This window comes from Theropithecus gelada, chromosome 5, assembly GCF_003255815.1.
Source record: "Theropithecus gelada isolate Dixy chromosome 5, Tgel_1.0, whole genome shotgun sequence".
Classification (NCBI taxonomy): domain Eukaryota; kingdom Metazoa; phylum Chordata; class Mammalia; order Primates; family Cercopithecidae; genus Theropithecus; species Theropithecus gelada.
Window position 1 is genome coordinate 72,744,963 of NC_037672.1, and position 72,089 is coordinate 72,817,051.

Consider the following 72,089-nt stretch of genomic DNA (forward strand, 5'->3'; position numbering starts at 1 on the left):
AGTTAAATTTTCTAATTTAATGTTACCAAATATTACTATAGTCATGTGAACTCAAAGATATCCAAGCTAGCTTTTATTAGTATGATAAGCAATTAACTTTTCTTTAAGTCAATTGATTAGACCTCTTTCGTAGATTTTGATATTGAAATATCACTTCTACATGACACAAGTAATATATAAATATAACAGAGATACAGACATAGGCAGATGTTGGAAACAGGCCTCCAAATATGGCCATAATCTGGTCCCAAAACTGGCCATAAACAAAGTCTCTGCAGCAATGTGACATACTCATGATGGTCATGACACCCACACTGGAAGGCTGTCAGTTTACCGGAATGAGGGCAAGGAACATCTGGTCCACCCAGGGCAGAAAACCATTTAAGGTGTTCTTTTTTTTTTTTTAAATGAGAACTTATTATTATTGTTATTATTATTATACTTTAAGTTCTATGGTATATGTGCATAATGTGCAGGTTTGTTACATATGTATACATGTGCCATGTTGGTGTGCTACACCCATCAACTCGTCAGCACCCATCAACTCGTCATTTACATCAGGTATAACTCCCAATACAATCCCTTCCCCCTCCCCCCTCCCCGTGATAGGCCCCGGTGTGTGATGTTCCCCTTCCTGAGTCCACGTGATCTCATTGTTCAGTTCTCACCTATGAGTGAGAACATGCGGTGTTTGGTTTTCTGTTCTTGCAATAATAGCATAAGTGATCTGTGCCTTAAGGACATGTTCCTGCTGCAGGTAACTAACCAGAGCCCAACCCTTTCTTTGGGCTTTATTTCCCATAAGGAATAATTTTGGTAAATCTTATCACTGGCTTGCTGTCAATAAATATGGGGGTAAATCTCTGTTCCAGGCTCTCAGCTCTGAAGGCTATGAGACCACTGATTTCCCGCTCCACATGCTGTATTTCTGCCTGTGTGTCTTTAATTCCTCTAGCGCCACTGGGTTAGGGTCTCCACAACTGAGCTGGTCTAGGCAGGCAGAACCAAAATATGTTATTAATTTTCCTGTTTTCAAAAACTGTCTCCCATACTTTATTAATAAAAAGAAATGTTATAGAATTTAACAAAAGTTTAAGGAGAGAGTTACCATTCCAGGCCTTCTCAAAAGGGAGGAAGAACTGAAGCAGTAGGTACAGCAGAAACTAAACAGATTATACAGTTTAAAAATTGAAATATTCTTGCATTAACTCAATTTTTTAATATAATTTTTTACTTCAAACATTAGTTTTGTATTAGTTTAATTTTAGTATTAAAGTCCAATTACCAGAAAGACTATTATAGATTCCTTTTAATTATAGCTAACATAATCATATATATTTCATATATTTTTTGAATACATTTCATTTTACTAAACTTACTATGACCTACACAGATTATTCATAACATACTTGGGCATTGAGGTTTGTCTTAAACATCCATATTCTTAAACAACCTGTTATTTTATTTTAGAACACAAATTTACCATACAAGATTTATTTTCTTGTAATCTTTCTTACCAAAGGTAATTTTTACATTGATGTTTCTTTAACTCTCTCTTATTCCCTAGTTTCTTTTGCCTTGTACTATATATACCCTTTAAATAAACTTTGAACTAGAAAAATAATTGGCTTTTAATAAGAAAATATTTTTTAAAGTTTCCTTATAATTTTTGAAATCAAATATTACCCATACATTTAACAAATATCTATTATTTAATATAATTTTAGATTAAAAATTATATGACATTCATTTTGTTACAGTCACATAATAAATTTATTTAATAGTTTACCTAGATTATTTATAAAAACTGCGACAGTCATCATTCAGTTTTTTTTGTTTTTGTTTTTGTTAGCCATTTTTATACCCTATGAATTTCAGGTATTTACCTAACTAAGAAACTTAAGATTAAATATATGGGTATTTAAACTATCACTCAGAATTCAGTTGTCTTCATTAAGCCAATAATATTAAATGTCTTCTGTACTAAAAATTACACAAGCAAAGATTATTCTGTTTGGGGCTGGGTTCATAGTTTTATAAACCTCATGCCAAATTTTGGCACCTTACAATATTTTGCAGGAAAAAATATATTTGGCAAGAATAAGTAAGAAACCACTTGATCAATAAGTGGAAAGAAAAATGGTGACAATTCTTAAGACATCTATAATATTAGTTTACCAATAATTTTAAAGCTAGCTTATTCATTAAAAATTTTACTTAAGTCACACGGACTTGAAAAGCCATTAGACTTGCTATTTCCTTAATTTATGAGGTCTCTTTAACTTTAATTTTATTTTGTTCCTTGTAGCTATAATACATAAAAAAATACACAAATGTACAGATAGACATATACACACTCATGCAAAGATTCTAGCGCTTACTTTAGAAGTCCACACATGAGATGTTGACACAAACTGACTGGTTTACAAATAATAATAATCATAATAAAAAGAAAATCACCAAAATAATGGTTCTAACTAAAAGGTGATATTTTTTTCTCAGTAGAAAACTGCCAGTAGACTTAAAGCAGGTAGGAAAAAAATATGTAAAAATAGAGCACCTAGAAACTTTCTAGTTACATGTAAGCCTTTGGGTCTAAATTTTACTTAGTGGAATTTGGCCATCAGTTTAAAATATGCAAAACAGAACATAATATGTAACTGTCTGGAACCCTAAAAAGTCTGATATTCTATTCTCACATTGTTATAAAGAACTACCTCTACTAAAAAATACAAAAACTAGCCGGGCGAAGTGGCGGGCGCCTGTGGTCCCAGCTACTCGGGAGGCTGAGGCAGGAGAATGGTGTGAGCCCGGGAGGCGGAGCTTGCAGTGAGCTGAGATCCGGCCACCGCACTCCAGCCTGGGCGACAGAGCCAGACTCCGTCTCAAAAAAAAAAAAAAAAAAGAACTACCTGAAACTGGGTAATTTATGAAGAAAAGAGGTTTAATTGACTCACATTCTACACAGTGTATAGGTAGCATGACTGAGGAGGCCTAAAAAAACTTACAATCATGCCAGAAGGTAAAGTGGAAGCCAACATATCTTACATCGCTAGAGCAGCATGAAGGTGGGGGGCGGGAGGTGATACACACTTTTAAACAACCAGATCTCATGAGAACTGTATGACAAGATAACACTAGGAAGATGGTGCTAAAACATTAGAAACCATCCCCATGATTCAATCACCTCCCACCAGCCTCTACATCTAGCACCGAAGATAACAATTCGTAATAGTTCATTCTCACACTGCTAATAAAGACATACCCAAGACTGGGTTAATTATAAAGAAATTTATAATTTTTGGTTCAATGGACTCACAGTTCAGCATGACTGGGGTGGCCTCAGGAAACTTACCGTTATGGTGGAAGCAGAAGCAAACATGTCCTTTGAACAAAAGGGGAAAAAGCCCCTTATAAAACCATCAGATCTCATGAGAACTCACTATCATGAGAATGGCAGCATGGGAATAACCGCCTCCATGATTAAATTACCTCCCACTGGGTCCCTCCCAAAACACATGGGGATTATGGGAACTACAATTCAAGATGTGATTTGGATGGTGAAACGGCTGAAACATATCACAATTTAACGTGAGATTTGGGTGGAAACATAGAGCCAAATAGAATCATTCTCTCCTTGAACCCTCCCAAATCTCATGTCCTTCTCACATTTTAAAACAAAATCATACCTTCTCCACAGTCCCCCAAAGTCTTAACACATCCCAGCATTACCCAAAATGTCCAAATCCTAAGTCTCATCTGAGACAAGGCAAGTCTCTTCTATTTATGAGCTTGGAAAATAAAAAACAAGAGGGTTACTTTGAAGATACAGTGGGGATACAGCAACTGAGTGAATGTTTCCATTTTAAAAGGAAAAAATTGGCCAGAAAAAGGGAGTTACAGGCTGCAGGCAAGTCAAAAACCCAGCAGGGCACTCATTAAATCGTAAAGCTCCAAAATAATTTCCTTTGACTCTGTGTCTCAAAACCAGGGCACATCAGTGCAACGGGAGGGCTCTCAAGGCTTTAGACAACTCAGGCCCTATGGATCTGCCTGTCTTTTTCTCATCTTCCTGTCTTATTCTGAGCCCTCCAAATTGTTCCAACCTCTGCCTATTACCCAGCTCCAAAGTTGCTTCCACATCTTCAGGTATATTTATAATAATGAACCACATCTCTATAATAATGAATACACATCTCTAGTTTTCTGTATTCATTTGCTGTCCCATTGTTCTCACATCTTCCGTATTATTTTGTTTTCACATTTGTTCTCATATTGCTATAAAGAACTACCTGAGACAGCGGTAATTTATGAAAAAAAGAGGTTTAAATTACTCAGAGTTCCCCAGGTTCTATAGGTACTACGACTGAGGAAGCCTCAGGAAACTTTTAATTATGAGGTGAAGGGGAAGCCAGCAGGTCCTTCCTCACTGGAGCAGGAAGAAGGTCGCAGGAGCCGCTACACACTTTTAAACAACCAGATCTTCTGAAAACTCCATGACAAGACAGCACCAAGGGGGTGATGCTAAACCATTAGACGTGGAATGCCCTCAAACCTCTCCATTTTACACAAATGCTTGCAAATGGGAGCCCCATGAAACTAAAAAATTGCCCCAAAAGAGTTTTTGTCCTTGTCTTTCCTCTTTCTTAAATTTTTTCCCACTTTTTTCTTAAAAGGAGGAACCAAACTGTGGCCTAGGGTTTTTTGTGTGGTGCATCAATGTGTGCTGAGTGTAAGTGAGACTCCACATGTTTTAACGTTGAGTTGTTTCTGCCTGCTTACATGTCTTAGCGAATCTTTGAAATACTTTTTCTTCAGTGCCATAAAGAAATAACACTTGAACATAAATTTAATTTCTTCAGCAAGGCCTTTTTTCTTTTTTTCTTTTTTCTTTTTTTTTTTTCCTTTCTGCAGAGTGTGCACTCACCAGCAGTTTAGTCATGAAACTACACCGAACAAAGGAGACAGGGTCATTTATGACTTGATGTGTCCACCTTACTGTTGTGTCTGGTTTCTACTGGAAGGAATAGGACCTCACATTCTGTATTAGGGCGGATTGGCTAACAACTTAGAACTTTTTAAGAGACAAAGGCAGAGGAGAACAAAGGAAGGAGGAAGTAACTCGTGGAATGCTGAGAAAGGTAGAAGCACCTTCAAATAAGGAAAAGGAACAGGCTATTACCTAATGCTTGCTTGGACCAGTGTAAGCATGCCAGGGCAAATATTTAGACTAAATTGTGGAATTTAAAAACGTAAAGTATATTGATTTCTTTATTACGGCTAGCAGATATTTAAGAATGTTAGCACAGGTCTTTGAACAAATTTTGCTTCTAAGAGAAGTTACTATTTATTCTTAATTAGATAGGGAGGAAAGTCTTTGAAGAGGAACCTCTACTTTACTTTTTACAGTGAAGCAGTCTAGGGTCACTGGAGCAGTCTTGTTGTTGAGGTATTACTGGGAGTTCTTGAGAGGGTTGTCATTTCACAGTAGAATGCAAAGACTTTTATTAAAAAAAACAAAAAGCAAACAAACAAAAATACCTAATGGGGCAGAGTGTTTCATTTGCATAAGACACAAAAAACCTGTCAGGACTGGATGTCTTATTTGCATACATAGAAATTCTTGTTAGTTTCACTTCTTCCCTCTGGTGTGTATGCATGTCCTTAGCCTGACTTACTGCATGTTGTTTTATTTTGCTTACTATGTACATGTCACAGAGGCGTGTCTGGTTCTGTGTAACTTTCCTTATGTATACAGCTGCAGGTCTGTCTAAGGCAAGCACCCTGTGCAAGTTCCTTTATCCAAGTATGCCCAAAAAGAAAAGGAATGTGCTCACGGAAGGCCATCGTATATAGGCAGGGCTCACTGGTTGCAAAGGCTTTGGACTTTGCTTCCTTATCTGCGCTTGCAGCTTGATTTCTCAAACACTGTTATTTTTGGGGGGATGACTTCTACCAAGAACCTTGTCCTATCTGCCTAACTGTTTCCTTATTTTTTCTTCTCTCATTAGTTTCTCTCTCCAGACTTCTATCACCTCCATGAGGGCTCAAAACACTGAGTGAGCAGCTCTTACATGCATTTTCTAGATGAGTGTTTTTAAACTCATTGTGTTGGGAGGGATTCTCTGTTTGATCACTATACATCATGAAGGTTTTAACATCCCAGACATTCCAAATAGGCCCTTTTGGCTAGGAGGAGCAAAATGTCCTTTCTCTTCAGTGCTGAGGAGCTCAGTATCCCCTCTCGTATTTATCTTTAAAAATAATAGTTCAACTTCTCATGCAAATGTGCAGAGAAGCCATTTGAGCTTATCTTTGAGAGAAAAGGCAATGGAGAGGAACCTTTACAATGAACTTCTGAACTGTAATTAGAATTCTAAAAGTAGGATTCTAAAAGACAACCTCTAAGGAGAAAATTTTAAAAGTTCAGAGTAAATCAAGGACTATAAACCAAAGAGAGATGCAAGACTCAAGAGGACTTACCAGTTCCACTGAAGAAGAAGCTCAAAATTGGAGAGGCATTCAGTGGGCCTCTGTTGCTACCTTAGCTTCACTTTCGGGCAAGTTTTATGGTGTCCTGAGTTGTGTCTGAGGTGCCAGATGTTCAAGTGTCAAGTTGTTATTGATGAAAAGAGTCAAACACTTTAAAATATTTGAAGAGTTTTATTCTGAGCCAAATATGAGTCAGTAATGGCCTGTGACATATCCCTCTGGAGATCCTAAGAACATATCATCATGGTGCTCAGGCTACAACTTAGTTTTAATGCAATTTAGAGAGACATTAGACATCAATCAATATATGTAAGTTTTACATTGACTTGGTCTGGATAGGCAGGACAACTGGGAGTAGGGACTTCCAGGTCATAGGCTATTTCAAGGATTTTCTATTGACAATTGGTTGAGTTATATTGTTGTCTAAGACATAGAATTAGTAGACAAGAATGTCTGGGTTAGCATAAGGGGTTGCTAATACCAAGGTTTTTTAATGCAGATAAAGCTGTCAAGCAACAGGCTTCAGAGAGAATAGACTGTAAATGTTTCTTGTCAAACTTAATAAGTCTGTTCTATTGGTTTTAAGGTCTGTGTTGATGGTAGTGCTAATAAGTTTTTCCTGAATTCAAAAAGGAGGAGGGTATAATGAGGCATGTCGTATCCACCACCCCACTTCCCATCATTGCTTGAACTAGTTTTTCAGATTAACTTTGAAATCCTCTTTGCTGAGAGTAAGGGTCCATTTAGATGGTTGGGGATACTTAAGATTTTATTTTTGGTTTACATCTACATAGAGTTGTTGAATGTTTAGAACAGTAACCACAGGAAAAATAACCCAGTTAGATCATATTGATTCTGAAAACTGCTCTAAATTTTGTGCATAATATTTTACCTAATGTCATTATCCGCCTTCTGCTAATTAAGACAGAAACAAAAACCATGTTTTTTCTCTTATACATTTTTTCCTATCTCAGATATTACCAGTAAATACAAATTTAAAATTAACTTTTTGCATTTACTGTTAACAATTTATGTTTCTTTCCATTAGGTTGACATGTCTCAGTAACTAATATAAAATTTTTATCATTTTCCCTATTTTTAAACTCTTACTTTTACATACCACTCTGTTGAGATGCAAGAGTTTTTTGCTAAAGAAAACTTGATCTTGTGACTGTCTTTTAAAACTTGAGTAAATAATTATTTGCCTATAAATTATCATTCAAACTCATAATTGCTTATTTAAAACTGTGTTCTCCTGTTTCAAACTAACTTTCTTCTGAAACATCCTGCCCTGAACTTTCTCTGTGATCACTACTCACAGGAATGATTTTCAAGTATCCTATACTTTCATCATGCTTCTGTTGATTGTGAAATGTTTCCTTTGGCAGCAATAAATCCTACCAAAGCTTTCATCTCACCTCCTGAGTCAAATGCCTTACTAAAGTTTTTATTAATTATCCCATATTAAGCAATTGTGCATTTTTCCCTCTGAAACACTGAACACTGTGTACTTATTATATAAAATTAATCAAAATAGTTACCCAAAGTCTCCAAGTGTATTTTCAGTAAATCTTTGTATTGTCCTTGTGAGCAAGGGATGTGAAACATGTGCTGTCCTAAACCATCTAATACTTTGGACTTAGTGTGGAATGAATGTAAGTGTGATTGTGTGCATGTTTCTGCACATGAATTATTACATCTAAAGATTTAAAAATTTTTTTTCTTTATCATCAGTATAGATAATAAAAGTATCTTTATGTATTTTATTTCTAAGTTCTAGAAGGTTGGAACAACGTTTCCCTGTTACATTGCACTTCTTTTTGATACCTTCAATAAATGTTATACTGGCAATCAACCACTGAACTTTACTCTTAAGATATTAATTTTTAACTTCTGTGCTTATATTGTCATTTCAACTCCATGCTTAGTAACTACAAAACCATTGCAGATCAGTGTGTGAGGGAACTGCCGCCATGAGGTCTGAGAAGTCAGCTTTGGTATTTCTGCTCCTGCAGCTCTTCTGTGCTGGCTGTGGATTCTGTGGGAAGGTCCTGGTGTGGCCCTGTGACATGAGCCACTGGCTTAATGTCAAGATCATTCTAGAGGAGCTCATAGTGAGGGGCCATGAGGTAACAGTGTTGACTCACTCAAAGTCTTTTTTAATTGACTACAGGAAGCCTTCTGCACTGAAATTTGAGGTGGTCCATATGCCACAGGACAAAACAGAAAACAAAGAAACATTTGTTGACCTAGCTCTGAATGTCTTGCCAGGCTTATCAACCTGGCAATCAGTTATAAAATTAAATGATTTTTTTGTTGAAATAAGAGGAACTTTAAAAGTGATGTGTGAGAGCTTTATCTACAATCAGACACTTATGAAGAAACTTCAGGAAACCAACTACGATGTAATGCTTATAGACCCTGTGATTCCCTGTGGAGACCTGATGGCTGAGTTGCTTGCAGTCCCTTTTGTGGTCACACTTAGAACTTCTCTAGGAGGCAATATGGAGCGAAGCTGTGGGAAACTTCCAGCTCCACTTTCCTATGTACCTGTACCTATGACACGACTAACAGACAGAATGACCTTTCTGGAAAGAGTGAAAAATTCAATGCTTTCAGTTTTCTTCCACTTCTGGATTCAGGATTATGACTATGATTTTTGGAAAGAGTTTTATAGTAAGGCATTAGGTAAGAGATTTTGTTTTATTTTTAATTTGGTTATCAAAGGAAATATTTTTTAAAATTGCCATACATTGTCTATGACATACATATGCAGGTCAATGAGTTTTTATTTTAGAAAACGTTGTAACTGTTTTTCATAAGGGAAGTATATTTGTTCTTAATATCAGTAATATACTTAAAAATGATCATCATTAACAAAGAGATTACATTTTATATTTCCTCCAAATAGCGCAAATCTACATCACATATTTAGAGAATCATTGATTGTTAATCTGATTTTTATACCAGTTCTATTGAAATAAGATGCTAATAATTCTTTTCTCTCTCATCATATATTTAAAAAGCAATCTTCACAAAGTCCTCTTTGAATTATTTTTTCAAGAGTCACTAAAATGAAACATTTTCTAGAATTCTTTAATGTCTTAGGTGATTACTTCACAAAAACTTGAAAAAAATATTATTAAAAGTTAAAAACCTATGGTCTTGTGGGGCATGAGATAGTAGAATTTTTGCTTTACTGATATACACCCCCGTTTGACTTACTTTTATTTCTTTGCTTTACTGATAAAAAGTTGTTTTGCTTTGCAATTTTCATATACAGTTGTGATCTGAGCTAGTCAATGCAAGACATGTTTTTATCCAAATATGTTTGAGAAATATGTAGAAACACGAACAAAAGAATAATCATATTAGAAACTAAAATACTGTTTAATGTATTCCACTGAATTCTAATATATAGACTGTTTCACAGAAATAATATTCAGAGGATCCTACTTCAAATGTCCTTAGCCTTAGGCATGATTATGATTTACATGTATTGATTTGCCTTAAATAATTTTGTATTCAGTAATCTCTGACTAGCAGCAAATAGCCTACCAGGCTTTATGGATGTAGGTAAATAATTCAAAGATCTTGGCCTCAAGTCTATATTAAGATATGAATTGAAAGAGGTACAGCTATGTAGAGATCACTGGCAAACTTTGGTAAATTATGACTATAGTTAAAGCCCCCTGATAAGACTGAAATTTAAAATAAAACAAAACTGTTATCAAAGATGAAAAAAGGGGTGAAAGAGTATTTTCCTATAAACAAAAGTAGGTTCTGGCCATGCGTTCAGAAAGCCCCCAACAATTCTTTAAAAATCATTTCACTTGATCATTGAGCAACTTGAAATAAGAAATTAAATTAATAACTAGATTTATTCCATAGCTCCAACTTACTAAATTATTGATTATTACATATTTTATAGAATTATCTATTGTGAGTCTAAATCAAGAGTACATATTAAAACAACTATAAGAAAAATGATATCAATCGATTTCAACTCATGGTTTTATTTCCATAAGTTCTTATGCACAGGGATATTTCATTTTATTATACTTTGCTTTATTGTGCTTCACAAAAAATGAAATTTATAAATTAAAGGTTTTTGAAAACCCTGCATCAAGCAAATCAATTTTGCATAATATTTCCAACAGAAAGTATGTACTTTTTGACTCTATCTCATATTGTCATTTATTGGACTTTTTCAAATGTTTCCTTATTATGTCTGTTATGGTGATCTGGGATCAGTTTTCTTTGATGGTTACATGTTATCCAGCTTGGGGGCACCTTGGTTTCTTTCCGTATAAGACTGCAAACTTAATTATAAATGTTGAGCATGTACTAACTGCTTCACTGATTTGTTTCCCCATCCCACTTCTTCTCAGGCCTCCCTATTCCCTGAGACACAGTAATATAACATACAATGACTTCTACACGTTCCAGTGAGAGGAAAACTAGCAGTTCTACCCTCTTTCTCTTGCTTAATCTCTCATTTTCTGATCACTGCACTTACTGGCTCCCAACATCTTCTGCAATGAGTGGAGGAAACCAGAGGTCTTCACCAGATGCAGATGTTGGTGCCATGGTGCCATGTTTCTTGTATATCCTGAAGAATTGTGATCCAAATAAAAACCTTCTTGTTTTACAAATTAGACAGGCTCAGTTATTCCTTTATAGCAACAAAAAGGACTGAGACAGGCCAAAACCTATACCATTGCACTAAACAGTTAAACAGGATGTGAATGCAAAGGAAAAGTTTTTGGAGGAAACTAAAAGTGCTACTCTAGCGTACATACAAATGATAAGAATAAATAAACATTATCACTGCAGATATGGAGAAAGTTTTAGTTGTCTGGAGAGAAAATCAAATTAGCTAGCTAGCTGCAGTGATTCATATCTGCAATCCTAGTGACTTGGGAGGCTCAGGTGGGAGAATGGCTTGAGCCCAGAAGTTTGAAGTCCAAGGCTGCAGTGAGCTATGATTGCTCCCCTGCACTCCAACCCAGATGATAGAGCAAAACCACTTTTAAAAAAAAGGAAAGAAAAGAAAAGAAAAGAAAAAATTAAACCAGCCACAACATTGCCTTAAGTTTTGGCTTTAGCTAAAAACTGATACATAGTAAGACCTTAACTATTCAGTTGCATGAAGCCTTAGAGAGAAGAGGAAGGTGCAGAAAACAGACTGAAGCTAGCAGAGGTTGACTAATGAAGCTTACAGAAATAAACTGCCTACATGATGTAAAAGTTCAATGTGAATCAGTAGAAAGTCATGCAGAAGACTTAGCTAAGATTCTCAGCAAAGGCAGTTGCAGTAAACAACTGATTTTCCATGTAGACCAAACAGCCTTCTGTTGGAAGAAGATGCCATTTAAAACTTTCGTAGCTAAAGAGGAAAAGCTAATACTTGGCTTCAAAGCTACAAAAAACAGGCTGAATCTCCTGTAGTGGCTAATACAGCTGGTAACAAAGCTAAAGCCAATGCTCATTTACTATTGTAATAATTATAGAGGACTCAATAATTATGTTAAATCTACTTTCCCTGTGTTCTATCAATGGAACAACAAAGCCTGGATGATATCACATCTGTATATGACATGGCTTATTGAATATTTTAAGCACACTGTTGACCTTTAATGCTCAAAAAAAAAAAAAAAAAAAGGATTCCTTTCAAAATATTGCTGCTCATCGACAATTCACATGGTCACCAAAGAGATATGATTAAGATGTACAGATATTAATATTGTTTGCATGCTTGCTATCATTACATCCATATTACATTCCATGGATCATATAACCTTGACTTTCAAGGCTTATGTAAGATATATATTTTGTAAGACTATAGCTCTCAGTAATAGAGAAAGTGTATTAAAAATCTTCTCAAAAGGATTTTTCATTCTAGATTCCATTAAGAACATTCATGATTCATGAGAGGAATTCAACATATTTACATTAACAAGAGTTTGAAAAAAAATGATTCCAACTCTCCTGGATGATGTTGAGGGATCGAAGCCATCATTTGAGGAATTAACTGTGGATGGGGTGGTCATGGAAAAAGAAATAAAATTATAGGTGGGCCTGAAGGTTTATCTAAATTGCTATAATATCATGATAAAACTAAAACCTGTAAAACAGATGAGGAGGTGCTTTTTAAACAGTCGCTTTTTATAGATGAACAAAGACATTGGTTTCGTGAGTTGGAATCTTCTCCCAGTGAAAATGCTATGAACATTGTTGAAATGGCTACAACTGACTTAGAATATTACACAAACTTAGTTGATAAGACAGCATCAGGGTTTGAGAGAACAGATTCAAATTTTGAAAGAAATTCTACTATGGGTAAACTGCTATGAAACAGCATCATATGCTACAGAGAAATCTTTCATGAAAAGATGAGTCAATTCATGCAAAAATCTTCATTGTTGTATAATTTTAAAAAATTGTCCAGCCACCCTGATCAATCAACAGTAATCAACAGCGAAGCAAGACCCTACACCAGAAAAAAAACAAACAACAACAACAAAAACCTCACTTACTGAAAGCTCAGCTGACTATTAGCACTTTTTAGCCTTACTTTTAACTAAAGTATGTGCATTGTTTTTTAAATGTGATGATATTGCACAGCTAAAAGACTACAAGATATGGTGAACATAACTTTTGTTTTTTTTTTTTTTTTTTGAGACGAAGTCTCGCTCTGTCACCCGGGCTGGAGTGCAGTGGCCGGATCTCAGCTCACTGCAAGCTCCGCCTCCGGGGTTTTACGCCATTCTCCTGCCTCAGCCTCCCAAGTAACTGGGATTACAGGCGCCCGCCATCTCGCCCGGCTAGTTTTTTGTATTTTTTAGTAGAGACGGGGTTTCACCGTGTTCGCCAGGATGGTCTCGATCTCCTGACCTCGTGATCCACCCGTCTCGGCCTCCCAAAGTGCTGGGATTACAGGCTTGAGCCACCGCGCCCGGCCGTGAACATAACTTTTATATGTCCTTGGACCCAAATTTGTGTGAATCACTTTATTGGCATATTCCTTTTATTGAGATGAACTGCAATTTAACCCACAATATCTCCAAGACATGTGTGTATGGCATTTCAAATAAGACGTAATTTATCTACTTTAATATAAAAAGCAAATTTAATTTTCTTTCCGTTGATCATCTTTATATACTTTACTGTATATTTATCCTTAAAATATTGAATGACACAATTGTTCAAAACTGAGTCTTTTTAAAATGAGGACTAATATCATATTAATTAAAAACACCTAGAGGTTGGTAATGCAGGTAGCATGTGAGGCACAGAAAACAACAAATCTAGAGGACGTAAATGCATTTGCTTGGAAGTTGAGAGATAGCTCTATTCTAATTTCTGGTAACTTCAAACTGAGTATCTTCAGTACAATTTATTCAATATCAAATTAAAGACATTTGGATTTATGACCTAGGAAATAACTTCAAACATTAAAATGTGATGACTTTAAAAAAGAGGCTCTCCACACTATGGTGTATAACACCACCAACTTTGATTTGAATTTTAAAGAGAAAAGAATTATCTTATGGGGTTTTATCTTTTTATGAGTTGCAAAATATGTTTTTGTAAAGAGATATGAATTACTTCATTATTTGCAGTCAGCCATTCTTCTGATTAAAAGCCTAAAATTAAATCTTGAAAATGTGTTTTTCTTCAAAACACATCTTTTGAGAGAAACACTAAAGTAAGTGTATGATAATCATAGTATGTACATGGGTGCTTCACAACCCAAAAAGAGGATTGTTATGGGTAAAAATTAGTCAAAGAATTCCTACTAATAAAACAATAACCTATTAATTAATGATATGCAATTCAGCATGTTAAAGGGAACCGATCCTGGTGGGATTATGGAAAGATACACCTCTGACTATAGATTAGAAAACACAGAGATGTTGTTTGGTGAAGATATTGTGGGACTCATCTATCATCTGCGATTAACTTGAAGAGGTAAAAAATGAGTAATAAATTTATTTGTATTTTGGAGTTGTGTCTTTTTTTTAAGTTGTGAAAATACACTTAAATATAACTGTCCTTCCTTCCTTCCTTCCTTCCTTCCTTCCTTCCTTCTTTCCTTCGTTCCTTCCCTCCCTCCCTCCCTGCTTCCTTCCTTCCTTCCCTCCTTCCTTCCTTCTTTCCTTCCTTTTTTCCTTCCTCCCTTCCTTCCTTCTTTCTTTCCTTCCTTTTTTCCTGCCTCCCTTTCTTCTTTCTTTCCTTCCTTTTTTCCTGCCTTCCTTCTTTCCTTCCTTCCTTCCTTCCTTCCTTCCTCCTTCCTTCCTTTCTCCCTTCCTTCTTTCTTTCCTTTCTTCCTTCCTTCCTTCCTCCTTCCTTCCTTTCTCCCTTCCTTCCTTCTTTCCTTTCTTCCTTCCTTCCTTCCCTTCCTTCCTTCCTCCTTCTTTCCTTTCTCCCTTCCTTCCTTCTTTCCTTCCTTCCTTCCTTCCCTCCCTCTCTTCCTTCCTTCCCTCCTTCTTTCCTTCCTTCCTTCCTTCCTTCCTTCCTTCCTTCCTTCCTTCCTTCCTTCCTTCCTTCCTTCCTTCCCTCCTTTCTTTCTTTGTCTTCTTTCTTTTTTCCTTTCTTTCTTTTTTTTCTTCTGTATTATTTCAATAATTTTCCCTTTCATTTGACATCTAAAAGCCATGCTGTTCTAGAGGACCTAAACTTATTTTTTTCTTAATAGTTTATTGAAAAATTAGTGGTACAATTTTTATTTAAATTGTATGTTAATTCATTCTGTTATTTATTTTATTTAGGAAGGCCCACTACATTATGTGAGACTGTGGGAAAAGCTGAGATATGGCTAATACGAACATATTGGGATTTTGAATATCCTCAACCATACCAACCTAATTTTGAGTTTGTAGGAGGATTACACTGTAAACCTGCCAAACCTTTGCCTAAGGTAGGACTATTATATTAAGGAATATTATGTACTTTATGACATGACTTGTTTTCCCCTGAAAGATTACAACCTTAGTTATAGAAAGATGATGTTGAATGTCTTCTGTTTGCAACTCTGTATTTATTTTCCATGCCACAGGGGCTTTTATAGGTGATATATGTCTTTTCTGCATTATGATAAGAAAGTAGGCAGAAGAATGTCATGATTAGAATAGATTTTAAAATACTAGTGTTACAATAGTTTGGAGAATACATTGAATTAGTATGGAATTGGAGCCATGAAGATCACTAAAAAGAATGTTCAATCCTTTCTCACAATCAAACTGGGCTTATGAACAAGGATATTTGTCATGATAGTACAGAAATAATCGTATTTTCATGAGACATATTGGATACATTCCACAGGAGTTGGTGAGTGAGAGAAAATAAGCGATGAAGGAAGACAAGAAATAAAGGAAATTTTCTATAAATGAAATATTTAAGTGTTTAAACATAATGATGGCTTTTACTCAAATAAGTACTTAGAAGTAATCTTGTTTGTGATTTATGTGGTGAATTCTGTGTTGTGACTATTCACTTAGAGCTCATGAGAATTTTAGATGAGGTTTTATAAAAGCCACTTGAGAAAAACAAGGCTGCAATCTCTGTAGACAGAAATCTAAATATTGATAGTCATCAGGACAAAGTAGAGCTCATGGAAATGATTTTGCAGCCTACAGGTTTCTTTTGGAGTGAAAACAAAATTGTATACTATATTCCTAAATGATCAGAGGAAAAAATTATAGTTCAAGGAACGTTGAAAGAAACAATATTGAGAAGCAAAAGTGAGTAATAGCTGTTCTCGTTTTTTAATAGTTTTGTAAGTATGTCTTGAGTTCATTGACCCAAAAGTGACTATTAGCTCTAGCTTTGACCTGACAAGGTTCCAGGGTATTTAGTCATGGAAATTCATAATCTACCTCTCATGAGATACTTTTTATTCTGATGAACAGCCTAATGCCTAAGTGTGCAATCTATACCAAGATTGTTCTTATAGGGAACTTGTTTACACTGGAAGACACCAATGTGTCTCTTGTATGTCCTATGTCTTCTTTATTTCTACAAAGATAACCACTCTATAGGAAATCGTGACCAGGCCAGATGTTATGTTTGTGTTGGTCAAGTGAGAAACAGAGGAGAAACTTAACCAAATACATAAAATAACAGAAGCTGTGCACTTTCACCATTTCTAGAGAAAAGAGTTCAGTATCCCTTATAGGAACATTGGGAATAAGAAAGTTCTCTGGGAAAAGCACATTCAACCAATGAGTGGAGACCAAGAAAGAGAGTGAGGGATCTGTGTTCCAAAATGTTTACTGAGATCCAGGGTGTTACCTACGTGGGTTTCCAGTGGGGAACTGTAATTGGGAGGTTTAATGCAAGCAGGCACAAATTCCTTGGAGGCATTCTGAGACTGAAAGGTAGTCACTTGGGTATATCTGCACAGTCACTGTGGAGTACAGAGGATCAGTGATGCAAGTTGTATCTAGATGTCCTATAGGATGATTATCAGGAGGCAGTGTGTAAGCAAAGATACTGACTGAACACATTGAAGGAATGGAAGGAGGTGGAAGATTTTAAGCAGAGTCAGTGTTGACTGAGACCTGCTTCTGCTATGGGAAAGTTCAACTTATATTTTAAATGCATAGCTAGGCAACATAAAATTGTAAGAATTTACCACTGTAGCTATGGTAACAATACTAGGTTTACCAATCACTACAGGGTGAAAAGAAAAACCTCATTTCCTGTTTTATGGAAATATAATCAAAATCCTTTTAGGAAGGGTTCAGAGCCATTAGGATTTCCAGAAAAATTATGGGCTTTGTGGTAAGATGTGTACTGATGAATACAATTTTATTTAATAATTGTTAATATAATTTTACTTACCAGGAAAGTTATACCAGAAAATCAAGCTCTCGTAAGTCATGGCATCTGTATCTAAAATAGAGATACAGAAGGAGAGGTGACAATTTTCATCATTCTCTAGGTAATCTCCCATGCCATACTAGCTTTTATTCTCACACTCCAAATTTTACACACACACACACACAAACGCACACACACAAACACACATTCACATAAATAATCATAGAAGTCATTTTTTTAAAAAGTTGGATCCATACAGTATTAATTTATTAGGTAAAAGCTTTTGTGCTGATAATTTTACAAGTTTAATTGAGACACAGTTTAGGGCTGTCTTACACTAAATATTTCTTTTTCTTTTTCTTTTTAAAATTTGACATGTAATAACTGCACATGCTTAAAAGAAATGCTGTGGTATTGCAATACATTTATACATTTTATAATAATGATATCAAGATACTTAATAAACCCATCATCTAAATATTTATCATTTCTTTGTGGTGATAACATTCAAAAACTTGCTTTCTAACTATCTTGAAATATGTAATACATCACTATTAACTATAGTTACCCAACAACTTAATATAATAACAGAACACATTCTTCCAAATTATAACTTTGAATCCCGTGATCCACCATTTCTCATTGCCCTCCCTACTATCTCTTCACCCTCTAGTAACCACAATTCTACTCTCTACTTCCATTATGATTAATTTTTTTGATTCCACATATAAGGGATACCATGCTATCTCTGCCTGGATTATTTCAGTTAACATTATGCTCGGCAGGTTGATTCATATTTCTACAAATTACAAAATTTCATTCTTTTATATATATATTTAATGAAATGGATATATATATACACACATTGGAAAAAATATATATCTCTCTCTCCAGTGGAATGCTATTGAGCTATAAAAAAGGCTTATATATAATAGAAATAGCACTTATATATATCTAATGGAATGGATATATATATATATATAATGGAATTGATATATATAGCTATACAGAAAAACACACATAATACATATATCCATTCCATTGAATATATGTGTATATATATTCAATTATATGTATATTAATTCCATTGAATATATATATTCAATTATATATATATATATTCATTCCATTGAATATATATATATATATTCAAACAAGCATATATATATCCAATGGAATGGACACATATGTATATGTATATATTTTTTCCATATTTTCTTTATGTATTTCTTCATTAAAGGATGTTTATAGGTTGACTCATTCCTTGGGTATATGAATAATGGTGATGTAAACATAGAAAGACAGCTATCTCTATGACTTTTTAGTTTATTTATATATATACCCATTAATGGAAGTGCTGTATTATATGGTAGTTTTATTTTCAATTTTTGAGGAACTACCATACCGTTTTCTTTACTGATTGTAATAATTTGCATTTTCCTCAACACTTTATAAAAGATCCTGTTTCTCTGCATACTTGCTAACACTTGTTTTTTTGTTCGTCTTTTTGTTAATAGCCATAACAAAGATGATGTGATATCTCATTTTAGTTTTGATTTGCATTTCCCTGATAATTAGTGATTTTGAGCATTTTGCAATATACTTCTTAGTCACTGAGAGTCTTCTTTTGAGAAATGTCTATTCAGGTATTTCACTTATTTTTAAAACAAATTAGTAATTTATTTTTATTGACTGATGCTACTTCTATGTATATTTGAGATAGTAACTCATTGTCAGATTCATAGTTTGCAAATTTTTTTCGTGTTGTGGATTGTCTCTTCACTCTATTTTTTGCTTCATTTTCTCTGCGCAAGCTCAATACTTTGATATAACCCATTTATATACTTTTGCTTTTGTTGGCTGTGCTTCTGAAGTCCTATCCAAAAAAAAATCATTGCCTAGACCAATGTCACAAATCATTCCTCGTATAGTTTCTTCTAGTAATTGTATAATGTTTGGTCTTACTTTTAAATTTGTAATTCATTTTCACTTACTTTGTATATGGTGAGAGGAAGGGGTCTAGTTTCATTTTTTGCATGTGGATATGCAGTTTTCCTAGCACCACTTAGTGAAGAGGTTGTCTTTTTTCTATTATGTGTTCTTGGCACCTTTGTCAAAAGTCAATTAGCTGCTATCTTCCTCCATTTGTGTTGTTATAAAGGAATACATGAGACTAGAAAATGTATATAGCAAATAGAATTATCCGAATCATAGTTCTGCATACTGTACAAGAAGCACAGAACTGACTTCTGCTTGGCCTCTGGCAAGGTTCTCAGGATGCTTCCACTTGAGGTAGAAGGCAAACAAGAGGTGGTATATGCAAAGGTCACATGACAAGAGATGAGTCCACAAAGAGGGGATGTGGGGGAGTGCCAAGTTTTGCTAAACAACTAGCTCTTATAAGAACTAATAAACATACCCCTCGCAGGCAGGGGATTAATCTATTCATGAGGGATATGCTTCCATGACACAAGCACATTCTGTTAGGTTCTACCCCCAATATGGGGGATCAAATTTTAACATGAAGTGTGGAGGGCTCAACTATCCATACTATGATAGCAGTAAATGCATAAATTTATTTTGTGGATCTCTATTCTATATAGCATTGGTCTATGTATCTGTTTTCATGACACTGCCATACCGTTTTGATGATGACATCTATATATATAATCCTTTAAGTTCTAAGGTAAATATACATGATGTGCATGTTTGTTACATAGGTACACATATTCCATGTTGGTTTGCTGTATGCATCAACTTGTCATTTACATTATGTGTTTTTCCTAAGGCTATCCCTCCCCCAGCTCCCCAGCCAACAACAGGCCAGGTGTGTGATTAATTCTATTTTTAGAATTAATAGATTCCCTGCCCTGTTAATTCTATTTTTAATATTTTTTGAGAAACCTCCATACTGTTTTCTAGTAGTGCCATTTTTTCCCCCAGTGTGTGATGTTCCCCTTCCTATGTCCAAGTGTTCTCATTGTTCAATTCCCACCTATTCCAATTCCCACCTATGAGTGAGAACATGCAATGTTTGGTTTTCTTTTCTTGAAATAGTTTGCTGAGAATGATGGTTTTCAGCTTCATCCATGTCCTTCAAAAGGACATGAACTCATCCTTATTTATGGCTGCATAGTATTCCATGGTGTATATGTGCCACATTTTCTTTATCTAGTCTATCATTGGTGGACGTATTGGTTGGTTCCAAGTCTTTATTATTGTGAATAGTGTTGCAATTAACATATGCGTGCATGTGTCTTTATAGTAGCATGATTTATAATCCTTTGGGTATATTCCCAGTAATGGGATCACTGGATCAAATGGTATTTCTAGTTCTAAATCCTTGAGGAATCTCCACACTGTCTACCACAATGGCTGGACTAATTTACATTCCCACCAACAGTGGAAAAGTGTTCCTATTTCTCCACATCCTCTCCAGCATCTGTTGTTTCCTGACTTTTTAATGATCACCATTATAACTCACATGCGATAGTATCTCATTGTGGTTTTGGTTTGCATTTCTCTGATGACCAGCAATGATGGCATTTTTTCATGTGTCTGTTGACTTCATAAATGTCTTCTTTTGAGAAGTGTCTTTTCATATCCTTTGCCCACTTTTTGATGGAGTTGTCTGTTTTTTTTCCCATAAATTTGTCTAAGTTCATTGTAGATTCTGGATATTAGCCCTTTGTCAGATGGGTAGATTGCAAAAATTTTCTCCCATTCTGTAGGTTGTCTTTAACTCTGATGTTAGTTTCTATTGCTGTGCAGAAGCTCTTTGGTTTAATTAGACGTCATTTGTCTATTTTGGGTTTGTTACCATTGCTTTCGGTGTTTTAGTCATGAAGCCCTTGCCCATTCCTATGTTCTGAATGGTATAGCCTAGGTTTTCCTCTAGGATTTTTATGGTTTTAGGTCTAACATTTAAGCCTTTAATCCATCTTAAATTAATTTTTGTATAAGGTGTAAGAAGGTATCCATTTTCAGCTTTCTACATATGACTAGTGTGTTTTCCCAACACCATTTATTAAATAGGGAATCCTTTCTCCATTTCTTGGTTTTGTCAGATTTGTCAAAGATCACATGGTTAGAGATGTGTGGTGTTATTTCTGAGGCCATTACCATGCTGTTTTGGTTACTGTAGCCTTATAATATAGTTTGAAGTCAGGTACTGTGATGCCTCCAGTTTTGTTATTTTTGCTTAGGATTTTCTTGTCAATGTGGGCTCGTTTTCACTTCTACATTAACTTTAAGGTAGTTTTTTTCCAATTACATGAAGAAAGTCATCAGTAGCTTGATGGATGGGCATGGCATTGAATCTATAAATTACCTTGGGCAATATAGCCATTTTCACTATATTAATTCTTCCTATCCATGAGCATGGAATGTTATTACATTTGTTTGTGTCCTCTTTTATTTCATTGACTGGTGGTTTGTAGTACTCCTTGAAGAGATCCTTCACATCCCTTGTAAGTTGGATTCCTAGGTATTTTATTCTGTTTGTAGTAATTGTGAATGAGAGTTCAATCATGATTTAACTGTTTGTCTGTTATTGTTGTATAGGAATGCTTGTGATTTTTGCTCATTGATTTTGTATCCTGAGATTTTGCTGAAGTTGCTTATCAGCTGAAGAAGATTCTGGGCTGAGATGAAGGGGTTTCTTAAATATGCAGTCATGTCATCTGCAAACAGGGAAAATTTGATTTACTATTTTCCTAATTAAATACCCTTTTTTCTTTCTCTTTCCTGATTGCCCTGGCCAGAGCTTCCATCGCTGCATTGAATAGGAGTGGTGAGAGAGGGCATCCTTGTCTTGTGCCAGTTTTCAGAGGGAATGCTTCCAGTTTTTGCCCACTCAGTATGATATTGGCTATGGGTTTGTCATCAATAGCTCTTATTATTTTGAAATGTGTTCTATCAATTCCTAGTTTATTGAGAGTTATCAGCATGAATGGTGTTGAATTTTGTTGAAGGCATTTTCTGCATCTATTGATATAAACATGTGAGTTTTGTCATTGGTTCTGTTTATGTGAAGGATTACATTTATTGATTTGTGGATGTTGAACCAAACTTGCATCCCAGGGATGAAGCCAACTTGATCGTGGTGGATAAGCTTTTTGACATGCAGCTGGATTTGGTTTGCCAGTATTTTATTGAGAGTTTTTGCAGTTATACTCCTCAGAGATATTGGTCTAAAATTCTCTTTTTTGTTGTTGTGTCTTTGCCAGGTTTTGGTATCAGGATGATGCTGACCTCATAAAATGAGTTAGGGAGGATTTGCTGTTTTTTCTATTGATTGGAATGGTTTCAGAAGGAATGGTACCAGCTCCTATTTGTACCTCTGATAGAATTCGGCTGTGAACCCATCTGGTCCTGGCTTTTTTATTCTGTATAATTTTTTTTTGGTTGGTAGACTATTATTGCCTCAATTTTTGAGGCTGTTATTTTTCTATTCAGAGATTCAAATTTTTCCTGGTTTAGTCTTAGGAGGGTGTATGTGTCCAAGAATTTATCCATTTCTTCTAGATTCTCTAGTTTATTTGCATAGAGGTGTTTATAGTATTCTCTGATGATAGTTTGTATTTCTGTGGGAACAGTGATGATATTCTCTTTATCATTTTTATTGTGTCTATTTGATTCTTCTCTATTTTATTCTTTATTAGTCTTGCTAGTGGTCTGTCTGTTTTGTTGATCTTTTCAAAAAACCAGCTCCTGGATTCATTGATTTGTTGAACGGCTTTTTGTGTACCTACCTCCTTCAGTTCCGCTCTGATCGTGGTTATTTCTTGTCTTCTGCCAGCTTTTGAATTTATTTGTTCCTGCTTCTCTGGTTCTTTTAATTGTGATGTTAGGGTATTGATTTTAGATCTTTCTTTCTTTCTTTTGTGGGCATTTAGTGCTATAAATTTCCCTCTACACACTGACTTAAATGTGTCCCAGAGATTCTGAAACATCGTATCTTTGTTCTCATTGATTTCAAATAACATCTTTATTTCTGTCTTCGTTTTGTTATTTCTCCAGTAGTCATTCAGGTGCAGGTTGTTCAGGTTCCATGTAGTTGTGCGGTTTTGAGTGAATTTCTTAATCCTGAGTTCTAATTTGATTGCACTGTGGTCTGAGAGACAGTTTGTTGTGATTTCTGTTCTTTTGCATTTGCTAAGGAGTGCTTTACTTCCAACTATGTGGTCAATTTTCGAATAAGTGTGATGTGGTGCTGAGAAGAATGTATATTCTATTGATTTGAAGTGGAGAGTTTAGTAAATATCTACTAGGTCTGCTTGGTGCAGAGTTGAGTTCAAGTCCTGGATATCCATGTTAACCTTCTGCCTTGTTGATCTGTCTAATATTGACAGTGGGGTGTTAAAATCTCCCATTATTTTTGTATGTCTCTTTATAAGTCTCTAAGAACTTGCTTTATGAATCTAGGTGCTCCTGTATTGGGTGCATATATATTTAGGATAGTTAGCTTTTCTTGTTGAATTGATCCCTTTACCATTATGTAATGGCCTTCTTTGTCTCTGTTGATCTTTGTTGATTTAAAGCCTGTTTCATCAGAGACTAGGATTGCAACCTCTGCTTTTTTTTTTTTTTTTTTCCATTTGCTTGGTAGATCTTCCTTCATCCCTTTATTTTGAGACTATGTGTGTCGCTGTATGTGAGTTGGGTCTCCTGAATACAACATACTGATGATTCTTGACTCTTCATCCAATTTGCCAGTCTGTGTCTCTTAATTGGGACATTTAGCCCATTTCCATTTAAGGTTAATCTTCTTATGTGGGAATTTGATCCTGTCATTATGAGGTTAGCTGGATATTTGCTCATAAATTGATGCAGCTTCATTTTTTTTTTTTCTCGATATTAACGTTGCTTTATTCAGTGTGGGTTTCTCACATTTTTTCTTTTTTTTAAAATTATACTTTAAGTTCTAGGGTACATGTGCATAATGTCCAGTTTTGTTACATATGTATACTTGTGCCACGTTGGCGTGCTGCACCCATCAACTCGTCAGCATCCATCAACTCATCATTTACATCAGGTATAACTCCCAGTGCAATCCCTCCCCCCTCCCGCATCCCCATGATAGGACCCAGTGTGTGATGTTCCCCTTCCCGAGTCCAAGTGATCTCATTGTTCAGTTCCCACCTATGAGTGAGAACATGCGGTGTTTGGTTTTCTGTTCTTGCAATAGTTTGCTGAGAATGATGGTTTCCAGCCGCATCCATGTCCCTACAAAGGACACAAACTCATCCTTTTTTATGGCTGCATAGTATTCCATGGGGTATATGTGTCACATTTTCTTAATCCAGTCTGTCACTGATGGACATTTGAGTTGATTCCAAGTCTTTGCTATTGTGAACAGTGCCGCAATAAACATACATGTGCATGTGTCTTTATAGCAGCATGATTTATAATCCTTTGGGTATATACCCAGTAATGGGATGGCTGGGTCATATGGTACTTCTAGTTCTAGATCCTTGAGGAATCGCCATACTGTTTTCCATAATGGTTGAACTAGTTTACAATGCCACCAACAGTGTAAAAGTGTTCCTATTTCTCCACATCCTCTCCAGCACCTGTTGTTTCCTGACTTTTTAATGATTGCCATTCTAACTGGTGTGAGATGTTATCTCATTGTGGTTTTGATTTGCATTTCTCTGATGGCCAGTGATGATGAACATTTTTTCATGTGTCTGTTGGCTGTAGGAATGTCCTCTTTTGAGAAATGTCTGCTAATATCCTTTGCCCACTTTTTGATGGGGTTGTTTGCTTTTTTCTTGTAAATTTGTTGGAGTTCTTTGTAGGTTCTGGATATTAGCCCTTTGTCAGATGAGTAGATTGCAAAAATTTTCTCCCATTCTGTAGGTTGCCTGTTCATTCTGATGGTAGTTTCTTTTGCTGTGCAGAAGCTCTTTAGTTTAATTAGATCCCATTTGTCAATTTTGGCTTTTATTGCTGTTGCTTTTGGTGTTTTAGACATGAAGTCCTTGCCCATGCCTATGTCCTGAATGGTATTACCTAGGTTTTCTTCTAGGGTTTGTATGGTATTAGGTCTAACATTTAAGTCTCTAATCCATCTTGAATTAATATTCGTATAAGGAGTAAGGAAAGGATCCAGTTTCAGCTTTCTACTTATGGCTAGCCAATTATCCCAGCATCATTTATTAAATAGGGAATCCTTTCCCCATTTCTTGTTTTTCTCAGGTTTGCCAAAGATCAGATGGCTGTAGATGTGTGGTATTATTTCTGAGGACTCTGTTCTGTTCCATTGGTCTATATCTCTGTTTTGGTACCAGTACCATGTTGTTTTGGTACCAGTACCATGTTGTTTTGGTTACTGTAGCCTTGTAGTATAGTTTGAAGTCAGGTAGCATGAGGCCTCCAACTTTGTTCTTTTCACTTAAGATTGTCTTGGAGATACGGGCTCTTTTTTGATTCCATATGAACTTTAAAGCAGTTTTTTCCAATTCTGTGAAGAAACTCATTGGTAGCTTGATGGGGATGGCATTGAATCTATAAATGACCTTGGGCAGTATGGCCATTTTCACGATATTGATTCTTCCTATCCATGAGCATGGTATGTTCTTCCATTTGTTTGTGTCCTCTTTTATTTCACTGAGCAGTGGTTTGTAGTTCTCCTTGAAGAGGTCCTTTACATCCCTTGTAAGTTGGATTTCTAGGTATTTTATTCTCTTTGAAGCAATTGTGAATGGAAGTTCATTCCTGATTTGGCTCTGCGTTTGCCTGTTACTGGTGTATAAGAATGCTTGTGATTTTTGCACATTAATTTTGTATCCTGAGACTTTACTGAAGTTTCTTATCAGCTTAAGGAGATTTTGGGCTGAGACAATGGGGTTTTCTAAATATACAATCATGTCATCTGCAAACAGGGACAATTTGATTTCTTCTTTTCCTAACTGAATACCCTTGATTTCTTTCTCTTGCCTGATTGCCCTAGCCAGAACTTCCAACACTATGTTGAATAGGAGTGGTGAGAGAGGTCATCCCTGTATTTTGCCAGTTTTCAAAGGGAATTTTTACAGTTTTTGCCCATTCAGTATGATATTGGCTGTGGGTTTGTCATAAATAGCTCTTATTATTTTTAGATACATTCCATCAATACCAAATTTACTGAGAGTTTTTAGCATGAAGAGCTATTGAATTTTGTCAAAGGCCTTTTCTGCATCTATTGAGATAATCATGTGGTTCTTGTCTCTGGTTCTGTTTATATGCTGGATTGTGTTTATTGATTTGCGTATGTTGAACCAGCCTTGCATCCCAGGGATGAAGCCCACTTGATCATGGTGGATAAGCTTTTTGATGTGCTGCTGGATCCCGTTTGCCAGTATTTTATTCTTGGATTTTTGCATCGATGTTCATCATGGATATTGGTCTAAAATTCTCTATTTTTGTTGTGTCTCTCCCAGGCTTTGGTATCAGGATGATGTTGGCCTCATAAAATGAGTTAGGGAGGATTCCCTCTTTTTCTATTGATTGGAATAGTTTCAGAAGGAATGGTACCAGCTCCTCCTTGTACCTCTGGTAGATTTCAGCTGTGAATTCATCTGGTCCTGGACTTTCTTTGGTTGGTAGGCTATTAATTATTGCCTCAATTTCAGAGCCTGCTATTGGTCTATTCAGTGAATCAACTTCCTGGTTTAGTCTTGGGAGAGTGTAAGTGTCCAGGAAATTATCCATTTCTTCTAGGTTTTCTAGTGTATTTGCATAGAGTTGTTTATAGTATTCTCTGATGGTAGTTTGTATTTCTGTGGGGTCAGTGGTGATATCTCCTTTATCATTTTTTATTGCATCTATTTGATTCTTCTCCCTTTTCTTCTTTATTAGTCTTGCTAGCGGTCTATCAATTTTGTTGATCTTTTCAAAAAACCAACTCCTGGATTCATTAATTTTTTGGAGGGTTTTTGTATCTCTATCTCCTTCAGTTCTGCTCTGATCTTAGTTATTTCTTGCCTTCTGCTAGCTTTTGAATGTGTTTGCTCTTGCTTCTCTAGTTCTTTTAATTGTGATGTTAGAGTGTCAATTTTAGATTTTTCCAGCTTTCTCTTGTGTGCATTTAGTGGTATAAATTTCCCTCTACACACTGCTTTAAATGTGTCCCAGAGATTCTGGTATGTTGTATCTTTGTTCTCATTGGTTTCAAAGAACATCTTTATTTCTGCCTTCCTTTCATTGTGTACCTAGTAGTCATTCAGGAGCAGTTCAGTTTCCATGTAGTTGAGTGGTTTTGATTGAGTTTCTTAGTCCTGAGTTCTAGTTTGATTGCACTGTGGTCTGAGAGACAGTTTGTTATTATTTCTGTTCTTGTACATTTGCTGAGGAGTGCTTTACTTCCAATTATGTGGTCAATTTTGGAATAAGTGTGATGTGGTGCTGAGAAGAATGTATATTCTGCTGCCTTGGGGTGAAGAGTTCTGTAGATGTCTATGAGGTTTGCTTGCTGAAGAGATGAGTTCAATTCCTGGATATCCTTGTTAACTTTCTATCTTGTTGATCTGTCTAATGTTGACAGTGGGGTGTTGAAGTCTCCCATTATTATTATATGGGAGTCTAAATCTCTTTGTAAGTCTCTAAGGACTTGCTTTATGAATCTGGGTGCTCCTGTATTGGGTGCATATATATTTAGGATAGTTAGTTCTTCCTGTTGAATTGATCCCTTTACCATTATGTAATGGCCTTCTTTGTCTCTTTTGATGTTTGATGGTTTAAAGTCTGTTTTATCAGAGATTAGTATTGCAACCCCTGCTTTTTTTGCTCTCCATTTGCTTGGTAGATCTTCCTCCATCCCTTTATTTTGAGCCTATGTATGTCTCTGCATGTGATATGGGTCTCCTGAATGCAGTCAACTGATGGGTCTTGACTCTTTATCCAGTTTGCCAGTCTGTGTCTTTTCATTGGACCATTTAGTCCATTTACATTTAAGGTTAATATTGTTATGTGTGAACTTGATCCTGCCATTATGATATTCACTGGTTATTTTGCTCGTTAGTTGATGTAGTTTCTTCCTAGTGTCGACGGTCTTTACATTTTGGCATGTTTTTGCAATGGCTGGTACCGGTTGTTCCTTTCCATGTTTAGTGCTTCCTTCAGGGTCTCTTGTAAGGCAGGCCTGGTGGTGACAAAATCTCTCAGCATTTGCTTATCTGCAAAGGATTTTATTTCTCCTTCACTTATGAAACTTAGTTTGGCTGGATATGAAATTCTGGGTTTAAAATTCTTTTCTTGAAGAATGTTGAATATTGGCCCCCACTCTCTTCTGGCTTGTAGAGTTCCTGCCGAAAGATCTGCTGTTAGTCTGATGGGCTTCCCTTTGTGGGTAACCCAGCCTTTCTCTCTGGCTGCCCTTAAGATTTTTTCCTTCATGTCAACTTTGGTGAATCTGGCAATTATGTGTCTTGGAGTTGCTCTTCTCAAGGAATATCTTTGTGGCATTCTCTGTATTTCCTGAATTTGAATGTTGACCTGCCCTACTAGGTTGGGGAAGTTCTCCTGAATGATATCCTGAAGAGTGTTTTCCAACTTAGTTCCATTTTCCCCCTCACTTTCAGGCACCCCAATCAGAGGTAGATTTGTTTTTTTTACATAATCCCATACTTCTTGCAGGCTTTGTTCATTTCTTTTTCTTCTTTTTTCTTTAGATTTCTCTTCTTGCTTCATTTCATTCATTTGATCCTGAATCGCTGATACTCTTTCTTCTAGTTGATCGAGTCGGTTACTGAAGCTTGTGCATTTGTCACGTATTTCTCGTGTCATGGTTTTCATCTCTGTCCATTCGTTTATGGCCTTCTCTTCATTAATTATTCTGGTTTTCAATTCTTCCACTCTTTTTTCAAGAGTTTTAGTTTCTTTGCTCTGGGTCTGTAATTCCTCCTTTAGCTCTGAGAAGTTTGATGGACTGAAGCCTTCTTCTCTCATCTCGTCAAAGTCATTCTCCATCCAGCTTTGATCCGTTGCTGGCGATGAGCTGCGCTCCTTTGGAGGGGGAGATGCACTCTTATTTTTTGAATTTCCAGCTTTTCTGCCCTGCTTTTTCCCCATCTTTGTGGTTTTATCTGCCTCTGGTCTTTGATGATGGTGACGTACTGATGGGGTTTTGGTGTGGGTGTCCTTCCTGTTTTTTAGTTTTCCTTCTAACTATCAGGACCCTCAGCTGTAGGTCTGTTGGAGATTGCTTGAGGTCCACTCCAGACCCTGTTTGCCCGGGTGTCAGCAGCAGAGGCTGCAGAAGATAGAATACTGCTGAACAGTGAGTGTACCTCTCTGATTCTTGCTTTGGAAGCTTCCTCTCAGGGGTGTACTCCACCCTGTGAGGTGTGGGGTGTCAGTCTGCCCCTAGTGGAGGATGTCTCCCAGTTACTCTACTCAGGGGTCAGGGACCCACTTGAGCAGGCGGTCTCTCCGTTCTCAGATCTCAACCTCCGTGTTGGGAGATCCACCGCTCTCTTCAAAGCTGTCAGACAGAGTTGCTTGCGTCTGCAGAGGTTTCTGCTGCTTTTTGTTGTTGTTGTTGTTGTTGTTGTTTAGCTGTGCCCTGTCCCCAGAGGTGGAGTCTACAGAGACTGGCAGGCCTCCTTGAGCTGCTGTGAGCTCCACCCAGTTGGATCTTCCCAGGGCTTTGTTTACCTACTTAAGCCTCAGCAATGGTGGGTGCCCCTCCCCCAGCCTCACTGCTGCCTTGCAGTTAGATCGCAGACTGCTGTGCTAGCAATGAGGAAGGCTCCCTGGGTGTTGGACCCTCCCAGCCAGGTGTGGGATATAATCTCCTAGTGTGCCCGTTTGCTTAAAGCGCAATATTGGGGTGGGAGTTACCCAATTTTCCAGGTGTTGTGTGTCTCTGTTCCCCTGGCTGGGAAAAGGGATTCCCTTTCCCTTTGCGCTTCTCAGATGAGGCGATGCCTCGCCCTGCTTCAGCTCTTGCTGGTCGGGCTGCAACAGCTGACCAGCACCGATTATCCGGCACTCCCCAGTAAGATGGGCTCAGTACCTCAGTTGATAATGCAGAAATCACCTGTCTTCTGTGTCGCTCGCACTGGGAGCTGGAGACTGGAGCTGTTCCTATTCAGCCATCTTGCTCCGCCCCCTTGATGCAGCTTCTTCATAGCATTGCTGGTCTTTACAATTTGGCATGTTTTTGCAGTGGCTGGTACCAGTTGCTCTTTTCCATGTTAAGTGCTTCCTTCAGGGTCTCTTGTAAGGCACGCTTGGTGGTGACAAAATCTCTCAGCATTTGCTTGTCTGTAGAGGATTTCATTTTTCCTTCACTTATGAAGTTTAGTTTGGCTGGATATCTGATTCTGGGTTGAAAATTATTTTCTTTAAGAATGTTGAATATTGGCCCCCACTCTCCTCAGGCTTGTAGGGTTTCTGCTGAGAGATCTGCTCATTGTCTGATGGGCTTTCCTTTGTCGGTAACCTGACCTTTCTTCCTGGTTACACTTAGCATTTTTTTTTTCTTCATTTCAACCTTGGTGAATCTGACAATTATTTGTCTTGGGGTTGGTCTTCTCAAGGATTATCTTTGCGGTGTTCTCTGTATTTCCTGAATTTGAATGTTGGCCTGCTTTGTTATATTGGGAGAGTTCTCTTGGATAATATCCTGAAGAGTGTTTTCTAACTTGGTTCCATTTTCTCCATCACTTTAAGGTATGCCAATCAAACATAGATCTGGTCTTTTTACATAGTCCCATATTTCTTGGAGGCTTTGTTTCTTTCTTTTTACACTTTTTTCCCTAAACTTGTCTTCTTGCTTTATGTCATTAATTTGATGTTCAATCACCGATATCCTATTTTCCAATTGATCAAATTGGCTATTGAAGCTTGTGCATGCGTCACAAAGTTATCATGCCATAGTTTTCAGCTCCACCAGGTCATTTAAGGTCTTCTCTACACTGCTTATTCTACTTAGCCATTCGTCTAACATTTTCTCAATGCTTTTAGCTTCTTTGCAATGGGTTAGAATATGCTCCTTTAGCTTGGAGAAGTTTGCTATTACAGACCTTCTGAAGCCTACTTCTGTCAAGTCATCAAAGTCATTCTCCTTCCAGCTTTGCTCCATTGCTGGTGAAGAATTGCAACCCTTTGGAGGAGAAGCAGTGCTCTTGTTTTTAGAACATTCAGTTTTTCTGCTCTGATTTCTCCCCATCTTTGTGGTTTTATCTACCTTTGGTCTTTGATGTTGGTGACCTACAGATGGGGTTTTGATGTGGATGTCCTTTTTGTGGATGTTGATGCTATTCCTTTCTGTTTGTTAGTTTTCCTTCTAATAGGTCCCTCAGCTGCAAGTCTGTTGGAGTTTGCTGGAGGTCCACTCCAGACCCTGTTTGCCTGGTGTCAACAGCAGAGGCTGCAGAACAGCAAATACTGCAGAACAGCAAATATTGCTGCCTGATTCTTCCTCTGGAAGCTTCTTCCCAGAGGGGCACTCACCTGTATGAGGTGTCTGTCGGCCCTACTGGGAGGTGCTTCCCTGTTAGGCTACACAGGGATCAGGGACCCACTTGAGGAGACAGTCTGTCCATTCTCAGAGCTCAACCGCCATACTGGGGGAACCACTGCTCTCTTCAGAGGTGTCAGGCAGGGATGTTTAACCTTGCAGAAGTAGTCTGCTGCCTTTTTTTCAGCTATGCCCTGCCCAAAGAGGTAGAGTCTATAGAGACAGTAGGCCTTGCTGAGTTGCAATGGACTCTGTCCAGTTTGAGCTTCTTGACCACTTTGTTTACCTACTCAAGCCTCAGCAATGGCAGATGCCCTCCCACCACCAGGCTGCCACCTCTCAGGTCACTCTCAGATTGCTGCACTAGCAGTGAGCAAGGCTCTGTGGGTGTGGGACCTGCCAAGTCAGGCACAGGAGAGAATTTCCTGGTCTGCCATTTGCTAAGACTGTGGGAGAAATGCAGTAGTTGAGCAGGAGTGTTCCATTTTATCAGGTACAGTCTGTGATGGCTTCCTTTGGCCAGGAAAGGGAAATACCCTGACCCCTTGCACTTCAGCTCACCTTCCTTGGGCTGCACACCACCCTGCTTAAGCTCACCTTCCTTGGGCTGCAACCTCTGTCCAACTAGTCCCAATGAGAAAAGCCAGGTACCTCAGTTGGAAATGCAGAAATCACCCGCTTTCTGCATCAATCATAGTGTGAGCTGATGACCAGAGCTGTTCTTATTTAGCCATCTTCAAATGGAAGCCCTCTAAGTGATATATTTTGAAGTCAGGTAGTGTGATGCCTCCAGTTTTGTCTTTTAGATCAAAGTTGCTTTGGCCTTGGTCTTTTGTAGTTCTGTACAAATGTAATGTGTTTTCCTATTTCTGCTTAGAATGTCATGGTATTCTGATAGAGGTTGTCAAGAATCTGCAGTTTCCCTTCGGCAGTATGTACATTTTAATAATGCAAATTCTTCCAATTCAAGAATGTGACATATCTTTCCAAGTATTTGTGTCTTCTTAAATTTCTTTCATCCTTGTTTTATAGTTTTCATTGTAGATATGTTATGCCTCCTTCATTAAACATATTCTTGGGGGTTTTATTTTCTGTAGCTCTATTAAATGAAATTGGTTTTCTAAATTTTTGCAAATAGTTAGCTATTTGCATACAGAACAATACTAATTTATGGATTATAATTTTGTATTATAAAAATTTACTGAATTTGTTTATCAATCATAAGTGTTGTTTTCATGAAGTCTTTAGGTTTCTCTCTACATAAGGTCATGTCATCTGCAAGAAGCAGCCATTTTATTTCTTCCTTTCCAATTTTTATGTCCTTCATTTCTTTTCTTGGTTAATTACTCTGGCTAGACATTCAAGTATTAGGTTGGATAAGAGTGGTAAATGTGTGCATCTTTGTCATGTTCCAGATCTTAGGTAAAAGAAAACCATTCTACTTTTCCCCACTCAATATGATGGTAGCTGTGTGTTTACCATGTCTGGGCTTCATTGTTCTATGTATGCATTTGTTAGAAACTTAATGTTTTGAGAATTTTTATCCTGAATAAATATTGATATTTTATTAAATGACTTTTTCTCTATCTAACATCTATCTATCATCTTTCTATCTACCTATTTTTTTTTTCCTTCATTCTGTTGATGTGGTGCATTACATGTATTGACTTGCATATGTCGAATCATCCTGGCATCCCTGGGATAAATTCCGGTTGATCATATTGTGTAATCTTTTTAATATGCTGTTGGATTTGGTGGGCTAGTAGTTTGTTGATGACTTTTGCATCCTTATTCATCAGGTATATTGGCATATATATATATATGTGTGTGTAAATATAGGCCTATACATGTATGGCATACATATATAATATATATTAAATATCTATTTAATTATGTATTAAATATATATTTTATATGTATACACACACACACACACATCTCCTTGTCTAGTGTGGGATCAGGGTAATACTAGCCTCACAATATGATACTGAAGTATTTTTGCCTTTTTGATGGTTTGGAAGAGTGAGAAAAATTGATATTATTTAGTCTTTAAATTTGGTTGAATTTCATAGGGAAGACCTTAGCGCACTGACTTTTTAAATGAGACTTTACTATTGCTTTAAACTTCTTCCTCATTATTTATCTCTCCTTGTTTTTATTTCTTCATAATCCAGTCCTATTTTACTGTATGTGTCCAGTAATTTGTTTATTTTCCTAGATTTTTCCAGATTTTGGCATATACTTGTCCATAGCAGCCTCTTATAGTCCTTTTTATTTCTAGTGTCAATTTTTTTTTCCTTTTTTTTAAAGAATCTTTAAGATTTTAGAGATGAAGTGTCACTTTGTCTCCCATGCTGGAATGTGGTGACCGTATTATAGCTCGATGAAGCCCAAACTCCTGGGTTTAAGCAATCCTTCTACCTCAAATTCCTGAGTAGCTGAGACAGGCATACACCACCAAGCCTGGCTAATTTATTTCAAATTTTGCAGATATGGGTTCTTACTAAGCTATTCTCAAACTTTGGACCTCGAATGATTCTTCAGCCTCTGTCTCCAAAAATGCTGGGATTATAGATGTGAGCCCGTCTGCCTGATTTCCTTTTTCTCTTTGTAATCTCCCATTTTATTTGAGTATTTTCTGGTTTGTTATGTTTTGTTTGTCCTGTTTTCAGTTACCTTGCTAAAGTCTTGTCAATTTTATCTCTTCAAACAACTAACTCAATATTTTGCTGATTTTCTATATTGTATTTTATTTCTATTTCATTTATTTCTCCTCTAACCTTTGTTAAATATCTTGTTTTCCTAAAAATTTTGAGTTTCCTTGTTCTTGTTTTTCTAATTCCTTGAGATGTTATCATAAATTGTTTATTTGAAATCTTATTACTTTTTTGATGCGTGTGTTCATTGTCGTAGACGTTCCTCTTAGAACTGATTTTGCTGTATCCATTCATCTTGCTATATTATGCTTCCAGTTTTGTCTCAAGAAAATGTTTAAATTTACTTTTAAATTTCTTCATGTACTCATTGATCATTCATGAACATACTGTTTAATTTCCACGTAGTTGTACAGTTTATAATGTTCCTTCTGTTATTGATTTTATCTTTTTTCACTGTGATTATAAAAATTATATGAGATGATTGAACTTTTTAATATGTGTTTTCTCTTTTGTAATCTGACAGAAAGTGTTCTGTGTGCTGTTGAGAAGAGTATGTATTCTGCAGTTTTTGAGTGGCATTTTCTGTAAATGTATGTTAGTTTTATTTTGTCTAGAGTGCAGTTTAACTCCTATATTTTGTCTAGAGTGCAGTTTAACTCCTATGTTGTTCTGTTGATTTTCTGTCTCGATTATCTGTTTGTTGCTGTAATTAGGGTTTTTAGTTAGTCTACTATTTTTGTATTACAGCTTATCTCACTCTTTAGGTCTATTAATATTTGTTATATATTTTCCCTGGCATGAGAGACACACATGTTTACAATTGTTATATTCTGCTGCAATATTAACCCTTTATCATTATGTAACAGCTTTGTCTTTTTAAAAATCATTCTTGACTTAAAGTCTATTAAATCTGATATAATAATAGCTACTCCTGCTTTTTTTTAATGTTTATTTTTCTTTTCCACTGGAATTAAATACCTTTTTCTACTTCTTTACTTTTAGTTTATGCATATTTTTATAGGTATAGTAATTTTCTTATAGGAAAAATATAGTTGGGTATTTTTATTTTATCCATTTAGCCATTTCTATATATGTTAATTGAAGAATTTAATCCATTTACATTTAAGAATATTATTAACAATTAAAGATTTAATACTGCCATTTTTAAAATTTTTCTCTGGCTGTTTTCAGATTATTTTGTCCTTTACTCCCTTCTCTTACTGTGTTCCTTTGAGGTCAAGTAACTTTCTCTAGTAGTATGTTTTAATTCCATTTAGGTAATTTACTGTATCTATTATAGGTTTTTGCTTTGAGGTTACCAGGAGGCTACGGAAACACTTTATAGTTATAAGAGGTTATTTTACATAAATTACAACTTTAATTCGAAAGAAAAAAATTAAACTGCATTTTCACAATATTTACCCAATAGCTGGACTTTTTCATGTCTCAATTTACATCTTTCTATGTTGTCTATCCCTTAATTGTTGTAGTTATTACCTTTATTAGTTTTCGTTTATACATTTATACTAAATATCAATTAGAGCATTAGAGTATTCTGACTTTGTCTATGTATTTACATTTACAAGTTACTTTTTGTATTTTATTTGTTATCTGTTAGTGTCCTTTTCCTTTAGAGTGAAAAATATCGTTTGTATTTCTTTCTTTTTTTTTTTTTTTTTTTTTTTTGAGACGGAGTCTCGCTGTGTCGCCCAGGGTGGAGTGGCCGGATCTCAGCTCACTGCAAGCTCCGCCTCCCAGGTTTTTACGCCATTCTCCTGCCTCAGCCTCCCGAGTAGCCGGACTACAGGCGCCCGCCACCTCGCCCGGCTAGTTTTTGTATTTTTCAGTAGAGACGGGGTTTCACCGTGTTAGCCAGGATGGTCTCGAACTCCTGACCTCGTGATCCGCCCGTCTCGGCCTCCCAAAGTGCTGGGATTACAGGCTTGAGCCACCGCGCCCGGCCTGCATTTCTTTTAAGAGAGGTTTGGTGTTGGTGAATTCTCTTAGCTTTTACTTGTATTGAAAAATCTTTATCTCTTCCTCATACATGAAGGCATGTTTTGATGAGTATAGTATTCTTGGATTAAAGGCTTTTCAAATTTTTGTTTACTTCAGCATTTTGACTATATTATCCCACTCTCTTCTTGCCTACACGGTTTTTATTTTATTTTTGCTGAGAAATTCACTGAAAACAGTTTTGGAACACTATTGAATGTGTTATGTTTTGTTGTTGTTGTTGTTTTGTTTTGTTTTGTTTTTGTCTCTCCTTCTGCTTTCAGTATTGTTTTTGTTCTTTGATTTTTGGTAATTTGATTATAATCTGCCTCTGGAAATTACTTTCTGGGTTGAATTTGTTTGGTGATGTCTAAGCTAACTGTTCCCAGATAAGTATTGTCTTTCTCCAAATTTGGAAAATGTTGAGTGCTTATTATCTTGAGTTGGTTTTCTAGTCCTTTCTTTTCTATCTCATATCCGTTGGAAACTTGTATTATGTGGAAGTCGTTCCCTTCACAGTGTCATATAAGTTCTGTGGCTGCCACTATGTCTTTTTTCTTTTTATTCCTCTGATTAGGTAATTACATGTTTTCTTTCTTTGACCTTACTGATTCTTTCCTGTTTGATCAAGTCTGCTGTTGGAGTTTTCTAATGAGTTTTTCAATTTAACAATTTTATCCTGCATTTCAAGGATTTCATTTTTTTATTATTATGATTTCTTTCTCAAATGCCTAATATTGTGTCTGCATTATTTTCCAAGTTTATTTAGCTTAGTTTTTTGTTTACAGTTTATGTGATTCCTGAACTTGTCAAAGAGATTTATTGTGAATTTGTTGTCAGATATTTAAGCATCTTCAAATCTTTTGGTGCATTATTGAAACTTGATTGGTTTCTTTTGGAGATGTTCATATTTCCCAGCTTTTTTTTTGTTGCTGTTGTTTAACAATGCTTGCTCTTTACATTAATATCTGCATGTTTAAAAAGATAGCCATCTGATTCAGCTTTTTAAGGTGTTATGCAGTGGTGTTAAAACTTTACTATTTAATATCAGAGCTGAATCAGTGCCCTGAGGATTCTTTCTCTACTGAGGAGAGCTTATAGTTGATAGCAGAACCTAAATAGTGCACTAGAGCTAAATCTCTTCCATGCTGTTGTTTTCCTGTCTGGGGAAGACTTATCATTACCATGAAAACATAATGCTGTGCCAGAACTTAAACCCAAACCTCTAGTAATGTCTGGGTTGGGGAAGGCTTAAGAAATAACTGGAACTTAGTTACTGACCTGATAGTTGTTTCTGGGTCAGAAAAAGGCTCTGTATGATCACCTGGGATATTTGTAGAATCTAACCAAAGACTCTAGCCTTCCCTTGGATTGTGCCTCCTGTACTATTGTAGTGCTGCCTAGCCCCTCTCAGTGTGAATTCGCTGCTGAGAGGACCGCAAATCTTCTGCCTTGATCTGTTTGCCATTTGCTATGATCAGTGCTTCTGCTTTTTGCTTCCAATTCAACCCAGGTGGTTCAGCCTTTCTGACACTCCTAACACCTCCTATGGGATGGAACAAAGAAGGCTTCTCACAATGATTCACACACTGATATGGGGATTGAATGTCCACCTGCAATTATTTTCTTCCACCTGTGTAATTGCAGGTACAGAGAAGTTTTCTGTGAGTGGTGCTATTTTGGTTTGGAGAATGGGTTGATGCAGCACAAATGAACTTTCTTCTTTCTGCTCATGGATTTTTTAATTTCAATGAACCCATAAGATTTTTCATTTTTCTCCTGAGCTCTGATGCTTTCAGAGTGGAATTTTTGTATTTCAGTATTTGCTAGTTGTATTTTTAAGAGGGACTGATGCTGGAGGTCTTCTATTCCACCATTTTGCTGATGTCATTCCTCAAATAATAATTTTATATTTTAGCAAATTATTTAGTTTTTAGGATTTTGTGTCTACTTGACATGGACATGAAAAGAAATGTACTCTTATCACTGAAACTTTTTGTATACTATTTTGGTTGTGTGCCTTTTCTAGTAATGAATGATTATATTTTAAGCCATATGTTTTATACATACACTTTCCTATAAAGAGACTAGGTGGTTCTGTGCATCAGCATATTGGGACAGAATATAACTACACATTAATAATTTCTCAAGTCTTTATTTTAGAAGTGTAAGTAACCTTTATTTTAATCTTTGTTATGTTACACCTCTGTAATGCAGAGAAATTTTTATCTTCAGGAAATGGAAAATTTTGTCCAGAGTTCAGGGGAAGACGGTATTGTGGTGTTTTCTCTGGGGTCACTGTTTCAAAATGTTACAGAAGAAAAGGCTAACATCATTGCTTCAGCCCTTGCCCAGATCCCACAGAAGGTCAGTAAAACCTGCAATCCTGATAAGCAGCTACTCACATAATGAGACAGCACGGCTTCATTTGGGTCTTGAATCTCATTTTTCACTCAGTATAACAGGCACTAAAATTTGTACCAAAATTTGTAAAGCATTATAGTAATGTACATGGGCATAATTGATCATTTGCCTACTGATTCTTGCTGTTACTGGAAACAACTCTCTTGACTGTCATTTGTTTATAATAAAATAGAAATAATAAATTAAGCCCCACTTTATATTTTAGGATTTGAAATCTAAAAACATGTGCCAACTATTACAAAAAAAATTCTGACATGTATTATTTCAAAGGACCAGAAAAAGGAAAACTGATATAAAAAAATGTGAAGAAGAATCAATCTCAAGAATATCCCTTCTTATATTTGAGTGTATAAAACTGTATTCAGGGTACTTTTACTTAGAAATAAAAGCTCAGATTAATGTAGTCTTTCTAAATAATTAGAGGTTTCAAAAGTTAAATGTCAATTACAATTATATTTTAGTAACTTAATTATTTAAGTAATGTAATTATGATATTCAACTAATTTTAACTTTATTACTGTAATTCTAGAATTTCACACTTTAGATAATGGTATATATAAACTATCCAAAAGATATTTCATTTTATGTTTAGCTAAAATACATCAAACTCAATAAAGGCAAGTATACTAATTAGGAATTTGAAATGTTACAATTTTAATTATGAAATTATCTGTTAAGTAGTTAGAAATATCTATGCCATCCTTTGTTTTCAAGTGTACAAAATTTTTATAGGTGTACCACAAATACAAATTATGTAAAAAAAAGGTCCAATCCCAAAGAAAATTTATCATGGAACAATGGAATTTTCTAGCTCATTCCTCTTCAATAAAACTATTAAATATAAGAAGAAAGAGACCAGGAAGAAAATAGAGAAGAAAAGACACCCGATTATCCAAAATGCACACATAATTGAAAGCAAATTATATCTGTGGGGAACTGTAAATCTGATGGTAGAAGTGAAATGGTCCCATGAGTTAAAATGACACAGAGATCAGGTACTTACACAATTTTTAATTCTTATATGAAAAAGGATTAGCCAGTACTGAATTATTTTTAAAATATTCATCGATATTCTTATTCTCAAATATTTTTAATTGGTAATAAAATAATAGAATACTTAATAGGCAACTGGTACACATTATTTTTAAAGATCTTTGTAAAACGTCCAACCATATCTTTCAGTGTTTACGCGATACCTCTGCATATCCCTGTCGGAACCATCACCTGAAGTACAATGAGTTTATAATTTATAACTATATCTACATCCTTAGAATGCTAATATCCTGTGGTTTAATCTGTGAAATACATGTGTTTCTTCCACAGGTGTTATGGAGATACAAAGGAAAAAAACCATCCACATTAGGAACCAATACTCATCTGTATGATTGGATACCCCAGAATGATCTTCTTGGTAGGACTATGAGAAAGTAAAAATATGAACTAGATGAGGAAAAAATGAATAAATGTTAAATAGCAAGCAAATTCAGCAAAGATTTAAAATTATAAAACTTTATTTTACTTACACTTTTGAAGCAGATATAATTAAAGGATTGACTAAAATTGTATAGATTAACACTTTCTATTGTTAAAATGAGAGTGACATGAAATGCAAAAGGAATTAATGCCTCTTTTTCTGAAGATAGAAATGATCTTTAGTAGCAATGCTCCATGGGCACTCCTTGTAAAGAAAATGCTGTACGCTTCAGTGAGTTATCTCATAGTTTCCATTTTTAGTCCTGAAATTACTTTAAAATTTTAGAATAAAATAACTCACAATTTCTCATCCAATTTGCATACTAGGTCATCCCCAAACCAAAGCTTTTATCACTCATGGTGGAATGAATGGGGTCTATGAAGCTATTTACCATGGTGTCCCTATGGTGGGAGTTCCCATTTTTGGTGATCAGCCTGATAACATTGCTCACATGAAGGCCAAAGGAGCAGCTGTAGAAATAAACTTCAAAACTATGACAAGTGAAGATTTACTGAGGGCTGTGAGAACAGTCATTACCGATTCCTCGTAAGTACTACTGCTTGTACAGACTGATTTAACGTTGATTATGTTATACATTATGCCAGAAAATGTTAAATATCACCCTGGTAGACATTTTTAGGGATTTTTCCCTGCAATATTGAGTCATTCATCAGCTTTGTATTTGGATAGTACTGGAAATTATAGTTCATAGAGTGTCAATGTTTCTTCATGGAAATATTAGGTTTAAGTTAACAACTGGCTTACTAAGCTTCTATTCACATCTTTATTTTACCCCATTTTGTTAAGAATATACTCTTTTTCAGTCTCTCCACTATATCTGTTTAATGCTATGCAACCAACAATGTTCTTGTCACAACCAGAATCAATCTTTTAGTCAACAAGTTTTTGGCTTGCATAACATATGCTATGGTTTATCTACCTGTCTTGTATGAAAACAAAATGACAACTTTTTAAGTTCTATGTGTGTTTTTGCCTTCCAGTTATAAACAGAATGCTATGAGATTATCAAGAATTCACCATGATCAAAGTGTAAAGCCCCTGGATAGAGCAGTCTTCTGGATCGAGTTTGTCATGCGCCACAAAGGAGCCAAGCACCTGCGATCAGCTGCCCACGACCTCAACTGGTTCCAGCACCACTCTATAGATGTGATTGCATTCCTTCTGGCCTGTGTGGCAACTGCTATATTCTTGTTCACAAGATGTTTTTTATTTTCCTGTCAAAAATTTAATAAAACTAGAAAGATAGAAAAGAGGGAATAGATCTTTCCAAATTTAGGAAAGATATGACGGTGTAATCCTGTTAATTCCAGCCACAAAGAATATAGTGAAAACACGTTACCTTTCTATTTTCATATTATCTATTCTGATATTTTATCTTAGCTATGAAGCCTATACTTCCACGATCATGAAGTTGTGAGTATATCTTATTCTTTCGTTGTATTGTCCTAGGTGTCTTTACTCTCTTCTCTCACTTTGTGACCCAAGGACATGAATACATCTAAATTTTCCTCTTTCTGATATTACTGTTTTCATGATGTCATTACTTCTATAACCCTAAGTGATAGGGTGACATGCAATATGCTGATTCCTGGTGTGTGCCCGAACACATGGATGTAAAGAAGTAAAAAATGTAAAATTCACAAAATTCAGTAAACCACACAAATCAGGTAAGTGTTCTATGAGATTAGCTTGCTATGAGAAACATGTTTCTTTTTCAATTTAAATAAGCCCTTCTCCATACCCAGTATCAGTGATCTCAGAAAATGAATTGCTAATAATGATGATACAGTATTACACTTAGAAAAGTTTGCTATATTTCCATAGACCACATCTTGCTGTCAGGCCCTATATTTCTGCCATCACTCAACCAATATTTTTTGTATTTTCTTGATGATAAAAAAGATCATTCTCATTATTGCCCTCAAACAACAAAATAAACTAATTTTTTCTGACATAGAGAAAATGTCAGTAAACTATTCAAGGTGAACAGATTATGTTGGGATCAGTAACCATTAGAAATATATTTTATTATTATTATTATTATTATTATTAATATTAATATTATTATTGAGATGGATTCTCACTCTGTCACCTGGGCTGGAGTGCAGTGGCACCATCCCAGCTCACTGCAACCTCCGCCTCCCGGGTTCAAGCAATTCTCCTGCCTCAGCCTCCTGAGTAGCTGGGATTACAGGAGCCTGCCACCACCTCCAGCTAATTTTTGTATTTTTAGTAGAGACGGGGTTTCACTAAGTTGGTCAGGCTGGTCTTGAACCCCTGACCTCGTGATCCACCCGCCTCGGCCTCCCAAAGTGCTGGGATTACAGGCGTAAGCCACCGTGCCTGGCCAGAAATATATGGTTTGAATTACTGAGTTTATAAAATTTGTTTGATAGTACACTTAATAAAGAAGATTTAAATGTCTATTATTTAAAAATGATGAATATTCATAATTCTAATCTCTATAATCAAAAGTATAATTTCCTGTAGAAAAAGAGATGCTTGCTCTGAAAGTAAGATCAGTAAACTGCTTTTCAGTCTCAATCTTTAAGAATTGCAAATTCATCAAATAATTGCTTACATGGTAAAAGTTTAAGGTATTAGAAAACCTGCTTAAAAAATAATATTATGTATTAAATATTTTGATACGTAAAGCTCTACACAAAATTAAATATAGTTTAATAATCATTACACTAATAAGCAAATATGTTAATCTTTTCATTTTTTACTGTCATATAATCTTAGTGATATGCCTATTTATAATTTAATATAAGGACTTGATTTATTAAATAAACAAATTGGCTCAACTGGTTTTTTGAAAATTTTGAAATTCTTACAGATGTTGATAAGGTATATCTATAAATTAATTTCAATTTTTAAAGGATGATATAAAAATGCATATAAGTATTTTTCTTATCTATGTATATAATTAAATGCAAATAAAATTATTTACTATGTTTTTAAAGTTTCTTAAAGTTTTACACCAATATGTTTTTTGACTTTTACAATATTATCATAATCTAAGAAAAGCTGATTATATCTGTCTTAAGCCTCATCTTTTCTCTGTAATTAAGCACAGCAATTGATTAACATGCTGTGACAGGTAGGAAGCCATTTCTGGAGTTGAGCCTGCTAACACTCTGGGGCTTTTTAGGTTAGACATTCATTGTACGTGGGACACTCTGCCTCTCAAGAGCTGTTGCTCATAAGACTCTCCTTCATCAATCTGGCATTGCCTTTTGAGATCAGTTGCAATTAGAATCCAACTGGCCTTACTGTTGTAATATGTTCTATCTTAACCAGCACTTTATTACCAGGAGCCTGCCGAGGTTTGTTCTCTCACTCCTGTAAGAAGCTCCCAGCACAGATATTCTAAACTTTGGACTATTAATCTATTAACAAACCTTTGGAACATGTTCACTTTAAGTTGAGCATAGTGTGATGAGATGCAAATTAAATTACAATCCTATATGTGTGTGTTATAAATTTTAAAGTGTATAAATTAAATAACGTATTCTAAGTATCCAACAAGGATCAAATAAATGATATAAAGTCACTAAATCAAGGCTATTTGATCGCATCTTGTTTCAGAAATCTTCTGGTAACATCATCTTTTGTTTTTAAAATTATATCAATTATTGCAAACGAAGGAAATCTCAAAGGAATTTTTAATAATTACCTAGAATCTCACTTCTAGACCTAACAAATAAGAGCAAATTCCCATATTTTCATCACACCGTCTTTAAAATTTGCACATGGTGTGGTGGCAAAATTGATTTTTAAAGGTGGCAGAGTAGGAATGCCCTGTCCGTGTTCCCCCATGCAGAAAGAGAGTTAACAACATTATATAGACCAAATTTTCATGGTGATAATCCCAGAAACTGGTGAAAAGGTTGCAGCACCCCAGAAAAGAGCAAAGCCAATAAGAATTTTATTTTAATATCTAAGAAATGTTGTACCATATCCTCTTCATAGATCCTTCTCTAGCCAGTACAGCTTTACACAATAGGAAAAAATTCCTTAGTCATCACTTTTCCCACAGGAGTGAAAGAAGAGTGGAATGTCTTCTAATGCTCTGGCTCCTCAGGGGACGTCCCAAGGGTCTGATTTCTGTCACTGAACTTAAATCACTTATAGAAATCCCAGCCTTTGAAAGAATGAGAATAAATGCAGTGTGGCAGTTTTGGGCCTTACCAGAAGAGCTGCATTATTACTACAGAATGACAACAGCTGACGGAAAATATTACAAAATCCTGAAAACAAACAAATAAACAAAAAAATCCTATTTAATTTGGTAATTACATTCAAAAGCCCAGAGAGGATACAGCTCTTGGAATGGTTTGCAAAGCTCTCAGCATCTCTAGCTGGGGTGATTGATGAAGGTCTTCCCCTACAATAAGCCAGGACATAAAGACTGGGAGATGTGGGTGTTTCTTTAAATCTCAAAATTTAAACAAAGAAATGCAAAACATGCAGACAATGGAAAATATGACCTATTTTAAGGAACAAAATAAACATTTTTTCAACCCTGAATGAACAAAGGTCTATTAATTACCTGTCAAAAAATTCAAAATATATTAAATACCTATCAAAAATTTCAAAAATAATTAAAGATGCTTGATTAGCTAAAAGAATACAGAAAAGTTTTTAAAAATCAGGAAACTAATACATATATGAAATAAGAGTATCAACAAGACATAAAAAGTATAGAAAGGAACCAAATAGAAATTCTGGCACTAAATAATATAATAACTAAATTGAAAAATTTGCTAGAGAAATTCAATAGATTACTTGATAAGCATTTGAAATTATTAAGGGAGAGGAGCAAAAAGAATGTGATAATAAAGTGAAGAAAGTCTGAGACTTATGGGGCGTTGTTAACCTGACCAGTTATGCATTATGAGAGTCGTCATGGGACAAGAGGAAAAGATTGAGACAAAATGTCTATTTAAAGAATTAATGGCAGGCAGAAAATTTCTCAAATTTGAGGAAGAATATGGACATAGAATTGTTTTAAAACACAACTACTCTACACTGAAATCAATTCAAAAATTTTACACCAATAAATATTATAATCAATCTTTCAAAAGTCACAGACAAAGAAAGAATATTGGAAGCAGAAAAAGAAAAAAATGAATAATGACATAAAAGGGAATTCACATGATATCAACAAAATACCAGAAGATAAATTTTTAAACCAAAGTCAGCGATATAATATATTCAAAGTGTTGAAAGAAAAATAAGAATTAAACCCTACCACACAAGACATTCATTTGGCAAACATGTGGTCTCAAAATTATGGAAAATGGAATATTTTCCAAGGTTAAAAAAAAGGTTGAAGAAGGTAATTATTACCACACCTGTTCTACAAAAAAAGCAAAAAGAAGTAATTCAAGTCGAAATGAGGGAGGCTACGTAGCAAAACGAATGAATGTAAAAGTAAAAATCTATCTGGTAGAGATAAGTAAGTAATTAAATATAAAGTCCCATAAGTTTTTAATGTTGATGCACAAGTTACTTTTAATTCTGATATGCAATTTAAGAGAGAAAAGCATAAAAGTAGCATTACATTTATATTATTTGGGACACCATATAAAATATATAACTAGTGATATTACTAACATAAAGTAGGAATGGAAGATGTAAAGGAATAGAGTTTTCATATATAATTAAAGGTTTTTTGGTTTAAAATGGACTATTATTTTAAAATATTCCTATTTTATTTAATATTTATTTATAATTTATTTTGTATAATGTATAATTATAAATAATTTTATAAAATAATTTAATTTTATATTTATATTTTCATTTATATTTTATTTATTTTTTAAAATACTTTTTATTATACAATGTTTATTATAAAATTTTTTATGCAATCCTCATGGTAAGCACAAAATGTACCTATAGAACAAGAGTGTTCAATCTTTTGCCTTCCCTGGACCACACTGGGAAAATAATTGCCTTGGGCCACACGTAAAATACACTAGCACTAGCCATAGCTGGTGAGCCAGGAAAAAATCGCAAGAGAAATCACAACGTTTTAAGAAAGTTTATAAGTTTGTGTTGGGCCGCATTCAAAGCCGTCCTGGGCTGCATGCAGCCCTCAGGCTGCAGGTTGGACAAGCTTGTTGTAGAGGATACACACAAAGAAGTGAAAAAAAGCTGCATAGTATTCCATGGTGTATATGTGCCACATTTTGTTAATCCAAAAGCAACCTGAACTTACAAATGTAGCAAAAATAGTACTATGAGGATAGTCTATAGTAATAAATGTCTATGTTAAAAAAGAAGAAATATCTATAGCATTCTAACTTTACATATCAAAGAACTGACCAAAATTATCAGAAAGAAAAGAATCATAAAGATTACAGCAGAAATAAATACAATAGAAAATAGAGAAAAATCAGCAAAGCTGAGTTGTTGCTTTATTTTTTTTTAAATATCAACAAAATTGAGAAATTGTTTTCTCGACTATAAAAAAAGTGAATAGTTGTATAATTAAAATCAGGCTAAGCATGGTGGCTTATGCCTGTAATCCCAGCAGTTTGGAATGCTGAGGCAGGCAGATTGCTTGAGCCCAAGAGTGGGAGACCAGTCTGGGCAACATGGTGAAATCCTGTCTCTACTAAAACTACAAAAATTAGCCAGGTATGGTGGCATGCACCTGTAGTCCCAGCTACTCAGGAGGCTGACGTGGGTGAATCGCTTGAACTCAGAAGGTGAGGGTTTCTGTGAGCTGAGATGGTGTTGCTGCTGTACTCCAGCCTGGGGACAGAGCAGAGACCCAGTCAAAAAAAAAAAAAAAATCAGATATGAAAGAGAAGACATTACAATTGATGCCATAGAAATAAGTAGGTTGCAAGAGAGAAAATATTGGCAAATCGCTTATCTGCTAAGTGTTTTATATTCAAAATATAAATATATGACAATATATATATCTCCAAGATATCTTATGGAGTTTAGACTTCCCATGTAATCTGAGCCTCTTTACTTTCCCTAATTTTGAAATAGTGTGTTGTTCAGGAGACTATTCAGAGAAAGAAATCCCAAGGCTCATCCACCTTGAGTCTAGGCACCCACTCAGCCAGGTAGTTTAGAGAAATAGAAAAACCAACCTGGCTTGATAGACTAGACCTTGCCAATGTCTGAAAGGAAGGTGTAACAGAAAGGAAGGGGATTGGATTCTGTCCTTAAGGTGGACTATGTTTAGTATAAAATGTCTCCCGAAAAGACTGCACTTCTAACCCATGTATTTACACTATCACCCACTTGAAGAAGAAGAGGATATTAGAAAGAGTCAAGGTCAGGTGTGCTGGCTCACACCCGTAATCCCAAGATTTTGAGAGGCTGAAGTTGGAGCATTCCTTGAAGCCAGGAGTTTGAGACCAGCCTGGGCAACATACAGAGACCCTGTCTCTATAAAAAGTAATAATGATAATAATAATAATGATAATAATAATAATTAATAATAAATAGAAGTGTGCAGAGGTGCATGCCTGTAGTCTTAGTTATTCTCGAGGCTGAAGTAGGAGGACTGATCGAGCCCAGGAGTCTAAGATTGCAGTGAGCTATGATCACACTTCTGTACTCCAACCTGAAAGGCAGAGTGATACTGTTTCAAAGAAGAAGAAGAAGAAGAAGGAGAAGAAGGAGAAGAAGGAGAAGAAGAAGGAAGAAGGAAGAAGGAAGAAGAAGAAGAGGAAGAAGAAGAAGAAGAAGAAGAAGAAGAAGAAGAAGAAGAAGAAGAAGAAGAAGAAGAAGAAGAAGAAGAAGAAGAAGAAGAAGAAGAAGAAGAGGAAGAAGGAGGAGGAGGGGAGGAGGAGGAGGAGGAAGAAGGAGGAGGAGAGAAGGAGAGGAGAGAAGGAGGCAAGGGGAGAAGGAGAGAAAAGGAGAGAAGGAAAAGGAAGAAGAGGAGGAGGAGGAGTACGAGGACGAGAACGAGGACGAGGAGGAAGAATATCAAGCAAGGGGAGAAGTTCACATACCCCAATCCGTAAAATATAGTAATAATTAACTTTCTAATATCTACAACACAACTATGGTCTTTGAATACTTATGAAATGCTCTTTATTTTTATATTCTATGTAGCTTTTTGTAATTACCTATACTATTTTTTTGGCTGCAAATCTGAAGTTACTTTTAGCACTCACATAAAAAATAAATTTCAAAACTTGTAAATTATGCACTAGTTTATGAAGATTGCCTGGTAATTCCAAAATCCGTACCTCATTTTGGTACTAGGCATGTACCAAATGGCTTAGCTGTAGACAACCATATTAAACACTGCTGTCAATGCTTTGGAATATGGCATTGAAGATTTAACAGTCTTTGAATAAAATTTAGTGTAATTGCAATTTTAGAATTTTTTTCAACAGGTCTGTTATTTATAAGATGCCAATCATTCTTTCCCACATCTAAATAATATCTATGCTAGCAAATGTATAATATTATGGATATATGTGAAAAATGCCACTTGAAATATTTTCTCTTTATATGTAATTCCTAAGCAGAATTAATTTATTTCTCATACAGAGATGATTACATAGATTTGTTTTCTTTGTAAATCAAAATATGTCAAACTCTAACTATGGAACAAGTGAATATAAATAAATTATCTCCCATTTCATTGTTTTAAAAATAAAAAGCTTAGTAATAAATTTGGAAGATGAAGGTGAGTATAGTACAAACATTAATTTAAAAAGTGTGGACCATTATTAGTTACTCCTCTTCACACTAGAATTATGACTGTCTAACAATTAAATACATGAATTTTATTATCTCAATTGTCTAAGTCACTATATATGAAACATGATGATTACATTTAACCTGATTTAATGTAAAAACAATTCCAGGACATATAATTGTCCTATTTATTTCAGTCTTCTAGTAGTTCTCATTAACTAACCTGTCTTATCCTCATTTATTTGTCTGCTATATAGAAGACATTTAGCAGGGATCTCAGTCTTTTTAGAATTCTAACAAATATACTTTAATTTGAATTTGACTCAGAACAAAGTATTTTCTTTGTATAAATGATTACATGGAAATTTGAAGACGGAAAATCAGATACCTTAGTACCAATACTTCGCTGTATAGTGGGTATTCCAGACTGACCTTGGTGAGACTCTGAAGAACAAAGATTGAAAACATGGGTAACAGCCAATCATGATGAAAATACTTCAACAGAAAACAAGCAGATTCACCATTTATTATTTGAAAACTCAGAAACAAAATCTAACATCTTTGTATTTACATTCCACTCCTGGGGGGAAAAATACAATAAACTACAACAGTTGACATTTTTTTTATATACACAGTTACATTCTTTATGGCCAGAAAAAAATTATGGTTATTTCTATTTCAACTATAGTTACCACTTAACAATAAAAGCTCAATAATTTTGTATTCTATGTTGTCTGTCTCCTAATTCAATCATTACACCCACCCTCTCTCCTTATGTTGGGATATTTCAATTGCAACTGAAAAATTATGGCCTATCTTTTATTTCCTGTGACTGCATTTTCTATGGGAATAAATCCCCAGTCTTTATCATGAAGTGGTAACACACTTCATACTGGAGGTGGCCTATACTTCTTTTTGGTGGTTTTAGTGGAAATATTTGTCAGAGGTTCTAGGATAGTTCATAAGTTTTAAAATAGTCAGAAAGTGAAATAAGAGGAATTGCTGAAGATGGTAACAACAAATTATAAGGAAGACTGAGAATACAGCTGAAGCAGGGAAGCATGAATATTATTAGAGTACTGACTAATTTTAGCATGTTTATGCCAGTCTCTCAGCATGAGAGCTCATCAAATGTTATTTTTTGAATAAATTTTATTTGCTATATTTAAGGTATACAAAGTGGTATTACCAGATACAAATACATAGTGAAAAGGTTACTGTAATGAAGCAGGTAAGCATGTCCATCATCTCACATTAGTTACTCAATTTTTATTGTTTTTAAAAGTCTTCCAAAATGCTTCATTTTCAGTAAATTGGTATGACATAATCAATCACTAGCTTCTCTTCTATTTAATTATAAGGAAATAATTTTGATACTACTGTTTTTATCCCATCACTGATAAATTGTAGACCACTAGATCTTTCAAATTTACCTTTTTAAAGCAATTGGAAAATTAAGATACTAGTATAAATGTTACTATATCCTTGTTATTGCAATTGTGGTTGCTTTTATCTTATTTGAAATAATTATAAAATAATGAACTTGAAAGAGATGAATTGGAATATTTTTGGTTAACAGCCAAAATGTCTGAAACCAGAAATACATAGTTTTTAAATTATTTCAGTACATACAATAATTTTACTTATGCTATTACGATTGTGTTTTTAATATGAATTAATTTTAACAAACGTCATTCTGGTGTTGAAAAATAAAGATAATTTTTAAATTGTTGACACATGTTGAATGTATGTGAAATGACATGTATTGTATTGGTTCTTTGTATTATGTAACTTCTTGATTATAGTTTTATACAATTGTATTAAAAACATGTCAGGATTACCATTATCCTGTGAAAACACAGTCTTCCCATTGTGATTTTTAAATAACTAGAACAAAAGTTACCTCCATTGCTATTGTTACAGTGCCACACATTAGCATTTTGTAGTTTTAACTTTGTAAGCATATACTTATATGCATTCCTATTATTTGTCTATTAGTCCATAATTATTTCAACACTAAATGCCTCAAAGCATTCAATACAATGCCCCAAAGTAAAATGTTGAACACTTCTTAAATTCTAAAATCAAAATACAACAAGAAAAAGCAGTAATAATAGCAAACATTTACTGATAATCTCTTTATGATGAGAATATTATTACCACGTATTCTAAGAATCATTGCATGACTATTCTGATTCATTCCATTTAACAATAAAAAAACTAGGAGGAGATGCACTTTTTTAACTTATAGTCAGCATATATATAATTGACGAAAGTGTATTTTTCAGTATTTTCTTATAAAATTTACATACAATGAAATGCATATATCTTCACTATACATTTTCCGAGTTTCAACAAATGAATACACCTCTATAAACCCAAACCCTGTAAGACATTATTATCACCACAAAATTGTCCTTTCATGTCTCCTCCCAGTCCAACTCAGCCCTTGCTACCCAGAGATTGTTCTAGAATATCTTATATATGAAATTATGCATGGAGTATGTACTCTTTTGTGGTTAGTTTCCACTCAGCCTAACATGCTTTGGATTCATCTGTATTGTTGCCTGTCACAGATGTATATGAGTAAACTGCATATTAGGCACCTCCATTTGTTTATTCATTCTCCAACTGGTGGATGCTTGGATTGTATCTACTGCTATTTCAGTTCTTTCACAGTGTCTTGTGAGTGGGAGTTTTCACTGTTGTCGTTTGTTTGTTTATGAAGTCTAATTTATTATTTCATTATTTTTTCTTTTATAGTTTTTCTGTAAATCTGTCTAAGAAAGCTTTGCCTGTTGCAAATTAATCAAGGAAAATGGCTCCTGTTTTCCTCTAAAAGTTTTACGTTTGGTTTTTTTTTGTTTGTTTGTTTGTTTTTTTTTTTTTTTTGAGACAAGGTCTTTCTCTGTTGCCCAGGCTGAAGTGCAGTGGTGCCTCTGAGGCTTACTGTAACCTCCGACTCCTAGGCTCAAGGGATCCTCCCACCTCAGCCTCCTGAGTAGCGAGGACTACAGGAGCACCACCATACCAGTCTTTTTTTTTTTTTTTTTAAGTTTTCTGTAGAGACTTATTTTTTTATTTGTTTTTTTTTATTATTATACTTTAAGTTCTGGGATACATGTGCAGAACATGCAGGTTTGTTACATAGGTATACATGTGCCATGGTGGTTTGCTGCATCCATTAACCCGTCATCTACATTAGGTATTTCTTCTAATGCTATGCCTCCCATATCCCCACCCCCTAACAGGCCTCAGTTTGTAATGTTCCCCTCCTTGTGTTCATGTGTACTCATTGTTCAACTCCCACTTATAAGTGAGAACATGCAGTGTTTTGTTTTCTGTTCTTGTGTTAGTTTGCTGAGAATGATGGTTTCTGGCTTCATCCATGTCCCTGCAAAGGACATGAACTCATCATTTTTTTATGGCTGCATAATATTCTATGGTGTATATGTGCCACATTTTCTTTATCAAATCTATCATTGATGGGCATTTGGGTTGGTTCCAAGTCTTTACTATTGTGAACACTGCCACAGCAAACATACATGTGTATGTGTCTTCATAGTAGAATGATTTATAATCTTTTGGGTATATATCCAGTAATGAGATAGCTGGGTCAAATCGTATTTCTTGTTCTTGATCCTTGAGGAATCACCACACTGTTTTCCACAAAGGTTGAACTAATTTACATTCCCACCAACAGTGTAAAACTGTTCCTATTTCTCCACATCCTCTCCAGCATCTGTTGTTTCCTGACTTTTAATGATTGCCATTCTAACTGGCATGAGATGTTAACTCATTGTGGTTTTGATCTCCATTTCTCTAATGACCAGTGATGATGAGCTTTTTTTCATATGTTTAAACATTTTTATATGTTTATTGTCTTTTTTTGAGAAGTGTCTTTTCATATCTTTTTTAAAAGGCGGTTAGATGTCAACTCAGGATTCAAACTGAGGCCATCTGCTTTCATATTTTTAACCACAACCCACTGTTATAATGTCAATAATAACTCCCGGTCAATGACAACTTCTTAGGAGCTTTGCCTTGGCGTGTACCAGAACTTTGTCATAGATTTGTCTCCTATCTCTAGTTCTTAAATTGCAATTTTTTGATAAACAAAAATTTACTTTTCCTGTTCTTTGCACACATTTTAATAAAGTTGTTTGGTTTTTACTTTTAAATTTGTTTACATTCATTATAGATGCTGGATACTAGGCCTTTGTCACAGGCACAGTTAGCAAACATTTTGTATCATTCTGTAGGTTTTATTTTTACAGTGTTGATAGTTTCTTTTGCTGTGCAGATGCACTTTAATTTTACTAGAACCCGCTTGTCATTCTTTGTTTCTGTTGCAATTGCTCTTGACATCTGAGTCATACAAGCTTTGCCCATTTCTATGTCTAGAATGGTATTTCCTAGCCAACAAGCATAAGAAAAAAGCTCAATATCAATAATTGTTAGCAAGGACATGGAATCAATGTAAATGCTCATCAGTGGTAGACTGAGTAAAGAAAATGTGGTACACATTCAACATGGAATACTATGAAGCCATAGGAAAAGTAAGACTATGTCTTTTGCAGGAGGAATATGGATGGAAGATGGAGGACATTATCCTTTGCAAATTAATGAACTAATGCAGGAACAGAAAATCAAATACTGCATATTCTCACTAGTAAGTTGGAGCTAAATGGTTACGACATATGAACACATAGAGGGAAACAACAGACACTGTGAAGGCGGGAAACAGTAGACATATGATGGTGGAGTGTTGGAGGAGGAAGAGGAGCAGGAAAAAAATAACTATTGGGTACCAAACTTAATACTTGGGTGACAAAATAATCTGTACAACAAACCACCATGACACAAGTTTATCTACATAACAAACCTTCACATGCACCCCTGAACATAAAATAAAAGTTAAAAGAAAGAATATAACTTTTCAGTTTTTGATTGATTTTTTTAATATATGCAGAAAGTAGAGATACTTTACAAGATATTCTGCACTAGCCCATTCTCAAATGGTAGCATAAGAATTCCATGGATCAAAAGTCAAGGAAAACAAGAATAACTAGTGAAAATTGTTTCTTAAACTACCATTTGGTGTCCTTGGCAATAATCCTAAAGGCATATAACAAATAAAGTAACATTCACTGAAGAAAATCTACTAATTTGTGGTGAAAACCGCGAGTGTCTTTGGCATTTAAGTCACAACATGCTCACTTGCCCACCCTCCTTGTTCAGTAACAGAAAACTCCCTCTCTTTCAGGGAGGTGCTGATGCTACCACTCATTTTCTCTTTCCCATGGCAAGGTGAAGAAAGACATGTTTGCTTCCCCTTCCACCATGATTGCAATTTCCAGACGCCTCCTCACCCCAGTGGAACTGTGAGTCAATTAAACCTCTTTCCTTTATAAGTTACCCAGTCTCTTTATAGCAATGTGATAGCAGACTAATACTTTCACTAACCAGTTTCTCAATATCTGTCTAAGCAGTCAATTAGTGAATAGCCTATGTTCGTTTTGCACAATCTTCAGTTTTACATTAAATGCTACGACAACTTAAACTTTTTACTGAAGCTTTTTAAAAATAGTTGAATGATTAGTAATAATTTTCACTAAATATAAATTGTGATGATGTCAACTTGACTGGAATGAAGGATACCCAGATGGCTAGTAAAGCTTTGTTTCTGGGTGTATTTGTGAAGGTCTGTCAAGAGGATATTGAAATTTCTCTTTTCTGGCAGATACCCTTGTGACTCTTGTCTGATCTGTGTCTTTTTTATTCCTACCAAGATAGCCACTTCATAGGAGACGGGACAGATGCTAGGTTTGTGTTCGTTGGTCAAATGAGATACACAGGAGGCAACTCAACAAAACACATGAAAAGTCAGAAGCAGTATATTCTTACAGTTCCCAGAGAGAAACAATCTGCTTGATTCACACGGCTAATGGGGAAGAGAAAGCTCTCTGGGTCATGCAGTACAACTAGTGGGTGGGGAGCAAGAGAGAGTGAGGGATTTGTGAGCCAAAGCCTTTATTGGAGTCTAGGGTGTTATCTAAGTGGGCTTCCCTTGGGGAAATCCAATTAGTGGGTTTAGTGGTAGTAGGCGTACCTTCCAGGATTCATTCTACGACTTAGATGTGGTCACTGCATAGTCTATGTGGGGTCTGGGGATCAACAAGGTGATCCAAGTATGTGGTATTTACAGGTCCCGTAAGAGATGGTCATTAGGATGCAGTTGTATAAGACAGATATTTGGACCACCCTGAGGAATTTGGAGGATGAAGAGGAACCTGAAATTGTATCAATGGTTTCTAAGCTCTGCTTCCAGAATGAAGAAGTCCAACTCATATTTAAAATGAATGCCAAGGTCACATAAAATTTTAAGACTTTCCTAAAATAATTATAGTACAAATTATGTTTAACTGTCAGTATGGAGTGAGGAAAAACCCTCTCATTTCTTGTACTGTGGAAATATGAACAAAATTATTTTAGGAAGATTGCAGATTCAATGGTATTCCTGAGAGAATGATTGATTTCTTTTTCTAGTAAGATGTGTATAGATGAGTACAGTTTCATTTCAGAAGGATTAATATTCTTTTTCTTTTCTTTCAAGTTACAACTGCAAACCGAGTTCTGTTAAGTAACGACATAATTAACCTGTATCTAACTAGCAATGCCAAACTACTCTTTATTCTCACACTTCCACTTTTACACACACAAGCACACAAACAAATGCATGCACACACACAGAAGAAAGTATTATAGAAGTCATATCTAAAAGGAATGTAAATCAACACAGTAATGATTTACTAGATATAAACTGTCATGCTCATAATTTAATAAATCGAATACAGACATATTTGGAGGTTTAATTACAAAATATATTTTTATGTGTTTGGAAACCACTCAGTTTTTAGAATTAGGTGTCCACTAAATATGAAAAGAACTGTACTCTTATTGCTTCATATTTTTCTATAATGATTTGGTCACATGCTCTTTCTAGTAATCAGTGATTGTTGATTTAAATTAAATTTTTCACACACAGACATTATCTTAAAGAGACTAGATGGTGCTATGTGTCAGAATGTGGAGACAGTCTATGCTTCTGAAAATTCCTTTCTGTCTTCATTTAAGAAGTATAAGTAAATTTTATTTTATTCTCTATGGATACTTCACTTTTGTAATGCAAATATTGTTTTTCTCTGCAGGAAAAGGAAGAATTTGTTCAGAGCTCAGGCAATGATGGTGTTGTGGTGTTTTCTCTTGGATCAATTCTCCAAAATCTTTCAGAAGAAAAGGCTGATATTTTTGTTTCAGTCCTCACCCAAATTCCACAGAAACTTAGTATAAACTCCAAATCTGGTAAGCAGCTATTCCCACAGTGGATCGAGAGTGTGGATAATGGTGTCTTTTTTATTTGAAAGTTAAATCTTATTTTAAATTTAGCATAACAAGTACCTGTATTAAGAAAAAAAAATCATAAAACATTATACTAATGTAGTTTGGCATAATTGATTATTTGTCTACTGAGACTTGCCATTTCCATGGAAACACATCTTTTTGAAGTTATTTGTTTGTAATAAAATAGAAATAAAAACTTAAGTCCCACTAAGTATTTAGAACTTGAAATACTAAAATACTTCAGACCTGTGGTAACTTCTTCAAAAAAAAAAAAAAAAAAAAAAAAGTTCTGAAATATATTGGCTCCAATGACCAGGAAAAGGGAGGATTATTTTTATCAGCATACTGATAGAGAAGAATCATGCTTAAATATATCCTCAGCTTAAGTTGTTTTAGGACTCAATGTAGCAGGGCATAGAAATAGAACCCTAGATTTCTGTGGTTTTTCTAATTAGCTAAGAGTTTTCTAGAATTAGAAGACAATTAAAGTTCTACAATGAATACGTAAGGCTATTTATGAAATATTCAAAGGCTCTTTTAAAACTATTTAGTTAAATTTTATAAAACACAGCATAGGCAAGAATGTTAAATAGGAGTGTGAAATCTTGGGTTGTGATTATGCAATTCTCTGTTAAGGGGTTTGATACATCTTTACATCCTTTGGATTCAAATGTAAGGTTTCTTATAGACTTCCTAAAAATAAAACTGTATATAACAACAAGTACAAATCCAGACAAGATGCTCAATTGAAAAATGGAATAAAATTAACCCATGTCTCATTTTTTCTTAAATATTAAATAACACAAAATAAAGATGAGAAGGAGGTAGGATGAAAAGACTACTACTCATCCAAAAACAGACAAAATCTAAAGCAGGGTATATTTGTGAGAAATTCTAAATTTGAAGAGAGGGAGGAAGGGTCAAGTAACTATAATTTAAATAAAAGTCATGTATCCATAATAATTTTTATCTCTCAAAAACTGATTAGCCAGTACTGTTTTATTTTCTAATTCCTCACTTATAATCTCATTCTTTTGTAATTGATAATATGCAAAATGGCAATAAAGATAGATGTATAAAAAAGACAGATGTATAAAACGCTTTTATTTATTTCAGTATTTATAAAGTAACCCTATATACTTGTCTCGCTATGTAATCTGAAATAGAGTAGGATGTACGAGTTATAAATATTTCTACAGCCTTAAAATGCTATTATCCTGTGGTTTTACTTGTGAAATACATATATTTCTTCCACAGGTTTTATGGATATTTATAAAAAAGAAAGAAAGTAGCCACATTATGAGCCAATACTCAGCTCTATGATTGGATATTCCTGAATTATCTTCTTGGTAAGACTATGAGAAAGTAAAAATAAGCAATTAGATGAGCAACAAGGTGAATAACAGTTTAACAGCTAAAAATTCAATATTTTAAAATTGTAAACGTTTATTATTTTACTTCTAAAGCAGATTTATTTAAAAAATCGATCATCAATTGTATAGATTCACACTTTCTGTTGTTCTTGTAAGAGTTTCAGGCAATGCAGAAATAATTAATGCCTTGTTTTCTGAAGATAGAAAATTTCTGTGGTGGCAATGTCCCATGTGCTCAACTTTTGTAGAAAATGCTGCTTTCTTCAGTGAGTTATCTGATTGCTTTTTCCCCTTCTTTCTCAGAAATTCTTTTAACATTATAATAGAATTCTTACCCATTTCCCAATCTGATTCCAAAATTAAGTCATCTCAAAACCAAAACTTTTGTTACTCCTGGTGAAACTAATGGGACCTGTTAAGCTGTTTATGATAGGTCTTTATGGTGTGAGTTCCCATGTTTGCTGATCTGCCTAATGACATCATTCATATAAAGATCAAAGGAACAGCTGTGGAGGTGAACACATTTACAAGTGCACAATTGCTCAAAGATTTGAGAATTGTTATTCATAATTATTTGTCAATATTGCTACTTTTAAAGTTTTTCCAACCATTGATTATGTCACCAATCACACCAGAAAATGTTTGAGGCCATGTGACTTTTCTAACCATTTTTAGTTTGGTAATTCACCGTCTTGGTCTTGGACCTGAAGTGTTATGCTGACTCACAATATGCTGATTCCTGGAGAGTGCACAAATACAAAAAATGATAACTTCAATGGATGCAGAGAAGCCAAAAGAGTAAAACTGACACATGCAATAGACCATACACATCAGGAAAATATCTTAGGGAACAGTTTGATATGAGAAGCATAATGACTTCACTTTTTCTACATGCTTAGCACTACTAGGCTAAGCATATAAATTGAAAATAATGATAATAGGGGATTACACTAGGAAAGGCTTACTATTTTTTTATAGAGCCCATTTAGACCATCACAGTCTACATTTCCACCTTTGTCAACCAATATTTATTGTGTTGCTTTAAATATAAGGGCCTATTCTTTCTAAAACTTTAAATAGTAAAGGTCATTAATCCTTTTTCAGAAAGAGAACATGTCAACAATATGTTCAAAAGAAATGGATTCTTTCAAGGAAAATAATCATAATATAAAAAGAACTCATTTTATGAAACTTTTTAATTGACAGTGCACTTGATAAACTTGGATTTATTAATACGTTTTTTGCTGTACTTAAAAAAATCACAAATATCCCAAATCTCTCATTTCTAATCTTTATTTACAATGTAAAGTTATTTACTGTGGAAAAAAAAAACATATTTACTCTGAAAGTAAGATTATTATGATATTTTCTAATCTTAATCTTTAAAATGTATAAATTAGTTAAATAACAACATATGCTAAGGACTTAAGATATTAGAAAACCTACTTGATCAAGAATATGTTGTATTAAATATGTGACAATTTAAAGCTCTACATCAAAGTATATACTCATATTTAAATCAGTTTTACATTAATTTCACAAACACAGGCTTGTCTCAGAGGTATTGGGAGTTCAGTTCCACATCACTTCAATAAAGCAAATATTGCAGCAAAGCAAGACACATGCATTTTTTGGTTCCCCAGTGCACATAAAAGTTATGTCTACACTATATTGTAGTCTATTGAATGTGCAATACCATATGTCTAAGGGAAAATATACAGGCTTTACTTATAAAATACTTCATTGCTTAAAAATTGCTAATGATATCTAAGCCTTCACCAGGTTGTAATCTTTTAGCCGATGGGGGGTCTTACAGTGACATTGATGGCTGCTAACTGATCAAAGCTGTGGCTGCTGAAAGTTGGAGTGGTTGCGGCAATCTCTAAAAATAACACAACTGTAAAGATTGCTGCACCAATTGACTCTTCCTTCCAGTAAAGATTTATCTTTAGTATGTGATGCTGCTTCATAATGCTTTCCCCACAGTAGAGCTTCTTTTAAAACTGTAATAAATCATTTCAAACCCTGCCACTGCTTTATCAAGTAAACTGATGTCATATTTTAAACCATCTGTTGTCATTTCCACAATGTTCACAGCATCTCCATGGGTGAAAATGTCATCACAAGAAACCACTTTATTTGCTCATCCATAAGAAATGGATCTTCATCTGATCAAGTTTGATCAATAGATTGTAGCAATTCATATCCTTTGCCCACTTTTTGATGGGGTTGTTTGATTTTTTCTTATTAATTTGTTTAAGTTCTTTGTAGATTATGGATATTAGCCCTTTGTCAAATGGGTAGATCGCAAAAATCTCCCCCCATTCTTTAGGTTGCCTGTTCACGCTGATTGTAGTTTCTTTTGCCGTGAAGAAGCTCTTTAGTTTAATTAGATGTCATTTGTCTATTTTGGCTTTTGTTGCCGTTGCTTTTTGTGTTTTAGTCATGAAGCCCTTGCCCATGCCTATGTCCTGAATGGTATTGCTTAGCTTTTCTTCTAGGGGTTTTATGGTTTTAGGTCTAACATTCAAGTCTTTAATCCACTTGAATTATTTTTTATAAGACACGTTTCAAAAGAAGACATTTATGCAGGCAACACACACATGAAAAAATGCTCATCATCCCTGGTCGTCAGAGAAATCCAAATCAAAACCACCATGAGATACCATCTCAAACCAGTTAAAATGGTGATCATTAAAAAGTCAGGAAACAACAGATGCTGGAGAGGATGTGGAGAAATGGGAATGCTTTTACACTGTTGGTGGGAGTGTATACTAGTTCACCCATTGTGGAAGACAGTGTGGCGATTCCTCAATGATCTAGAACTAGAAATACCATTTGACCCAGCAATCCCGTTCCTGGGTATATACCCAAAGGATTATAAATCATGTTACTATAAAGACATATGCACACATATGTTAACTGTTGCACTATTAACAATAGCAAAGACTTGGAACCAACCCAAATGTCCATCAAGGATAGACTGGATTAAGAAAATTTGCGCCTGGCGTGGTGACTCAAGCCTGTAATCCCAGCACTTTGGGAGGCTGAGACTGGCAGATCACGAGGTCAGGAGATCGAGACCATCCTGGCTAACATGGTGAAACCCTGACTCTACGAAAAAATACAAAAAAACTAGCCAGGCGAGGTGGCGGGTGCCTGTAGTCCCAGCTACTCGGGAGGCTGAGGCAGGAGAATGATGTAAACCTGGGAGGCGGAGCTTACAATGAGCTGAGATCCGGCCACTACACTCCAGCCTGGGCTACAGAGCGAGACTCCATTTCCAAAAAAAAGAAAAAAAAAGAAAATTTGGCACATATACACCATGGAATACTATGCAACCATAAAAAACGATGAGTTCATGTCCTTTGCAGGGACGTGGATGAAGCTGGAAACCATCATTATGAGCAAACTATCACAAGGACAGAAAACCAAACACTGCATATTCTCACTCATAGGTGAAAATTGAACAATGAGAACATTTGGACACAGGGTGAGGATTATCACACACTGGGGCCTATCATGGGGTTGGGAGATGGGGGTGGGATAGCATTAGGAGAAATGCCTGATGTAGACAATGAGTCAATGGGTGCAAGAAACCAACATGGCATGTGTATACATATGTAACAAACCTGCAAGTTGTGCATATGTACCCTAGAACTTAAAGAATATATATATACACACACACACACACATACATCTCTCTATATATAAAGATTGTAGCAATTCATTCACATCTTCAGGCCCCTCTTCTAATTGTAGTGCATTTGCTATTTCCACCACATCTGAATTTACTTTCTCCAATGAAGTTTTGAATCTCTCACAGTTGTCCATGAAGGCTGGCACCAACTTCTTCTAAACTCCTTTCAGTGTTGCTATGTTGACCTTCTTTCATGAATGATTATTATACTCAATGGCATCTAGAATGGTATATTTTTTTTTCCGAAGGTTTTCAATTTATATTGCTCAGATCCATCGGAAGAATTAGTATAGCAGCTATTTTCTTATGAAATATATTACTTAAATAATAAGATTTGAAAGTTGAAATTACTCGTTGATCAGTGGGTTCCAGAATGGATGCTGTGATAGATGAAATGAAAACATTAATCTCTTTGTACTTTTCCATCAGAACTCCTGGGTAACCAGGTGCATTGTCAATGAATAGTAATATTTTAAAGAAATATTTTATTTCTGAGCAGTAGGTATCAACATGGGCTTAAAACATTCAGCAAACCTGCTGTAAACACATGAGTTGTCATCCAGCCTTTGTTTTTCCACTAATGGAGCACAGGAAGAGCAGTTATAACGTAATTATTTAGGGCTGTAGGATATTCCAAATGGCAAATGAGCACCCACTTCAACTTAAAGTCACAAATTGCATTAGTCCCTAACAAAAGAGTCAGCCTGTCCTTTGAAGCTTTGAATCGGTATTCATTTCCCTTTAGCTATGAAAGCCCTAGATTGCATTGTATTTAAAGTGAATGTTGTTTCACCTACATTGACTACCTGTTACTTAACCTAGCCACCTTGACCTTCCTTAGATGTATTGAATAACTTGCAATTTCTTTATCAACACTTGCTGCTTCACCTTACACTGTCATTTCATGCAGATAGCTTCTTAAACTCATGAATCAATCTCTATTAGTGTCAAACATTTGTTCTACAGAATCCTCATCTCTCAGCCTTCATAGAATTAGAGAGTTAGGGCCTTGCTTTGAATTAGGCTTTGGTTTAAGGGAATGTTCAGAGTAATTTGATCTTCTATCCAGACCACTAAAACTTGTTCTTTATCAGCAATACAGCTATTTCCCTTTCTTATATTTTATGTGTTCACTGGAATAGCACTGCTAATTGCTTTTGTGTTTTATAAAGATCTCCAGGGGATTCCAATGTGCAGTAGCATTGGAAACATTAGATTAATGTCTAAACAGTGAGCATAGTTACTATTTTTATTGGGATTTAATTATCAGTCATTCCATTAGTTATTGACTAAATTAAACACAAGCTGTCTGTGTATTTTGTATCTACGTACGGTTTCAATCAAAGTAGTGGAAAACTAAAAAAAAAAAAGTTATTCCAATATATTAATACTTCAGAAAACAGTGGCTCTTCTTGTTTCCATGACAGGTGTACATGAATTTAGTCACAATCTCTTTTCACTTTATTTTAATCTATCTCAACAGTGTCACCTATTGACCAGTCCAGGAATGAGAATATGTACTCTCTTTTCATAAACAACTTGTGGAGGGAAGTATTTTTGTATTATGAGTGTCTTGCTCTTTTCTTCCACTTCATATTTTATTCTGTGTGTTTTCTCCATCCTATTTATCAGCAGCAAGCATCTCTTTAAAATCTATTTTGCTTTATCCTCAAGTTTTGCTTTCCTCAAAAGGAAATAAGGTTTAAATTATAGTTATTATTTGTTTATCTACAAATGTTCTAATAATGCAACATTAGCATAATATTATGTATGATTTCTTACATTGAATTTACCAGAAATTGTGTTACATGACTTTCGCACTTTAATTCTTAATAGATTCCTGGGAAAAGTATTATTATTGAACTTTATATTAATAGGCTCAACTATCTTTGTCACATGCCATTATGGGCCTTTAATCAGCTTGTCAATGTAAGAAACAAAATAAATTACACAAGTGTGGTTGAGATCATAGACCTGAACACCACAAGCAGATTTTCCATATTAATTTCCTGTAAATGATTACAAAGAATACTATATATTTAATGATTTTATTTATACATTTTATCTACCAATATTTCAGCCATGATGTTTATTGCAGTGATTTAATACTTACATATTAGTATTTTGGAATCTGACCGGTTAGCCAAATATTTATATGTTTCTATTAAAAAAAAAGAGAAATTTTAAATTCCAGACTACTCAGCTATAACCAAACCTTTGGAACATTCTCCCATTAGGTTGAGCATGGTCTGAAGACACTTAAATCAAATTATAACCCCATTTACTAATACAAACATAAATATATAAATAAATTATTATAATTAAAATCAAATAATGATCAAATGGATTATTATAACATCACCAAAGCTATGTCACGTTCATTTTACCTAGCTGCAAGAATTTCTTGGGATATCTTCTAGTATTTTTAATTTATATGAAATATTACAAACTGAAAAAATAGTTTTAAGCACTTAAATAAGTGCCTATAGTCTCGCTACCTAATACAGAACATAAAAGTATATTGCCATGTTGTCAGTACATATCCTTTAAAAGTGACACGTGGTGTGTAGGTGGAGGGATATTGATGTTGGCGGAATAGGAAACCCATGTTCCCTTTTTCCTCACAGAGAAATAGACTTAACAAATATATATATGTATACACACACACACACACACACACACATATATATATAGAGAGAAAGAGAGACCAAATTACCTTTATTAAAACTCCAGAAACAAGTTAAAACATCGCAGCGTCCCAGGCAAGAGCAAAGCCAAGAAGAACTTCACTGAAATTGCTAAGAAATTTCACAGAATTGTCTCATTATAGAGAATAGCCAGTACAACATGGCACAGTTAGGAGAAAATTCCCTAGCTATACCTTCCCCCACAGGAAAGAAAGAGAAGAGTAAAGGGTGCTTTTAATGTTCTAGCTTTTGGAGGGGCTGCCCAAGGGGCTAGTTTCTCTGACCTAACTCAAAGAAATCCCAGGAACTAGCAGAATTCTGATGCCTGTGAGCTACTGAGAAAAAAACCGCGTTTGGCAGTGTTAAAAAGGCTGCCTTACCACAAAATGACAGCAGAGGGAGCAACAGACTACAAACTACTAAAGAGGAGGTAGGGAAATAAAAAATCTTTAGCTGGTAATTACATACAAAAGCTGAGAGAAGACACATTCCCAGAAAAGATTTGAGAGACCCGCAGAATATCTAGCTGGTGTGACTAGTGAACACAGTCTTTTGTACCAAGGTAGGTGGTAAATATTGGGAGATGCAGCTATTTTGCAAATACCCAAATTGTAGCAAAAGAACACAAGGCATACACACACACACACACACACACACACACACACACACCACAAAACCATGGCCCAATGAAGGGAACAAAATAAACTTCTAAAAAATAACCCCAAGGAAATGATGATCTATGAATTACTTGTCAAATAATTCATAATTATCATTTTAAAGATAATTAACTAAGAGAGAACACAAAAAACTATATAAAATAATAAAAATAGTTCATATAAAAATGAAAATATTAATGAAAAGGTAAAACTCTATAAAAAATAGTTGAACAAAAATTCAGGAGCAGAAGAATACAATAACTGAGTTTTAATATTCACTAGAGGAGCACATGAGAAGACATTATCAAACAGATAAAAAACATACACACTTAAGAACATAGGTTATTTGAAATTATTCAGGCAGGGGAGCAAAAATGTAAAGAAAAAAATACACAATAAAAAAGTGAAGACAACCTAACTAATTTATAAGACACCATCGAGCTAACCAATAAAGCATTATAAAAGTCCCAGTAGGTGCCGCGTGCCCAAGATGACTGAATAGGAACAGCTCCAGCCTCCAGTACCCAGCATGAGTGACAGAGAAGACAGATGATTTCTGCATTTTCAACTGAGGTACCAGGTTCATCTCACTGGGGAGTGCCGGACAATTGGTGCTGGTCAGCTGGTGCAGCCCAACCAGCAAGAGCTGAAACAGGGCAAGGCATCGCCTCACCTGGAAAGTGCAAGGGGGAAGAGAATCTCTTTTCTTAGCCAAGGGAAACTGAGACACACAACACGTTGAAAATCGAGTAACTCCCACCCTAATACTGCAATTTACCCAGGGTCTTAGCAAACAGCACACCAGGAGATTATTTCCCACACCTGACCCGGAGAGTCCCACACCAACGGAGCCTCCCTCATTGCTAGCACAGCAGTCTGAGATCTAACTTCAAGGTGGCAGTGAGGCTGGGGGAGGGGGACCTGCCATTGCTGAGATTTAAGTAGGTAAACAAAGTCGCCTGGAAGTTCAAACTGGGTGGAGTCCACCACAGCTCAAGGAGACCTGCCTGCCTCTATAGACTCCTCCTCTAGGGACAGGGCATAGCTAAACAAAAAGCAGCAGAAACCTCAGCAGAGGTATATGCTCCTCTCTGACAGCTCTGAAGAGAGCAGTGGATCTCCCAGCATGGAGGTGGAGATCTGAGAATGGACAGACTGCCTGCTCAAGTGGATCCCTGACCCCTGAGTAGCCTAACTGGGAGATATCCACCACTAGGTGCAGACCTACACCTCACACCTCACGCGGCGGGGTTCACCCCTGAGATGAAGCTACCAGAGCAAGAACCAGACAGCAACATTTGCTGTTCAGCAATATTCTATAATCTGCAGCTTCTGCTGCTGATACCCATGAAAACAGGGTCTGCAGTGGACATCAAGCAAATTCCAGCTGACCTACAGCTGAGGGTCCTGACTGTTAGAAGGAAAACTATCAAACAGGAAGGACACCCACACCAAAACCCCATCAGTACATCACCATCATCAAAGACCAAAAGCAGATAAAACCACAAAGATGGGGAAAAAGCAGGGCAGAAAAGCTGGAAATTCAAAAAATCAGAGTGCATCTCCTCCTCCAAAGGAATACAGCTCATCGCCAGCAATGGAGCAAAGCTAGATGGAGAATGACTTTGATGAGTTGAGAGAAGAAGGCTTCAGTTGATCAAACTTCTTAGAGCTAAAGGAGGAACTATGTAACCAGCAGAAAGAAACTAAAAACCTTGAAAAAAGAATGGATGAATGGATAACTAGAATAATCAATGCAGAGAAGACATTAAAAGAACTGATAGAGATGAAAACCATAACACAAGAAGTACATGACAAATGCACAAGCTTCAGTAACTGACTCAATCAACTGGAAGAAAGAGTATCACCGATTGAAGATCAAATGAGTGAAATGAAGAGAGAAGAGAAGTGTGGTAAAAAAAAGAATAAAAGGAAGTGAACAAAGCCTCCAGGAAGTATGGGATTAAAAAAAAAGACCAAATCTATGTCTGATTGGTGTGCCTGAAAGTGACGGGGAAAATGGAACCAGTTGGAAAACATTCTGAAGCATATCATCCAGGAGAACTTCCCCAACCTAATAAGGCAGGCCAACATTCAAATTCAGGAAATACAGAGAACGCCACAAAGATACTCCTTGAGAAGAGCAACTCCAAGACACATAATTGTCAGATTCATCAAAGTTGAAATGAAGGAAAAAATCTTAAGGGCAGCCAGAGAGAAAGGTCGGGTTACCCACAAAGGGAAGCCCATCAGACTAACAGCAGATGTCTCGGCAGAAACTCTACAAGCCAGAAGAGAGTGGGGGCCAATATTCAACATTCTTAAAGAAAAGAATTTTAAACCCAGAATTTCATATTCAGCCAAACTAAGTTTCATAAGTGAAGGAGAAATAAAATCCTTTACAGACAAGCAAATGCTTAGAGATTTTGTCACCACCAGGCCTGCCTTACAAGAGACCTTGAAGGAAGCACTAAACATGGAAAGGAACAACAGGTAGCAACCATTGCAAAAACATGTCAAAATGTAAAGTCCATCAATGTTAGGAAGAAACTGCATCAAATAGCAAGCAAAATAACCAGCTAATATCATAATGACAGGATCAAGTTCACACATAACAATATTGACCTTAAATGTAAATGGCCTAAATGGTCCATTAAAAAAACATGGAGTGGCAAATTGGATAAAGAATCAAGACCCAACAGTTTGCTGTATTCAGGAGACCCATCTCACAAGCAGAGACACACATAGGCTCAAAATAAAGGGATGGAAGAAGATCTACCAAGCAAATGGGAAACAAAAAGAAGCAGGATTTGCAATCTTAGTCTCTGATAAAACAGACTTTAAACCATCAAAGATCAAAAGAGACAAAGAAGGCCATTACATAATGGTAAAGGGACCAATTCATCAGGAAGAACTAACTATCCTAAATATATATGCACTCAATGCAGGAGCACCCAGATTCATAAAACAAGTCCTTAGAGACTTACAAAGAGACTTAGACTCCCATACAATAATAATGGGAGACTTTAACACCCCCCTGTCAACATTAGATCAATGAGACAGAAAGTTAACAAGGATATCCAGGAATTGAACTCAACTCTGCACCAAGCGGACCTAATAGACATCTACAGAACTCTCCACCCCAAATCAACAGAATATATGTTATTCTCAGCACAACATCACACTTATTCCAAAATTGATCACATAGTTCAATGTAAAGCACTACTCAGCCAATGTAAAAGAACAGAAATAATAACAAACTGTCTCTCAGACCACAGTACAACTAAACTAGGACTCAGGACTAAGAAACTCAATCAAAACTACTCAACTACATGGAAATTGAACAACCTGCTCCTGAAGGACTACTGGGTACAAAACAAAATGAAGGCAGAAATAAAGATGTTCTTTGAAACCAATAAGAACAAAGATACAACATACCAGATTCTCTGTGACACAATTAAAGCACTATGTAGAGGGAAATTTAGAGCACTAAATGCCCACAAGAGAAAGCAGGAAAGATCTAAAATTGACACTCTAACATCACAATTAAAAGAACTAAAGAAGCAAGAGCAAACACAATCAAAAGCTAGCAGAAGGCAAGAAATAACTAAGATCAGAGCAGAAGTGAAGGAGATAGAGACACAAAAAACCCTCCAAAAATCAGTGAATCCAGGAGCTGGTTTTTTGAAAAGATCAACAAAATTGGTAGACTGCTAGCAAGACTTAACAAAGAACAAAAGAGGGAAGAATCAAATAGACGCAATAAAAAATGATAAAGGGGGTATCACCACCGACCCCACAGAAATACGAACTACCATCAGAGAATCCTATAAACAAATCTATGCAAATGTGCTAGAAAACCTAGAAGAAATGGATAATTTCCTGGACACTTACACTCTCCCAAGAATAAACCAGGAAGTTGATTCCCTGAATAGACCAATAGCAGGCTCTGAAATTGAGGCAATAATTAATAGCCTACCAACCAAAAAAAGTCCAGGATCAGATGGATTCACAGTCGAATTCTACCAGAGGTACCAGGAGGATTTGGTACCATTCCTTCTGAAACTATTCCAACCAATAGAAAAAAGAGGGAATCCTCCCTACCTATTTTATGAGACCAACATCATCCTGATACCAAAGCCTGACAGAGATACAACAAAAAAAGAGAATTTTGGACCAATATCCCTGATGAACATCGATGCAAAAATCCTCAATAAAATACTGGCAAACCGAATCCAGCAGCACATCAAAAAGCTTATCCACCATGATCAAGTGGGCTTCATCCCTGGGATGCAAGGCTGGTTCAACATATGCAAATCAATAAACGTAATCCAGTATATAAACAGAACCAAAGACAAAAACCACATGATTATCTCAATAGATGCAGAAAAGGCTTTTGACAAAATTCAACAGCCCTTCATGTTAAAACGCTCAATAAATTCGGTATTGATGGAATGTATCTCAAAATAATAAGAGCTATTTATGACAAACCCACAGCCAATATCATACTGAATGAGCCAAAACTGGAAGTATTCCCTTTGAAAACTGGCACAAGACAGGGATGCCCTCTCTCACCACTCTTATTTAACATAGTGTTGGAAGTTCTGGCTAGGGCAATCAGGCAAGAGAAAGAAATCAAGGGTATTCAATTAGGAAAAGAAGAAGTCAAATTGTCTCTCTTTGCAGATGACATGATTGTATATTTAGAAAACCCCATTGTCTCAGCCCAAAATCTCCTTAAGCTGATAAGAAACTTCAGCAAAGACTCAAGATACAAAATTAATGTGCAAAAATCACAAGCATTCTTATACACCAGTAACAGACAAACAGAAAGCCAAATCAGGAATGAACTTCCATTCACAATAGCTTCAAAGAGAATAAAATACCTAGAAATCCAACTTACAAGGGATGTAAAGGACCTCTTCAAGGAGAACTACAAACCACTGCTCAGTGAAATAAAAGAGGACACAAACAAATGGAAGAACATACCATGCTCATGGATAGGAAGAATCAATATTGTGAAAATGGCCATACTGCCCAAGGTAATTTATAGATTCAATGCCATCCCCATTAAGCTACCAATGACTTTCTTCACAGAATTGGAAATAACTGCTTTAAAGTTCATATGGAACAAAAAAGACCCCGCATTGCCAAGACAATCTTAAGCCAAAAAAACAAAGCCAGAGGCATCACGCTGCGTGACTTCAAACTATACTACAAGGCTACAGTAACCAAAACAGCATGGTACTGGTAGCAAAACAGAGATATAGATGAATGGAAGAGAACGGAACCCTCAGAAATAATACCAAACATCTACAGCCATCTGATCTTTGACAAACCTGATAAAAACAAGAAATGGGGAAAGGATTCCCTATTAGTAAATGGTGCTGGGAAAATAGGCTAGCCATAAGTAGAAAGCTGAAATTGGATCCTTTCCTTACTCCTTATACGAAAATTAATTCAGGATGGATTAGAGACTTAAATGTTAGACCTAATACCATAAAAACCCTAGAAGAAAACCTAGGTAATACCATTCAGGACATAGGCATGGGCAAAGACTTCATGTCTAAAACACCAAAAGCAATGGCAGGAAAACCAAAATTGACATATGTGATCTAATTAAACTAACGAGCTTCTTCACAGCAAAAGAAACTACCATAAGAGTGAACAGGCAGCCTACAGAATGGGAGAAAACGTTTGCAATCTACTCATCTGATAAAGGGCTAATGTTCAGAACCTATAAAGAACTCAATCAAATTTACAAGAATAAAACAAACAACCCCATCAAAAAGTGGGCAAAAGATATGAGCAGACACTTCTCAAAAGAAGACATTCATACAGCCATCAGACACATGAAAAAATGCTCATCATCACTAGCCATCAGAAAAATGCAAATCAAAAGCACGTTGAGATACCATCTCATACCAGTTAGAATGGCAATCATTAAAAAATCAGGCAACAACAGGTGCTGGAGAGGATGTGGAGAAATAGGAACATTTTCAAATTGTTGGTGGGACTGTAAACTAGTTCAACCGTTGTGGAATACAGTGTGGCAATTCCTCAAGGATCTAGAACTAGAAATACCATTTGACCCAGCCATCTCATTACTGGGGATATACCCAAGGGATTATAAGTCATGCTGCTATAGAGACACATGCACATGTATGCTTATTGTGGCACTATTCACAATAACAAAGCCTTGGAATCTACCCAAATGTCCATCAGTGACAGACTAGATTAAGAAAATGTGGCACATACATACCATGGAATACTATGCAGCCATAAAAAAGGATGAGTTCGTGTCCTTTGTACAGACATGGATGCAGTTGGAAACCATTGTTTTCAGCAAACTACTGCAAGAACAGAAAACCAAATACCGCATGTTCTCACTCATAGATGAGAATTGAACAATGAGATCACTTGGACACAGGAAGTGGTGCATCACACACTGGGTCCTATTATGGGGAGGGGATCGTGAGGAGGAATTGCATTAGGAGATATACCTAATATAAATGACGAGTCAATGGGTGCAGTACACCAACATGGCACATGTATACTTATGTAACAAACCTGCATGTTGTGCACATGTACCCTAGAATTTAAAGTTAAAAAAAAAAAAAGGAGTCCCAGTAAAAAAAGAGTAAAAGATAGAGGCAGAGATTATATTTGAGAAAAATAATGACCAAAGAATTACCAGTTTTGCAGAGAGTAATAGACATACAAATTCAAGAACAACTGAATGAAGTTCAAATGTGAATAATCCAAAGAAGTCTGCAACAATGCACAAGATAATTAAAGTTTCAGAAGTCATTGACAAGAAGAAAATCTTGAAAGCAGCAAGAAAAAAGGGACTTACATCATATAAAGAAACTCTATAAGATTATCAATAAGATTCTCAGCAAAAATCATGCAAACCAAAAGTAAGTGAGATGATATATTCAAAGTGCTGAAAGGAAATAAAAAAAAAAAAAGACAAATATTTCAAATGAGAATATCATGTGGCAAACTTTTCCTTCAAAAAACAGAGGAGTGAATGTTTCCCAGATTTAGGAGAAAAAAAAATGGTGCGGGTTATAATCAACACTAGACTTAGAAGAAATGTTAAAAGGAGTCCTTCACATTGAAATGGAAGTATGCAAGGTGTGCCAGGCATGGTGGCTGATGCCTGTAATTCCAGCACTTTCAGAGGCTGAGGTGGGCAGATCACCTGAGGTCAGGAGTTCAAGACCATCATGGCCACATAGTGTA

General features: G+C 35.5%; 1 protein-coding gene across 1 annotated transcript; it reads left to right on the forward strand.

Annotated features, from left to right (window-relative positions):
- Nucleotides 1-8,399: 8,399 nt before the first annotated feature.
- On the forward strand, nt 8,400-42,141 carry UGT2A3 (UDP glucuronosyltransferase family 2 member A3). Its single transcript, XM_025384811.1, has 6 exons — nt 8,400-9,180; nt 15,267-15,415; nt 38,656-38,787; nt 40,168-40,255; nt 40,645-40,864; nt 41,320-42,141. Exons 1-6 carry the CDS (start codon nt 8,466-8,468, stop codon nt 41,597-41,599), a joined length of 1,584 nt encoding a protein of 527 aa, XP_025240596.1. The 5' UTR covers nt 8,400-8,465; the 3' UTR covers nt 41,600-42,141.
- The last annotated feature ends 29,948 nt before the right edge of the window (nt 42,142-72,089 follow it).

Coding starts and splice junctions, on each gene's coding strand:
- UGT2A3 (XM_025384811.1), top strand. CDS start 8,466: ATGAGGTCTGAGAAGTCAGCTTTGGTATTTCTGCTCCTGCAGCTCTTC. Junction 15,416..38,655: donor CTGCCAAACCTTTGCCTAAG/GTAGGACTATTA, acceptor TTTTATCTTCAG/GAAATGGAAAATTTTGTCCA. Junction 38,788..40,167: donor TTGCCCAGATCCCACAGAAG/GTCAGTAAAACC, acceptor TTTCTTCCACAG/GTGTTATGGAGATACAAAGG.